Source organism: Sinohyriopsis cumingii, chromosome 14, assembly GCF_028554795.1.
Source record: "Sinohyriopsis cumingii isolate HCF-2022 chromosome 14, ASM2855479v2, whole genome shotgun sequence".
Lineage (NCBI taxonomy): Eukaryota > Metazoa > Mollusca > Bivalvia > Unionida > Unionidae > Sinohyriopsis > Sinohyriopsis cumingii.
The window spans coordinates 9539548-9611636 of record NC_142974.1 but is presented as its reverse complement, the minus strand read 5'-3'; the positions used below and the strand labels follow the sequence as shown (position 1 = coordinate 9611636).

The following is a 72089-nucleotide window of genomic DNA, read 5'->3' as shown; positions in this document are numbered from 1 at the left end:
GGCTTCAAACCCGCGACCTCCCCGCATCCAAACACGTTGTGCATCAAAATTACCAATCTCTAAAAATTGTGCCTTGTGGTACAAAACGCTGAAAAAATCTCGCCAAAGTGAACAGAACGGATGTTTTGTTAAAGAAAAATTGGACCCTTTTGTCGACTTTTGCTTTCACTCAAGATTTTTGCATCTAAGAAACAAAAGAGTAATGTAAAACACCTTGGATTTTGCAACTGTACGAGTCTTTGTACAATATTTTGAGGTACGTGTGTGTGAATATATAGTGTCTAAGTGACGGAACACAGTAAAGCTCAGCACGGAAAACGATCTGTAGCTGATGGCCCATACACCTGGTCAGGTGGTTATGTAAGGAACATGTAAAATCCTGACAACGTTTGTTTAATTAAAAATTAAAAAGTACCCTGACTCTCCTCGAACGAGTACCAAAGCAAAATTCTATGTGTTTACTCAGTGTGCGATTTGGATCTTTCACGTAGCTTTAAAAAAAATCAATCATATCGCTACGATGTCTGCAGTGTGACAGGTTATAGTGATGTCTAGCACTGGGACATCATGCCGCAGAGATGATGTCCCACCCAGTCACATTATCCTGACACCAGGCCGACCAGTCCCACACTAACCTTTTAATGCTGAGCGACAAGCGAGGCAGCTGTAAGTACCATTTTTTAAGTCTTTGGTATCACTCAGCCGGGGATCAAACCCACGAACTCTCGAATCCGCGGCGGACGCTCTAACCACTAGGCCACCGGAGCGGGCATGTGTTTATTTAAGATTGAGAATAATACTTAATAAACGTGCAAAAGAATAAAACGTGGTCATTTATTTAAAGAGTTAAAATATAAATACAACGTAAACAAGGGCAAAAGAAAAAAAGATAGCACAAAGCACAACAAAACGCAGGGAAAGAAAAAGACAAGTCGAGAAATTTAATGATATTTATACCAAGGGGATAGGATTATACAAAATATTGGAAATTAAAAGAGGAAAATAAAATAGCAAACGTGTCAATAATACGACATTTACAAAGAAAAATGAAATCTAAGACGAGATACGAAAGCGCCTTGAAGACATGTATGCATTACAGAGTATGGATCCTAACACTGAAAACTATACCAAACTATTTCAGAACAAGCGGAAGACAATTTTATTTCAACATAATAAAATACTTAAAGCAATAAACAACCTGTCAAGAGGGAAATCTTGGTTGGATGATTTGACTTCTGATTTTAGACAAGGTTCCAAGATAAACTTGAACTACTCTATCATAATATTTTATTGGAGTGGGAATGTTAAAACCGTGAAGGGATAAATATACAAGGAAACAGGAGACGGAAAAGATATTCTTTTACAAATTTTATAAATAGCAACAGTGAAGCGGTATTGTGGGATTGGGAAAGAGAAAATGGAACAAAATCTATATGAACCTACAAAAAGTAATAGAAGAGAATGAAACAAATTGAGATTAGATGAAAGGCGAGTTTGTAGTGCAGTAAAATTCAAAATAAATACAGGGAAAACGTTTAAGGGCATGGAAGTGTTGAGTTGTGTATGAAAAGGCGGAAGGGCTATGCAAGAGAGAAGTAAAAGGGGGCAAACAACATTAATTTAGAGGGAAACATTTTGGTAAAGATTAGGGAATATTACCAGTCAATGTACGTCACGGAACATATGAAATTAGAGCGTGTTTAATTTAAAAAAAAATATATCGGATGTGATAAAGGGATGGTGTGAACTCGTAAGGGGAGGTGAAAGGGAACGGATAATTAAAAAAAAAATGCCAAAAGGCAAATCACCGGGATCTGATGGACTTGCTGATGAATTTTATGAACCTTTCAAAAATGAAATTAATCCTGTACTAGAATATTTATATAAGATTCTCTTCGTACAGGGGTAAAGGAGTACATGGGTAATGGAGTACATGGGTAATGGAGTACAAGGGTAAAGGAGTACAGGGGTAAAGGAGTACAAGAATAAGTGAGGGGATTTTAATAATTTTATACCAAGGGAAGGGTGACGGAGACGAATTTAATTGGCGATCAATTTCACTACTGAACACCGACTAACATTTTAAGCAGAAAATAATCAGAACAGGAATAAATAAAATTATAAATATTAACCAAGTCTGGAGGGGAAGAGACGTCCAAAACAATATATTAACTGATAAGAACTACCAGTGGCCACCATAATACGCAGGGATACAAGGGAACAATGATCTTGTTTGACCAAAAAAGATTGATTTTTTGTGCATATGGTATTGGAAAAATTTTGGCTTCGGATAAAATTTGAGGAAATCTGCTTGAATCCTGTACACCAAAAGTGGTGTGTTAACTAACGTCTTGGAGGTGGCAAGACAGGGAGGATGCAGAAAGGCTATGCTAATATACGTAATACCAATATAAATATGTAGATCCGAGATAATACATCACGGAACATATGAAATTAGAGCGTATTTAAATAAAAAAATTATATCGGATGTCATAAAGGGATGGTGTGAACTCGTAGGGGGAGGTGAAAGGGAACGGATAATTAAAAAAAAATGCCAAAAGGCAAATCACCGGGATCTGATGGACTTGCTGATGAATTTTATGAACCTTTCAAAAATGAAATTCATCCTTACTAGAATATTTGTATAACAATATATTCGTACAGGGGTAAAGGAGTACAGGGGTAATGGAGAACAGGGGTAAAAGAGTACAGGGGTAATGGAGACAAGGGTAAAGGAGTACAAGGGTAAAGGAGTACAGGGGTAAAGGAGTACAGGGCTAAAGGAGTACAAGAATAAGTGAGGGGATTTTAACAATTTTATACCAAGGGAAGGGTGGCAGAAGAATTAAATTGGCGATCAATTTCACTACTGAACACCGACTAACATTTTAAGCAGAAAATAATTAGAACAGGAATAAATAAAATTATAAATATTAACCAAATCTGGAGGGTAAGAGACGTCCAAAACAATATATTAACTCTAAAGAACTAGTGGCCACCAGAATATGCAGAGATACAAGGGAACAATTGATTTTTTGTGCATATGGTATTGGAAAAACTCTGGCTTCGGATAAAATTTCAGGAAATCGGCTTGAATCCTGTACCCCAAAAATGGTGTGTTAACTAACGTCTTGGAGGTGGTAAGACAGGGATGCACCAGGTCTATGCCATTATACATAATAGCAATATAAATATTTATCTACCAGATCCCGAGATAATGCGAGTATTAGGCGTAAACATACCAATTCGAAACGCTCATTTTAAACGCTGCAACACTGACGAATGATTCGGTTGTAAAACGTGTACAAACTCATTCTAAGACCTGGAAAAAATAACTAAAAGTTTGGGAAAGCATACGGGTCGAGAATTAACCATGACAAGACGTTACTAATAAGCAAATGGAGATGAGGATCACTCATGACTCTCACCGACCCAAAAGATGAGGTCAAAGCATTAGTTAGGATGTTGGGGGGAAAATGTAATAAGAGAAATATAATAACACATGAAAGAGAAAGGGGAGCAATATATAGCAATCAAGGCACTGACGCCCCTCAGCGTAATTGAAAGAGTACACGTTGCTAAAACCTACTGTAAGATAATTTATCTTGCGAGCTCCGTTAATTTAGATGGACAAGTTTTAAGATGAGCGAGACAGGCTTGTTACAGACTATTTTCATTGATAAACAACATTACTTACCCAAATATTTCTTGTACAGGAAATTCGAAATGGTGGCAGTAAACGTACCCAACCAAAGTGTAAGGAAAATGGCAAACATAACAGACCTAAGAGAACAAGAGTATATATGGGAAGCACACACACACACACACATGGGCATCAATACAATCTTTGAAGATTTAAAGCATGATGTTTAAATACCTGCACGATATATGGATATCATGGAATAAGCATATACCTAAGATGGGTAAAGGCGATGAAAAGGCATAGGATAAGGATAATACCTAACATGGGTAAAGGCGATGTAAGGGCATATAATAAGGATTATACCTAACATGGATAAAGGCGATGAGAAAAGGCATAGGACAAGGATACTACCAGACATTCGTAAAGGCGATGAAAAGGTATAGGATAAGGATAATACCTAACATGGGTAAAGGCGATAAAAAGGCATAGGATAAGGATAATACCTAACATGGGTAAAGGCGATGAAAAGGCATAGCATAAGGGTAATGCCTAACATGGGTAAAGGCGATGAAAAGGCATAGAATAAGGATAATACAGAAATGCCCGTTATCTAAAATGGGCAGATGTGCCAAAAGTCGTAATGGTACAATGTGAAGTAAATAAAATGAAATGGATAAAATTAAGGATTTACTACAATCAAAAGGGTGATAACATAAAAATATTTAATGTATTGACAGAAACCCAAATAAAGATATGTGTACACCAGGTGGCTGAATTGATCATTAAATCACGTTTCGCTATGGGCACGTAATATGAATCGAAAAACGAACAGACATGTCCACATATGACGGAAAAATAATCTCTGCCTCTCATTAATCCAGCCCTTGTGCAGGAGAAACAGCAGATAAACATGCACCATACAACACAGACAGAAAAAAAGGTTTTACTTTTCAAAGTTATTTTTTAAAAATCTTGTGCACATACGAATGACGTTTCTCCATAAAGTAGGTGTAAATTTTATACATTTCTAATCACAGGAGGTGGAAACTATACAAATTGCTTCCACTTCCCTTGTCTACACATTTCCTAAATTACACACACACACACACACATACCCGCGGACCTGCGTTCAAATCTCCTTAGAATACGAATGAAATATTCTCTTAACATGTACGATATTATTATTTGCATGAAAATATTAATTCTGCCTACTATTGTCAAGCATTCTTCTATATAGGAATCCAGGGATAGCACTTCCCGTTCTGTCTGGTATTATTGTTTACTATTCATAGATATGGATATATTTGTGAACTAGATGTTTTGGGCTTGTGTTGTTCTTGAAATTGATGTCAGACTTGTACACCTTCCATAGTTGCTCTGAAGTATGTTGATAGTGAAATACCAATAGTCGGCTAGGAAGAAGAGCTAACTTCCCATAGTGTACATAAAAACTGGCCCCTGCCCCCTGTGCATGTATAAAATAAATAGGTGACTAAACTGAAGCAAAATGGCGGCCGCTTTACAAGCAGAGACAATTCTCTCAAATGTTACAGTGTCCTATCTGTTTGGAAACGTTCAAAAGACCCAAATTTCTCCCTTGTGGACACATATTGCGCTACATGCCTACAATCATATAAGCAACAAGGCGACCAACAAAGGAATTCCTAAGGTGTGTTTTCCTTGTCCAGTGTGTAGAGCGGAAACACCCGCATTGAATCCTAATATCAACATAGGACAGTGTGCTAAATCATTGCATTTGAACATCATTGTGTCTTTATTAGATGTTTATGTTGATAAAAAGACACGGATCTATTTGAACCATGCGTAAAGCTAGGAAAAGAATCACTGGCAACATGTTTTTGTAAGGAATGTGACCAATCTATGTGCATGACATGTAAACAATATCACGAGTTTAAGGTGAAGGTATCAGGAGATACAAGTTTGTGCCACATATCAGACATTTTGCACTTAAAGGATCACAATACTACTGACTGACTTCAGGAATTCCAAAATTAAGATGTTTGGACAAGATTATCGGTATCAAGAAAACGTGACATTGCACGGTGGCCCATGGTCTGTTTGCTGATTATCAGACACCGAGGTGGCCGTGACGATTCAACATCATAAAACTATTCAGATCATAGGGATCACGGACAAGATGCTGAAGGTCAGGGATATCAAAACGAGGCTAGTGTTGGGGTATAGCAGTAATGAAGCAACAATTGGTGATCACTACATATGACAATGAACATAGCATCCTGATACTAGACATGCATGGGAAGGAAATCAGAACCGTCGGACCGAACAAAATTCAAACTGACAAACTTCTTGATCCTGTTTACGTCAAACTGGATACAACTATCTATATATATACCGTATGAACATGGGCAAAACCTTGTAGCCTACAATATTACTTGGGATGTCCTGTTCACCTACATGAATTAGGACATGACAAATGCAACCGGTATCGACACTGATAGAGAAAGAAGCATTTATATGTGTGGATATATCTCAATGTATCCAGCAGTACGCAGCAGAAGGAAAACTCATTAAGACCCTTATATCAACAAAAACAGGAAGGAAGAATCCATTTATAACCAGATTATACACGGATAAGGGCAGCTGACGCCAAAGCTCTCATTGTGTATACCAATAAAGAACAAGGTGATGAGAAACTGAAAATATGGGTGCTCAGGCATGCGGTGACTTGAATAACGTGGCCTCTGATAAAAAATTCAACTCCGAGTTCTGGCCTTGTAGAAATCTTTCCAAAGGAAAACAAACGTGTGCCTTCAACAAGATGAATGGGGAAACAAATTAGGTTTTTCAAAATAGCCATTTTCTACACGTACTTTGCCAAGAACACACTGGCACCATTGATTGACTCTGAAGACAAAAGAATATCTGAATTGAATAATGTGTACAAAGGATGCGTTACTTATCCAATCAGCGATAGAAGAGCATGGAGACACACTTTTCAGTGAACACAGCAATTTACAAGTAGTTTGTGCAGGTCCCTTTGTTGCATGAAGAACAAATATGAACAAGGTACAACAGTCCTACTGTCTTGTTATGGTAAAGGAATAATTCCAAATGGAGAAAAAGAATTCCTGCTATCGCTAGCATTTCCTGGCAAAGCCATTCAAGTGGAAATTAGGGAAGAGTGTGTTTTACCGGCTGCAGGAGATGAAAAATGGCATCAAACACTCAGCATGGGAATATACATTGTTATCAAATGGAAAGAAAATTGGTTTGGGACATTTGGATCATTTATTTACCTGGGTAATGATGAGCTAGGTTTTATTACGTGTGCACATGTTTGAGTGGGAAAGGTACACATGTACTGCAACCAGCCGAATGAGATACAGATAAATAGAAAACATCGGAGCAAAACAATTTTTGGTAGTGTTCTGAAAAAGTGGTATTGAATGCATTAGCTTCCATAAATGGCCTCTCGGTGGTTACTGGATTGGATGCTGCTTTAGTGAAACGAAACCAAAAACTAGTATCATCTCCCCGACATTTCCAACTACATCAGTGGCAGATATACCTGAACTGGGCAAGAATGCATTCATTTTAAGAACAAGCTTGCAAGTATTCGTGTCATTGATAATGTCACATGTTGGCATTGAAGGAAACCAAATACATCATTACGAGCATGACTATTATAGAAGCAGCTAAATATACTTCAAATATCTCTACAGGGTTTATTCAAAATTTTTCAACTTCAGTGCGAGCTTTCCTGCATTGTGTCTATAGAACAAAATCTTGCCTCCTTCCTCTGTGCAAAATAAAAAAAAATAAAAGATTACTGATACTTTCAAAACTGAACTGGGTACATCAGAAGCTTATTGAACTAAGTTAAGGCGCTAAAGTGTTTTGGTGCTAAAGTGTTTTGGTGCTAAAGTATATAGCAATCAAATTCATTATTCAACAGAAATTATTAGCTAATTTTAAATATTTTGTACACCCGATTCATGATCACCGATAGAAAATGTTATTAGAAAAAGACACGAGTCGCATCCATTGGTAGTTCCAACCCTGCTAGTTTGTCCTAATTTTGTCTCAATTTCCAACATAAACCAGCCGTAATCAAAGTAGTTCAATGTTCAAAGCAGCTCGGCACGTAATTTAGTTTGTGACACATTGGAGGAAATGCAATAATTCTTGGCCGAATTTGACTCCTGTACTCAGTGGATTTCACCACTGACCGAAAGAGGTTTAGATAAGAGGTTGTTAGGATCTTAACCTTTCGATCAATGATGAAATTCAGTTACAAATCCGCGCCAACCATCCAGAGGACATCGATAGTTTGTAAATATCACTTGGTCGTTTGATGCCAAATAAGTGATTTAATGAATGTGAACGACAACAAAATTAATATAAAAATGTACAGCCTATGCTCTTCAATGTATTCTTTACTCGCTACAGGTTTAATGCTCTTGTGAATTTATTGCATTCACGTGCTGCTATTTCATCTACCACAAGAGAGTAAAATCAGGCTCACTTGAACCTCTTGTTTTTATTATGCTGTATCCTTGTACTTGACACTGCTACTTCACATACATTGATAAGACACTGCTACTTCACATACATTGATAAGGCTATCTACAAAAAATATCCAGCTGGTTCTATTGAAACCTTAACATATTAGTTCAATTTCATGTATCCTGCTTTGTACTACTTTTTTCTGCACGTAGCTTTAACACGAGTAATTGAGTTATAGTACTTGGTAAAAATAATTGACATCCAAACAAATATTTTTATCTAATATTTTTACGTCCTAGATGCATGACCATCAGGTGCCAGAGCTGAAAGTAACCTCCCCATATAGGGTGAAAACTATTCATGCATACAACTATTGCTTTAAGTCAAAGTGATTTGCATTTATATCATTTCTTATTTTGATATAATGATCTTTCTAATGAGCTTAATATTGTCCCCCACTTGACTATTGCAGAGTGGAAGCATGCTAATTTGTCGTCTAACTACGCAATGGTTTCCTGCTACTTCAAGCAGTCATCCGAGTGTATCAAGCCCTTATATACATCAGATTTGGCTTTTAAAGACATGTCAGTTGAATGGATATGTAAATCTCTTTTGTTGATTATGTTCACTTCCCTAACGTCACACAGACACTGTTAGTGAGACGTGTAATGTTCAGTGGCCGGTGGTTGTTACCAGGGTTTTCGAGAATCCTAATCTATTTAGCCTGTTATTTTGTGAATTTGATTGTATGACCTCGTGTCCGACATGCCTTGTTCAGCATTTTACATGTTCAACCATCCACATTTCACATTTTAAAACTTTCTCAAAAACCATCTTTTTTTCAATCAAGCATGTTTTGGAAAATTGTGATTGGAATAACTATACTAGCAATCATCGATTCCACAGAAACCATCAGTGTTGTCAAATATATACATATAGATTAAAAGGATAACCAGTAAGGACTTGGAGGAACCTCGTGGTGCAGTTAGAGATGACTCCAAGGCTCAATATTGTGGATACCGTTATAGAACAAGGTGATGAGAAACAAAAACATGGGTGCCGAGGCATCTGGTGACTTGAATAACATGGACTCTGAATGGATATGTAAAAAAAAATTGTTTTTGCTTATGTTCACTTCCCTAACGTCACACCGACTCTGCTAGTCAGACTTGTAATGTTGAGTGGCAGGTGGTTGTTACCAGGGTTTTCCAGAATCCTAATCTATTTAGCCTGTTATTTTGTGAATTTGTATTGCCTCGTGTCCGGCATGCCTTGTCCAGCATTTTACATGTTCAACCATCCACATCGCACATTTTAAAACTTTCTCAGAAACCAGCTGGGTGTTTCAATCAAGCATGATTTGCCAAATTGGGATTGGAATAACAATACTAGCAATCATCGATTCCACAGAAACCAGTGTTGTCAAATATATCTCTAGAGATTAAAAGGATAACCAGTAAAGACTTTGGAGGAAATTTGTGGTGCAGGTAGAGATGACTCCAGGGCTCTCAATGATGTGTATACCATTATAGAACAAGGTGATGAGAAACAAAAACATGGGTGCTGAGGCATCTGATGACGTGAATAACATGGTCTCTGATAAAAGAAGTCAACTTCGAGTTCTGGCCTGGTATAAATCTTTCCAAAAGGAAAACAAACATGTGTGCCTTCTACAAGATGAATTGGAAATAAAGTAGGTTTTTCAAAATAACCATTTTCTACACGTACTTTGCCAAGAACACACTGGCACCATTGAAGACAAAGAATGCTTAATTGGATAACGTGTTCAGAAAAGGATACGTTTCTTATCCACTTAGCGATAGAAATACATGGGGATGCACTTATCCGTCAGGACATCAATTTACATGTAGCTTGTGCATGTCCTTGTTTTGTTGTATGGATAACTAATTTGACAAAATGTACAACAATCATACTGTCTTGTTATGGTAATGGAATAATTACATATGGAGGAAAAGAATTCCCGCTATCGCTAGCATTTGCTGGGCAAAGCCATTCAAGTGAAAATCCGGGAAGAGTATGTTTTTCAGGTCGTTGGAGATGAAGGCATCAAACACTCAGCATGGGAATATACATTGTTATTAAAAGGGAAAATTGGTTAGGGACACTTGGACCATTTATTTACCTGGGTAATGATGAGCTAGGTTTTTAACGTGTGCACATATTGTGAGTGGGAAAGGTACATATGTAGTGCAACCAGCCGAATGAGATCCAGAAGAACAGAAAACATTGGAGAAAAACAATTTGTGGAAGTGTTATGAAAGTGGTATTGCATGCAGAGGCTTCCATAAATGGCCTCTCAAGTGTTATTGGGGTGGATGCTGCTTTAGCAAAACTAATCAAAACCGGTAGATCTTCCAGACATTTCCTCATACATCAGTGCCAGATATACCTGAACTGGGCAAGGATGCATTCATTTTAAGAACAAGCTTTCAAGTATTCATGTTATTGATAATGTCACGTGTTGGCATTGAAAAAACCCACATCGTAAAAAGCATGAACATTGTACTAAATGTACTTCCAAAATATCTCTGCAGGGTTTATTCAAACCTGCGTCCATGTGACAGGTACCGATATTTTTCAACTTCAGTGCGAGGTTTCCTGTATTGTGTATTGAACAAATTCTTGCCTCCTTCCTCTGTCCAAAATAATAAAAGATTGCTGGTAATTTCAAAACTGAACTGGATACATCACAAGCTTACTGAACTCTGTTTTGGTGCTAAAGTATTTTGGTGTTCAAGTATATAGCAATTAAATTTAGTAGTCAAGAGAAACAAGTATCTAATTTTAAATATTTTGGACACCTGATTCATGATTACCGATAGAAAATGTTAGACGAAATAGAAGGCCTTTTGAGATGAAACTCTTCGCACTTATTGCCATAGTAGTGAACAAGGAGGAAAATGTAGACTCGAATACTTATAATAAATTGTACAGAATGGTTACTCGAGCATGAACAAGTCCCAGTACATAAGGTTCAACAGGAAATGTTGATAATGATGAATAGCGCTAATGTCATTCTTAATTTCTGCAAGAAATAATCCCTATTTCTGAATGATACAATTATGATAATCTGAATCAGTTGTTGAGGCACACTGCTAATTATCTTGTCATATAATGGACTGTTTCATTGCAGGGGAAAGGGGTAGCTGCTATCTTCTCTTACAAACAACTGCTCGCAATTAGCTTAAAAAAATATTTTTCCTCCGATGTACGCATTACCTTTTGTCTTTCGTTAAAAATGATATAAATTATCCTGGCTTCTATGAACATTCCAGATCACTCTAAGTCATCCTTAAAATGCAATTATAAGGCAATAAAATTACCAAAATTTGAAAAGTGGACATGGCTATTGGAATTATACATCCTAAATCAAGCTAAGTGTTTAGCCTCTCCTCGACTGAGCTCAATGTTAAGTTTCTAGCATTCTAGGAAGCAAAACGGCACGATAATAGCAATGGTGTATTCTAGATTTTATATAGTCTTGTAGTTTTAACACTCAGCGGGTTTGTTACTGTAATACGTTTTGGCAACTGATTATATCCAGGTCAATCTTGTGAATAAAAAAATTCTTTCATAAATAAGTTTCATTTTTACACAGTTCTTCAATATTAAAGGAAATCAACCATTAAAATGCCAACGTTTTCTCCGCCATTGTAGCACATGTATTCATGTATTATACACATCTTGGCTATATGGCTCTAACAACAATGACAACATACATATACATATATATACACATATATATATACATATATATATACATATATATATACATATATATATACATATATATATACATATATATATACATATATATATACATATATATATACATATATATATACATATATATATACATATATATATACATATATATATACATATATATATACATATATATATACATATATATATACATATATATATATATATATATATATATATATATATATATATATATATATATATATATATGATGACAGGCATAAAGTAGATTTTATTTTTCAAACTTTAAATGAAGGGTATAGTTCCATTAGGCTTGGTTGATCACCTCCGACAACTATTTCATTTTCCTTGAGATTTTTTCACTGGCGTTTATGTTAGTACGGTTTTGATATCAATCTTGCTGGAATCACCACAGGAAATACGGTTTATTTCTTAATTTTATTCACGAAATGCGTCCACACTTTGTACATTAAACAACTGAATAGTGATACAGTGTAAACAGGTTTAAATTTTAACTAATCCAGAGATGCCATTAAATAATTTAACTGTTTACATAAATTTTGTGTATATATATCTAGAAATTTGTGTGACCTATTCGCACGTGGGACCACACATTTCTTTATTATTGTGTCATCTCGAACTTCAACGACTGCTTTAGGTCATTTTAGGTATTGATAAACTTGAACTACTCTATCATAATATTTTACTGGAGTGGGAATGTTAAAACCGTGAAGGGATAAATATACAAGGAAACAGGAGACAGAAAAGATATTCTTTTACAAATGTTATATATAGCAACAGTGAGGCGGTATTGTGGGATTGGGAAAGAGAAAATGGAGCAAAATCTATATGAACCTACAAAAAGTAATAGAAGAGAATGAAACAAATTGAGATTAGACAAAAGGCGAGTTTGGAGTTCAGTAAAATTCAAAATACAGGGAAAACGTTTAAGGGCATGGAAGTGTTGAGTTGTGTATGAAAAGGCGGAAGGGCTATGCAAAAGAAGTAAAAAGGGGCAAAGAAAATTAATTTAGAGGGAAACAGATTTTGGTAAAGATTAGGGAATATTACCAGTCAATGTACATCACGGAACATATGAAATTAGAGCGTATTTAAATAAAAAAATTATATCGGATGTCATAAAGGGATGGTGTGAACTCGTAAGGGGAGGTGAAAGTGAACGGATAATTAAAAAAAAATGCCAAAAGGCAAATCACCGGGATCTGATGGACTTGCTGATGAATTTTATGAACCTTTCAAAAATGAAATTCATCCTTACTAGAATATTTGTATAACAATATATTCGTACAGGGGTAAAGGAGTAATGGGTAAAGGAGTACAGGGGTAATGGAGAACAGGGGTAAAAGAGTACAGGGGTAATGGAGACAAGGGTAAAGGAGTACAAGGGTAAAGGAGTACAGGGGTAAAGGAGTACAGGGCTAAAGGAATACAAGAATAAGTGAGGGGATTTTAACAATTTTATACCAAGGGAAGGGTGGCAGAAGAATTAAATTGGCGATCAATTTCACTACTGAACACCGACTAACATTTTAAGCAGAAAATAATTAGAACAGGAATAAATAAAATTATAAATATTAACCAAATCTGGAGGGTAAGAGACGTCCAAAACAATATATTAACTCTAAAGAACTAGTGGCCACCAGAATATGCAGAGATACAAGGGAACAATTGATTTTTTGTGCATATGGTATTGGAAAAACTCTGGCTTCGGATAAAATTTCAGGAAATCGGCTTGAATCCTGTACCCCAAAAATGGTATGTTAACTAACGTCTTGGAGGTGGTAAGACAGGGATGCATCAGGTCTATGCCATTATACGTAATAGCAATATAAATATTTATCTACCAGATCCCGAGATAATGCGAGTATTAGGCGTAAACATACCAATTCGAAACGCTCATTTTAAACGCTGCAACACTGACGAATGATTCGGTTGTAAAACGTGTACAAACTCATTCTAAGACCTGGAAAAAATAACTAAAAGTTTGGGAAAGCATACGGGTCGAGAATTAACCATGACAAGACGTTACTAATAAGCAAATGGAGATGAGGATCACTCATGACTCTCACCGACCCAAAAGATGAGGTCAAAGCATTAGTTAGGATGTTGGGGGGAAAATGTAATAAGAGAAATATAATAACACATGAAAGAGAAAGGGGAGCAATATATAGCAATCAAGGCACTGACGCCCCTCAGCGTAATTGAAAGAGTACACGTTGCTAAAACCTACTGTAAGATAATTTATCTTGCGAGCTCCGTTAATTTAGATGGACAAGTTTTAAGATGAGCGAGACAGGCTTGTTACAGACTATTTTCATTGATAAACAACATTACTTACCCAAATATTTCTTGTACAGGAAATTCGAAATGGTGGCAGTAAACGTACCCAACCAAAGTGTAAGGAAAATGGCAAACATAACAGACCTAAGAGAACAAGAGTATATATGGGAAGCACACACACACACACACATGGGCATCAATACAATCTTTGAAGATTTAAAGCATGATGTTTAAATACCTGCACGATATATGGATATCATGGAATAAGCATATACCTAAGATGGGTAAAGGCGATGAAAAGGCATAGGATAAGGATAATACCTAACATGGGTAAAGGCGATGTAAGGGCATATAATAAGGATTATACCTAACATGGATAAAGGCGATGAGAAAAGGCATAGGACAAGGATACTACCAGACATTCGTAAAGGCGATGAAAAGGTATAGGATAAGGATAATACCTAACATGGGTAAAGGCGATAAAAAGGCATAGGATAAGGATAATACCTAACATGGGTAAAGGCGATGAAAAGGCATAGCATAAGGGTAATGCCTAACATGGGTAAAGGCGATGAAAAGGCATAGAATAAGGATAATACAGAAATGCCCGTTATCTAAAATGGGCAGATGTGCCAAAAGTCGTAATGGTACAATGTGAAGTAAATAAAATGAAATGGATAAAATTAAGGATTTACTACAATCAAAAGGGTGATAACATAAAAATATTTAATGTATTGACAGAAACCCAAATAAAGATATGTGTACACCAGGTGGCTGAATTGATCATTAAATCACGTTTCGCTATGGGCACGTAATATGAATCGAAAAACGAACAGACATGTCCACATATGACGGAAAAATAATCTCTGCCTCTCATTAATCCAGCCCTTGTGCAGGAGAAACAGCAGATAAACATGCACCATACAACACAGACAGAAAAAAAGGTTTTACTTTTCAAAGTTATTTTTTAAAAATCTTGTGCACATACGAATGACGTTTCTCCATAAAGTAGGTGTAAATTTTATACATTTCTAATCACAGGAGGTGGAAACTATACAAATTGCTTCCACTTCCCTTGTCTACACATTTCCTAAATTACACACACACACACACACATACCCGCGGACCTGCGTTCAAATCTCCTTAGAATACGAATGAAATATTCTCTTAACATGTACGATATTATTATTTGCATGAAAATATTAATTCTGCCTACTATTGTCAAGCATTCTTCTATATAGGAATCCAGGGATAGCACTTCCCGTTCTGTCTGGTATTATTGTTTACTATTCATAGATATGGATATATTTGTGAACTAGATGTTTTGGGCTTGTGTTGTTCTTGAAATTGATGTCAGACTTGTACACCTTCCATAGTTGCTCTGAAGTATGTTGATAGTGAAATACCAATAGTCGGCTAGGAAGAAGAGCTAACTTCCCATAGTGTACATAAAAACTGGCCCCTGCCCCCTGTGCATGTATAAAATAAATAGGTGACTAAACTGAAGCAAAATGGCGGCCGCTTTACAAGCAGAGACAATTCTCTCAAATGTTACAGTGTCCTATCTGTTTGGAAACGTTCAAAAGACCCAAATTTCTCCCTTGTGGACACATATTGCGCTACATGCCTACAATCATATAAGCAACAAGGCGACCAACAAAGGAATTCCTAAGGTGTGTTTTCCTTGTCCAGTGTGTAGAGCGGAAACACCCGCATTGAATCCTAATATCAACATAGGACAGTGTGCTAAATCATTGCATTTGAACATCATTGTGTCTTTATTAGATGTTTATGTTGATAAAAAGACACGGATCTATTTGAACCATGCGTAAAGCTAGGAAAAGAATCACTGGCAACATGTTTTTGTAAGGAATGTGACCAATCTATGTGCATGACATGTAAACAATATCACGAGTTTAAGGTGAAGGTATCAGGAGATACAAGTTTGTGCCACATATCAGACATTTTGCACTTAAAGGATCACAATACTACTGACTGACTTCAGGAATTCCAAAATTAAGATGTTTGGACAAGATTATCGGTATCAAGAAAACGTGACATTGCACGGTGGCCCATGGTCTGTTTGCTGATTATCAGACACCGAGGTGGCCGTGACGATTCAACATCATAAAACTATTCAGATCATAGGGATCACGGACAAGATGCTGAAGGTCAGGGATATCAAAACGAGGCTAGTGTTGGGGTATAGCAGTAATGAAGCAACAATTGGTGATCACTACATATGACAATGAACATAGCATCCTGATACTAGACATGCATGGGAAGGAAATCAGAACCGTCGGACCGAACAAAATTCAAACTGACAAACTTCTTGATCCTGTTTACGTCAAACTGGATACAACTATCTATATATATACCGTATGAACATGGGCAAAACCTTGTAGCCTACAATATTACTTGGGATGTCCTGTTCACCTACATGAATTAGGACATGACAAATGCAACCGGTATCGACACTGATAGAGAAAGAAGCATTTATATGTGTGGATATATCTCAATGTATCCAGCAGTACGCAGCAGAAGGAAAACTCATTAAGACCCTTATATCAACAAAAACAGGAAGGAAGAATCCATTTATAACCAGATTATACACGGATAAGGGCAGCTGACGCCAAAGCTCTCATTGTGTATACCAATAAAGAACAAGGTGATGAGAAACTGAAAATATGGGTGCTCAGGCATGCGGTGACTTGAATAACGTGGCCTCTGATAAAAAATTCAACTCCGAGTTCTGGCCTTGTAGAAATCTTTCCAAAGGAAAACAAACGTGTGCCTTCAACAAGATGAATGGGGAAACAAATTAGGTTTTTCAAAATAGCCATTTTCTACACGTACTTTGCCAAGAACACACTGGCACCATTGATTGACTCTGAAGACAAAAGAATATCTGAATTGAATAATGTGTACAAAGGATGCGTTACTTATCCAATCAGCGATAGAAGAGCATGGAGACACACTTTTCAGTGAACACAGCAATTTACAAGTAGTTTGTGCAGGTCCCTTTGTTGCATGAAGAACAAATATGAACAAGGTACAACAGTCCTACTGTCTTGTTATGGTAAAGGAATAATTCCAAATGGAGAAAAAGAATTCCTGCTATCGCTAGCATTTCCTGGCAAAGCCATTCAAGTGGAAATTAGGGAAGAGTGTGTTTTACCGGCTGCAGGAGATGAAAAATGGCATCAAACACTCAGCATGGGAATATACATTGTTATCAAATGGAAAGAAAATTGGTTTGGGACATTTGGATCATTTATTTACCTGGGTAATGATGAGCTAGGTTTTATTACGTGTGCACATGTTTGAGTGGGAAAGGTACACATGTACTGCAACCAGCCGAATGAGATACAGATAAATAGAAAACATCGGAGCAAAACAATTTTTGGTAGTGTTCTGAAAAAGTGGTATTGAATGCATTAGCTTCCATAAATGGCCTCTCGGTGGTTACTGGATTGGATGCTGCTTTAGTGAAACGAAACCAAAAACTAGTATCATCTCCCCGACATTTCCAACTACATCAGTGGCAGATATACCTGAACTGGGCAAGAATGCATTCATTTTAAGAACAAGCTTGCAAGTATTCGTGTCATTGATAATGTCACATGTTGGCATTGAAGGAAACCAAATACATCATTACGAGCATGACTATTATAGAAGCAGCTAAATATACTTCAAATATCTCTACAGGGTTTATTCAAAATTTTTCAACTTCAGTGCGAGCTTTCCTGCATTGTGTCTATAGAACAAAATCTTGCCTCCTTCCTCTGTGCAAAATAAAAAAAAAATAAAAGATTACTGATACTTTCAAAACTGAACTGGGTACATCAGAAGCTTATTGAACTAAGTTAAGGCGCTAAAGTGTTTTGGTGCTAAAGTGTTTTGGTGCTAAAGTATATAGCAATCAAATTCATTATTCAACAGAAATTATTAGCTAATTTTAAATATTTTGTACACCCGATTCATGATCACCGATAGAAAATGTTATTAGAAAAAGACACGAGTCGCATCCATTGGTAGTTCCAACCCTGCTAGTTTGTCCTAATTTTGTCTCAATTTCCAACATAAACCAGCCGTAATCAAAGTAGTTCAATGTTCAAAGCAGCTCGGCACGTAATTTAGTTTGTGACACATTGGAGGAAATGCAATAATTCTTGGCCGAATTTGACTCCTGTACTCAGTGGATTTCACCACTGACCGAAAGAGGTTTAGATAAGAGGTTGTTAGGATCTTAACCTTTCGATCAATGATGAAATTCAGTTACAAATCCGCGCCAACCATCCAGAGGACATCGATAGTTTGTAAATATCACTTGGTCGTTTGATGCCAAATAAGTGATTTAATGAATGTGAACGACAACAAAATTAATATAAAAATGTACAGCCTATGCTCTTCAATGTATTCTTTACTCGCTACAGGTTTAATGCTCTTGTGAATTTATTGCATTCACGTGCTGCTATTTCATCTACCACAAGAGAGTAAAATCAGGCTCACTTGAACCTCTTGTTTTTATTATGCTGTATCCTTGTACTTGACACTGCTACTTCACATACATTGATAAGACACTGCTACTTCACATACATTGATAAGGCTATCTACAAAAAATATCCAGCTGGTTCTATTGAAACCTTAACATATTAGTTCAATTTCATGTATCCTGCTTTGTACTACTTTTTTCTGCACGTAGCTTTAACACGAGTAATTGAGTTATAGTACTTGGTAAAAATAATTGACATCCAAACAAATATTTTTATCTAATATTTTTACGTCCTAGATGCATGACCATCAGGTGCCAGAGCTGAAAGTAACCTCCCCATATAGGGTGAAAACTATTCATGCATACAACTATTGCTTTAAGTCAAAGTGATTTGCATTTATATCATTTCTTATTTTGATATAATGATCTTTCTAATGAGCTTAATATTGTCCCCCACTTGACTATTGCAGAGTGGAAGCATGCTAATTTGTCGTCTAACTACGCAATGGTTTCCTGCTACTTCAAGCAGTCATCCGAGTGTATCAAGCCCTTATATACATCAGATTTGGCTTTTAAAGACATGTCAGTTGAATGGATATGTAAATCTCTTTTGTTGATTATGTTCACTTCCCTAACGTCACACAGACACTGTTAGTGAGACGTGTAATGTTCAGTGGCCGGTGGTTGTTACCAGGGTTTTCGAGAATCCTAATCTATTTAGCCTGTTATTTTGTGAATTTGATTGTATGACCTCGTGTCCGACATGCCTTGTTCAGCATTTTACATGTTCAACCATCCACATTTCACATTTTAAAACTTTCTCAAAAACCATCTTTTTTTCAATCAAGCATGTTTTGGAAAATTGTGATTGGAATAACTATACTAGCAATCATCGATTCCACAGAAACCATCAGTGTTGTCAAATATATACATATAGATTAAAAGGATAACCAGTAAGGACTTGGAGGAACCTCGTGGTGCAGTTAGAGATGACTCCAAGGCTCAATATTGTGGATACCGTTATAGAACAAGGTGATGAGAAACAAAAACATGGGTGCCGAGGCATCTGGTGACTTGAATAACATGGACTCTGAATGGATATGTAAAAAAAAATTGTTTTTGCTTATGTTCACTTCCCTAACGTCACACCGACTCTGCTAGTCAGACTTGTAATGTTGAGTGGCAGGTGGTTGTTACCAGGGTTTTCCAGAATCCTAATCTATTTAGCCTGTTATTTTGTGAATTTGTATTGCCTCGTGTCCGGCATGCCTTGTCCAGCATTTTACATGTTCAACCATCCACATCGCACATTTTAAAACTTTCTCAGAAACCAGCTGGGTGTTTCAATCAAGCATGATTTGCCAAATTGGGATTGGAATAACAATACTAGCAATCATCGATTCCACAGAAACCAGTGTTGTCAAATATATCTCTAGAGATTAAAAGGATAACCAGTAAAGACTTTGGAGGAAATTTGTGGTGCAGGTAGAGATGACTCCAGGGCTCTCAATGATGTGTATACCATTATAGAACAAGGTGATGAGAAACAAAAACATGGGTGCTGAGGCATCTGATGACGTGAATAACATGGTCTCTGATAAAAGAAGTCAACTTCGAGTTCTGGCCTGGTATAAATCTTTCCAAAAGGAAAACAAACATGTGTGCCTTTTACAAGATGAATTGGAAATAAAGTAGGTTTTTCAAAATAACCATTTTCTACACGTACTTTGCCAAGAACACACTGGCACCATTGAAGACAAAGAATGCTTAATTGGATAACGTGTTCAGAAAAGGATACGTTTCTTATCCACTTAGCGATAGAAATACATGGGGATGCACTTATCCGTCAGGACATCAATTTACATGTAGCTTGTGCATGTCCTTGTTTTGTTGTATGGATAACTAATTTGACAAAATGTACAACAATCATACTGTCTTGTTATGGTAATGGAATAATTACATATGGAGGAAAAGAATTCCCGCTATCGCTAGCATTTGCTGGGCAAAGCCATTCAAGTGAAAATCCGGGAAGAGTATGTTTTTCAGGTCGTTGGAGATGAAGGCATCAAACACTCAGCATGGGAATATACATTGTTATTAAAAGGGAAAATTGGTTAGGGACACTTGGACCATTTATTTACCTGGGTAATGATGAGCTAGGTTTTTAACGTGTGCACATATTGTGAGTGGGAAAGGTACATATGTAGTGCAACCAGCCGAATGAGATCCATAAGAACAGAAAACATTGGAGAAAAACAATTTGTGGAAGTGTTATGAAAGTGGTATTGCATGCAGAGGCTTCCATAAATGGCCTCTCAAGTGTTATTGGGGTGGATGCTGCTTTAGCAAAACTAATCAAAACCGGTAGATCTTCCAGACATTTCCTCATACATCAGTGCCAGATATACCTGAACTGGGCAAGGATGCATTCATTTTAAGAACAAGCTTTCAAGTATTCATGTTATTGATAATGTCACGTGTTGGCATTGAAAAAACCCACGTCGTAAAAAGCATGAACATTGTACTAAATGTACTTCCAAAATATCTCTGCAGGGTTTATTCAAACCTGCGTCCATGTGACAGGTACCGATATTTTTCAACTTCAGTGCGAGGTTTCCTGTATTGTGTATTGAACAAATTCTTGCCTCCTTCCTCTGTCCAAAATAATAAAAGATTGCTGGTAATTTCAAAACTGAACTGGATACATCACAAGCTTACTGAACTCTGTTTTGGTGCTAAAGTATTTTGGTGTTCAAGTATATAGCAATTAAATTTAGTAGTCAAGAGAAACAAGTATCTAATTTTAAATATTTTGGACACCTGATTCATGATTACCGATAGAAAATGTTAGACGAAATAGAAGGCCTTTTGAGATGAAACTCTTCGCACTTATTGCCATAGTAGTGAACAAGGAGGAAAATGTAGACTCGAATACTTATAATAAATTGTACAGAATGGTTACTCGAGCATGAACAAGTCCCAGTACATAAGGTTCAACAGGAAATGTTGATAATGATGAATAGCGCTAATGTCATTCTTAATTTCTGCAAGAAATAATCCCTATTTCTGAATGATACAATTATGATAATCTGAATCAGTTGTTGAGGCACACTGCTAATTATCTTGTCATATAATGGACTGTTTCATTGCAGGGGAAAGGGGTAGCTGCTATCTTCTCTTACAAACAACTGCTCGCAATTAGCTTAAAAAAATATTTTTCCTCCGATGTACGCATTACCTTTTGTCTTTCGTTAAAAATGATATAAATTATCCTGGCTTCTATGAACATTCCAGATCACTCTAAGTCATCCTTAAAATGCAATTATAAGGCAATAAAATTACCAAAATTTGAAAAGTGGACATGGCTATTGGAATTATACATCCTAAATCAAGCTAAGTGTTTAGCCTCTCCTCGACTGAGCTCAATGTTAAGTTTCTAGCATTCTAGGAAGCAAAACGGCACGATAATAGCAATGGTGTATTCTAGATTTTATATAGTCTTGTAGTTTTAACACTCAGCGGGTTTGTTACTGTAATACGTTTTGGCAACTGATTATATCCAGGTCAATCTTGTGAATAAAAAAATTCTTTCATAAATAAGTTTCATTTTTACACAGTTCTTCAATATTAAAGGAAATCAACCATTAAAATGCCAACGTTTTCTCCGCCATTGTAGCACATGTATTCATGTATTATACACATCTTGGCTATATGGCTCTAACAACAATGACAACATACATATACATATATATACACATATACATATATATATACATATATATATACATATATATATATATACATATATATATACATATATATATACATATATATATATACATATATATATATATATATATATATATATATATATATATATATATATATATATATATATATATATATATATATATATATATATATATATATATGATGACAGGCATAAAGTAGATTTTATTTTTCAAACTTTAAATGAAGGGTATAGTTCCATTAGGCTTGGTTGATCACCTCCGACAACTATTTCATTTTCCTTGAGATTTTTTCACTGGCGTTTATGTTAGTACGGTTTTGATATCAATCTTGCTGGAATCACCACAGGAAATACGGTTTATTTCTTAATTTTATTCACGAAATGCGTCCACACTTTGTACATTAACAACAACTGAATAGTGATACAGTGTAAACAGGTTTAAATTTTAACTAATCCAGAGATGCCATTAAATAATTTAACTGTTTACATAAATTTTGTGTATATATATCTAGAAATTTGTGTGACCTATTCGCACGTGGGACCACACATTTCTTTATTATTGTGTCATCTCGAACTTCAACGACTGCTTTAGGTCATTTTAGGTATTGATAAACTTGAACTACTCTATCATAATATTTTACTGGAGTGGGAATGTTAAAACCGTGAAGGGATAAATATACAAGGAAACAGGAGACAGAAAAGATATTCTTTTACAAATGTTATATATAGCAACAGTGAGGCGGTATTGTGGGATTGGGAAAGAGAAAATGGAGCAAAATCTATATGAACCTACAAAAAGTAATAGAAGAGAATGAAACAAATTGAGATTAGACAAAAGGCGAGTTTGGAGTTCAGTAAAATTCAAAATACAGGGAAAACGTTTAAGGGCATGGAAGTGTTGAGTTGTGTATGAAAAGGCGGAAGGGCTATGCAAAAGAAGTAAAAAGGGGCAAAGAAAATTAATTTAGAGGGAAACAGATTTTGGTAAAGATTAGGGAATATTACCAGTCAATGTACATCACGGAACATATGAAATTAGAGCGTATTTAAATAAAAAAATTATATCGGATGTCATAAAGGGATGGTGTGAACTCGTAAGGGGAGGTGAAAGTGAACGGATAATTAAAAAAAAATGCCAAAAGGCAAATCACCGGGATCTGATGGACTTGCTGATGAATTTTATGAACCTTTCAAAAATGAAATTCATCCTTACTAGAATATTTGTATAACAATATATTCGTACAGGGGTAAAGGAGTAATGGGTAAAGGAGTACAGGGGTAATGGAGAACAGGGGTAAAAGAGTACAGGGGTAATGGAGACAAGGGTAAAGGAGTACAAGGGTAAAGGAGTACAGGGGTAAAGGAGTACAGGGCTAAAGGAGTACAAGAATAAGTGAGGGGATTTTAACAATTTTATACCAAGGGAAGGGTGGCAGAAGAATTAAATTGGCGATCAATTTCACTACTGAACACCGACTAACATTTTAAGCAGAAAATAATTAGAACAGGAATAAATAAAATTATAAATATTAACCAAATCTGGAGGGTAAGAGACGTCCAAAACAATATATTAACTCTAAAGAACTAGTGGCCACCAGAATATGCAGAGATACAAGGGAACAATTGATCTTTTGTGCATATGGTATTGGAAAAACTCTGGCTTCGGATAAAATTTCAGGAAATCGGCTTGAATCCTGTACCCCAAAAATGGTATGTTAACTAACGTCTTGGAGGTGGTAAGACAGGGATGCATCAGGTCTATGCCATTATACGTAATAGCAATATAAATATTTATCTACCAGATCCCGAGATAATGCGAGTATTAGGCGTAAACATACCAATTCGAAACGCTCATTTTAAACGCTGCAACACTGACGAATGATTCGGTTGTAAAACGTGTACAAACTCATTCTAAGACCTGCAAAAAATAACTAAAAGTTTGGGAAAGCATACGGGTCGAGAATTAACCATGACAAGACGTTACTAATAAGCAAATGGAGATGAGGATCACTCATGACTCTCACCGACCCAAAAGATGAGGTCAAAGCATTAGTTAGGATGTTGGGGGGAAAATGTAATAAGAGAAATATAATAACACATGAAAGAGAAAGGGGAGCAATATATAGCAATCAAGGCACTGACGCCCCTCAGCGTAACTGAAAGAGTACACGTTGCTAAAACCTACTGTAAGATAATTTATCTTGCGAGCTCCGTTAATTTAGATGGACAAGTTTTAAGATGAGCGAGACAGGCTTGTTACAGACTATTTTCATTGATAAACAACATTACTTACCCAAATATTTCTTGTACAGGAAATTCGAAATGGTGGCAGTAAACGTACCCAACCAAAGTGTAAGGAAAATGGCAAACATAACAGACCTAAGAGAACAAGAGTATATATGGGAAGCACACACACACACACACATGGGCATCAATACAATCTTTGAAGATTTAAAGCATGATGTTTAAATACCTGCACGATATATGGATATCATGGAATAAGCATATACCTAAGATGGGTAAAGGCGATGAAAAGGCATAGGATAAGGATAATACCTAACATGGGTAAAGGCGATGTAAGGGCATATAATAAGGATTATACCTAACATGGATAAAGGCGATGAGAAAAGGCATAGGACAAGGATACTACCAGACATTCGTAAAGGCGATGAAAAGGTATAGGATAAGGATAATACCTAACATGGGTAAAGGCGATAAAAAGGCATAGGATAAGGATAATACCTAACATGGGTAAAGGCGATGAAAAGGCATAGCATAAGGGTAATGCCTAACATGGGTAAAGGCGATGAAAAGGCATAGAATAAGGATAATACAGAAATGCCCGTTATCTAAAATGGGCAGATGTGCCAAAAGTCGTAATGGTACAATGTGAAGTAAATAAAATGAAATGGATAAAATTAAGGATTTACTACAATCAAAAGGGTGATAACATAAAAATATTTAATGTATTGACAGAAACCCAAATAAAGATATGTGTACACCAGGTGGCTGAATTGATCATTAAATCACGTTTCGCTATGGGCACGTAATATGAATCGAAAAACGAACAGACATGTCCACATATGACGGAAAAATAATCTCTGCCTCTCATTAATCCAGCCCTTGTGCAGGAGAAACAGCAGATAAACATGCACCATACAACACAGACAGAAAAAAAGGTTTTACTTTTCAAAGTTATTTTTTAAAAATCTTGTGCACATACGAATGACGTTTCTCCATAAAGTAGGTGTAAATTTTATACATTTCTAATCACAGGAGGTGGAAACTATACAAATTGCTTCCACTTCCCTTGTCTACACATTTCCTAAATTACACACACACACACACACATACCCGCGGACCTGCGTTCAAATCTCCTTAGAATACGAATGAAATATTCTCTTAACATGTACGATATTATTATTTGCATGAAAATATTAATTCTGCCTACTATTGTCAAGCATTCTTCTATATAGGAATCCAGGGATAGCACTTCCCGTTCTGTCTGGTATTATTGTTTACTATTCATAGATATGGATATATTTGTGAACTAGATGTTTTGGGCTTGTGTTGTTCTTGAAATTGATGTCAGACTTGTACACCTTCCATAGTTGCTCTGAAGTATGTTGATAGTGAAATACCAATAGTCGGCTAGGAAGAAGAGCTAACTTCCCATAGTGTACATAAAAACTGGCCCCTGCCCCCTGTGCATGTATAAAATAAATAGGTGACTAAACTGAAGCAAAATGGCGGCCGCTTTACAAGCAGAGACAATTCTCTCAAATGTTACAGTGTCCTATCTGTTTGGAAACGTTCAAAAGACCCAAATTTCTCCCTTGTGGACACATATTGCGCTACATGCCTACAATCATATAAGCAACAAGGCGACCAACAAAGGAATTCCTAAGGTGTGTTTTCCTTGTCCAGTGTGTAGAGCGGAAACACCCGCATTGAATCCTAATATCAACATAGGACAGTGTGCTAAATCATTGCATTTGAACATCATTGTGTCTTTATTAGATGTTTATGTTGATAAAAAGACACGGATCTATTTGAACCATGCGTAAAGCTAGGAAAAGAATCACTGGCAACATGTTTTTGTAAGGAATGTGACCAATCTATGTGCATGACATGTAAACAATATCACGAGTTTAAGGTGAAGGTATCAGGAGATACAAGTTTGTGCCACATATCAGACATTTTGCACTTAAAGGATCACAATACTACTGACTGACTTCAGGAATTCCAAAATTAAGATGTTTGGACAAGATTATCGGTATCAAGAAAACGTGACATTGCACGGTGGCCCATGGTCTGTTTGCTGATTATCAGACACCGAGGTGGCCGTGACGATTCAACATCATAAAACTATTCAGATCATAGGGATCACGGACAAGATGCTGAAGGTCAGGGATATCAAAACGAGGCTAGTGTTGGGGTATAGCAGTAATGAAGCAACAATTGGTGATCACTACATATGACAATGAACATAGCATCCTGATACTAGACATGCATGGGAAGGAAATCAGAACCGTCGGACCGAACAAAATTCAAACTGACAAACTTCTTGATCCTGTTTACGTCAAACTGGATACAACTATCTATATATATACCGTATGAACATGGGCAAAACCTTGTAGCCTACAATATTACTTGGGATGTCCTGTTCACCTACATGAATTAGGACATGACAAATGCAACCGGTATCGACACTGATAGAGAAAGAAGCATTTATATGTGTGGATATATCTCAATGTATCCAGCAGTACGCAGCAGAAGGAAAACTCATTAAGACCCTTATATCAACAAAAACAGGAAGGAAGAATCCATTTATAACCAGATTATACACGGATAAGGGCAGCTGACGCCAAAGCTCTCATTGTGTATACCAATAAAGAACAAGGTGATGAGAAACTGAAAATATGGGTGCTCAGGCATGCGGTGACTTGAATAACGTGGCCTCTGATAAAAAATTCAACTCCGAGTTCTGGCCTTGTAGAAATCTTTCCAAAGGAAAACAAACGTGTGCCTTCAACAAGATGAATGGGGAAACAAATTAGGTTTTTCAAAATAGCCATTTTCTACACGTACTTTGCCAAGAACACACTGGCACCATTGATTGACTCTGAAGACAAAAGAATATCTGAATTGAATAATGTGTACAAAGGATGCGTTACTTATCCAATCAGCGATAGAAGAGCATGGAGACACACTTTTCAGTGAACACAGCAATTTACAAGTAGTTTGTGCAGGTCCCTTTGTTGCATGAAGAACAAATATGAACAAGGTACAACAGTCCTACTGTCTTGTTATGGTAAAGGAATAATTCCAAATGGAGAAAAAGAATTCCTGCTATCGCTAGCATTTCCTGGCAAAGCCATTCAAGTGGAAATTAGGGAAGAGTGTGTTTTACCGGCTGCAGGAGATGAAAAATGGCATCAAACACTCAGCATGGGAATATACATTGTTATCAAATGGAAAGAAAATTGGTTTGGGACATTTGGATCATTTATTTACCTGGGTAATGATGAGCTAGGTTTTATTACGTGTGCACATGTTTGAGTGGGAAAGGTACACATGTACTGCAACCAGCCGAATGAGATACAGATAAATAGAAAACATCGGAGCAAAACAATTTTTGGTAGTGTTCTGAAAAAGTGGTATTGAATGCATTAGCTTCCATAAATGGCCTCTCGGTGGTTACTGGATTGGATGCTGCTTTAGTGAAACGAAACCAAAAACTAGTATCATCTCCCCGACATTTCCAACTACATCAGTGGCAGATATACCTGAACTGGGCAAGAATGCATTCATTTTAAGAACAAGCTTGCAAGTATTCGTGTCATTGATAATGTCACATGTTGGCATTGAAGGAAACCAAATACATCATTACGAGCATGACTATTATAGAAGCAGCTAAATATACTTCAAATATCTCTACAGGGTTTATTCAAAATTTTTCAACTTCAGTGCGAGCTTTCCTGCATTGTGTCTATAGAACAAAATCTTGCCTCCTTCCTCTGTGCAAAATAAAAAAAAATAAAAGATTACTGATACTTTCAAAACTGAACTGGGTACATCAGAAGCTTATTGAACTAAGTTAAGGCGCTAAAGTGTTTTGGTGCTAAAGTGTTTTGGTGCTAAAGTATATAGCAATCAAATTCATTATTCAACAGAAATTATTAGCTAATTTTAAATATTTTGTACACCCGATTCATGATCACCGATAGAAAATGTTATTAGAAAAAGACACGAGTCGCATCCATTGGTAGTTCCAACCCTGCTAGTTTGTCCTAATTTTGTCTCAATTTCCAACATAAACCAGCCGTAATCAAAGTAGTTCAATGTTCAAAGCAGCTCGGCACGTAATTTAGTTTGTGACACATTGGAGGAAATGCAATAATTCTTGGCCGAATTTGACTCCTGTACTCAGTGGATTTCACCACTGACCGAAAGAGGTTTAGATAAGAGGTTGTTAGGATCTTAACCTTTCGATCAATGATGAAATTCAGTTACAAATCCGCGCCAACCATCCAGAGGACATCGATAGTTTGTAAATATCACTTGGTCGTTTGATGCCAAATAAGTGATTTAATGAATGTGAACGACAACAAAATTAATATAAAAATGTACAGCCTATGCTCTTCAATGTATTCTTTACTCGCTACAGGTTTAATGCTCTTGTGAATTTATTGCATTCACGTGCTGCTATTTCATCTACCACAAGAGAGTAAAATCAGGCTCACTTGAACCTCTTGTTTTTATTATGCTGTATCCTTGTACTTGACACTGCTACTTCACATACATTGATAAGACACTGCTACTTCACATACATTGATAAGGCTATCTACAAAAAATATCCAGCTGGTTCTATTGAAACCTTAACATATTAGTTCAATTTCATGTATCCTGCTTTGTACTACTTTTTTCTGCACGTAGCTTTAACACGAGTAATTGAGTTATAGTACTTGGTAAAAATAATTGACATCCAAACAAATATTTTTATCTAATATTTTTACGTCCTAGATGCATGACCATCAGGTGCCAGAGCTGAAAGTAACCTCCCCATATAGGGTGAAAACTATTCATGCATACAACTATTGCTTTAAGTCAAAGTGATTTGCATTTATATCATTTCTTATTTTGATATAATGATCTTTCTAATGAGCTTAATATTGTCCCCCACTTGACTATTGCAGAGTGGAAGCATGCTAATTTGTCGTCTAACTACGCAATGGTTTCCTGCTACTTCAAGCAGTCATCCGAGTGTATCAAGCCCTTATATACATCAGATTTGGCTTTTAAAGACATGTCAGTTGAATGGATATGTAAATCTCTTTTGTTGATTATGTTCACTTCCCTAACGTCACACAGACACTGTTAGTGAGACGTGTAATGTTCAGTGGCCGGTGGTTGTTACCAGGGTTTTCGAGAATCCTAATCTATTTAGCCTGTTATTTTGTGAATTTGATTGTATGACCTCGTGTCCGACATGCCTTGTTCAGCATTTTACATGTTCAACCATCCACATTTCACATTTTAAAACTTTCTCAAAAACCATCTTTTTTTCAATCAAGCATGTTTTGGAAAATTGTGATTGGAATAACTATACTAGCAATCATCGATTCCACAGAAACCATCAGTGTTGTCAAATATATACATATAGATTAAAAGGATAACCAGTAAGGACTTGGAGGAACCTCGTGGTGCAGTTAGAGATGACTCCAAGGCTCAATATTGTGGATACCGTTATAGAACAAGGTGATGAGAAACAAAAACATGGGTGCCGAGGCATCTGGTGACTTGAATAACATGGACTCTGAATGGATATGTAAAAAAAAATTGTTTTTGCTTATGTTCACTTCCCTAACGTCACACCGACTCTGCTAGTCAGACTTGTAATGTTGAGTGGCAGGTGGTTGTTACCAGGGTTTTCCAGAATCCTAATCTATTTAGCCTGTTATTTTGTGAATTTGTATTGCCTCGTGTCCGGCATGCCTTGTCCAGCATTTTACATGTTCAACCATCCACATCGCACATTTTAAAACTTTCTCAGAAACCAGCTGGGTGTTTCAATCAAGCATGATTTGCCAAATTGGGATTGGAATAACAATACTAGCAATCATCGATTCCACAGAAACCAGTGTTGTCAAATATATCTCTAGAGATTAAAAGGATAACCAGTAAAGACTTTGGAGGAAATTTGTGGTGCAGGTAGAGATGACTCCAGGGCTCTCAATGATGTGTATACCATTATAGAACAAGGTGATGAGAAACAAAAACATGGGTGCTGAGGCATCTGATGACGTGAATAACATGGTCTCTGATAAAAGAAGTCAACTTCGAGTTCTGGCCTGGTATAAATCTTTCCAAAAGGAAAACAAACATGTGTGCCTTCTACAAGATGAATTGGAAATAAAGTAGGTTTTTCAAAATAACCATTTTCTACACGTACTTTGCCAAGAACACACTGGCACCATTGAAGACAAAGAATGCTTAATTGGATAACGTGTTCAGAAAAGGATACGTTTCTTATCCACTTAGCGATAGAAATACATGGGGATGCACTTATCCGTCAGGACATCAATTTACATGTAGCTTGTGCATGTCCTTGTTTTGTTGTATGGATAACTAATTTGACAAAATGTACAACAATCATACTGTCTTGTTATGGTAATGGAATAATTACATATGGAGGAAAAGAATTCCCGCTATCGCTAGCATTTGCTGGGCAAAGCCATTCAAGTGAAAATCCGGGAAGAGTATGTTTTTCAGGTCGTTGGAGATGAAGGCATCAAACACTCAGCATGGGAATATACATTGTTATTAAAAGGGAAAATTGGTTAGGGACACTTGGACCATTTATTTACCTGGGTAATGATGAGCTAGGTTTTTAACGTGTGCACATATTGTGAGTGGGAAAGGTACATATGTAGTGCAACCAGCCGAATGAGATCCATAAGAACAGAAAACATTGGAGAAAAACAATTTGTGGAAGTGTTATGAAAGTGGTATTGCATGCAGAGGCTTCCATAAATGGCCTCTCAAGTGTTATTGGGGTGGATGCTGCTTTAGCAAAACTAATCAAAACCGGTAGATCTTCCAGACATTTCCTCATACATCAGTGCCAGATATACCTGAACTGGGCAAGGATGCATTCATTTTAAGAACAAGCTTTCAAGTATTCATGTTATTGATAATGTCACGTGTTGGCATTGAAAAAACCCACGTCGTAAAAAGCATGAACATTGTACTAAATGTACTTCCAAAATATCTCTGCAGGGTTTATTCAAACCTGCGTCCATGTGACAGGTACCGATATTTTTCAACTTCAGTGCGAGGTTTCCTGTATTGTGTATTGAACAAATTCTTGCCTCCTTCCTCTGTCCAAAATAATAAAAGATTGCTGGTAATTTCAAAACTGAACTGGATACATCACAAGCTTACTGAACTCTGTTTTGGTGCTAAAGTATTTTGGTGTTCAAGTATATAGCAATTAAATTTAGTAGTCAAGAGAAACAAGTATCTAATTTTAAATATTTTGGACACCTGATTCATGATTACCGATAGAAAATGTTAGACGAAATAGAAGGCCTTTTGAGATGAAACTCTTCGCACTTATTGCCATAGTAGTGAACAAGGAGGAAAATGTAGACTCGAATACTTATAATAAATTGTACAGAATGGTTACTCGAGCATGAACAAGTCCCAGTACATAAGGTTCAACAGGAAATGTTGATAATGATGAATAGCGCTAATGTCATTCTTAATTTCTGCAAGAAATAATCCCTATTTCTGAATGATACAATTATGATAATCTGAATCAGTTGTTGAGGCACACTGCTAATTATCTTGTCATATAATGGACTGTTTCATTGCAGGGGAAAGGGGTAGCTGCTATCTTCTCTTACAAACAACTGCTCGCAATTAGCTTAAAAAAATATTTTTCCTCCGATGTACGCATTACCTTTTGTCTTTCGTTAAAAATGATATAAATTATCCTGGCTTCTATGAACATTCCAGATCACTCTAAGTCATCCTTAAAATGCAATTATAAGGCAATAAAATTACCAAAATTTGAAAAGTGGACATGGCTATTGGAATTATACATCCTAAATCAAGCTAAGTGTTTAGCCTCTCCTCGACTGAGCTCAATGTTAAGTTTCTAGCATTCTAGGAAGCAAAACGGCACGATAATAGCAATGGTGTATTCTAGATTTTATATAGTCTTGTAGTTTTAACACTCAGCGGGTTTGTTACTGTAATACGTTTTGGCAACTGATTATATCCAGGTCAATCTTGTGAATAAAAAAATTCTTTCATAAATAAGTTTCATTTTTACACAGTTCTTCAATATTAAAGGAAATCAACCATTAAAATGCCAACGTTTTCTCCGCCATTGTAGCACATGTATTCATGTATTATACACATCTTGGCTATATGGCTCTAACAACAATGACAACATACATATACATATATATACACATATACATATATATATACATATATATATACATATATATATATATACATATATATATACATATATATATACATATATATATACATATACATATATATATATATATATATATATATATATATATATATATATATATATATATATATATATATATATATATATATATATATGATGACAGGCATAAAGTAGATTTTATTTTTCAAACTTTAAATGAAGGGTATAGTTCCATTAGGCTTGGTTGATCACCTCCGACAACTATTTCATTTTCCTTGAGATTTTTTCACTGGCGTTTATGTTAGTACGGTTTTGATATCAATCTTGCTGGAATCACCACAGGAAATACGGTTTATTTCTTAATTTTATTCACGAAATGCGTCCACACTTTGTACATTAACAACAACTGAATAGTGATACAGTGTAAACAGGTTTAAATTTTAACTAATCCAGAGATGCCATTAAATAATTTAACTGTTTACATAAATTTTGTGTATATATATCTAGAAATTTGTGTGACCTATTCGCACGTGGGACCACACATTTCTTTATTATTGTGTCATCTCGAACTTCAACGACTGCTTTAGGTCATTTTAGGTATTGATAAACTTGAACTACTCTATCATAATATTTTACTGGAGTGGGAATGTTAAAACCGTGAAGGGATAAATATACAAGGAAACAGGAGACAGAAAAGATATTCTTTTACAAATGTTATATATAGCAACAGTGAGGCGGTATTGTGGGATTGGGAAAGAGAAAATGGAGCAAAATCTATATGAACCTACAAAAAGTAATAGAAGAGAATGAAACAAATTGAGATTAGACAAAAGGCGAGTTTGGAGTTCAGTAAAATTCAAAATACAGGGAAAACGTTTAAGGGCATGGAAGTGTTGAGTTGTGTATGAAAAGGCGGAAGGGCTATGCAAAAGAAGTAAAAAGGGGCAAAGAAAATTAATTTAGAGGGAAACAGATTTTGGTAAAGATTAGGGAATATTACCAGTCAATGTACATCACGGAACATATGAAATTAGAGCGTATTTAAATAAAAAAATTATATCGGATGTCATAAAGGGATGGTGTGAACTCGTAAGGGGAGGTGAAAGTGAACGGATAATTAAAAAAAAATGCCAAAAGGCAAATCACCGGGATCTGATGGACTTGCTGATGAATTTTATGAACCTTTCAAAAATGAAATTCATCCTTACTAGAATATTTGTATAACAATATATTCGTACAGGGGTAAAGGAGTAATGGGTAAAGGAGTACAGGGGTAATGGAGAACAGGGGTAAAAGAGTACAGGGGTAATGGAGACAAGGGTAAAGGAGTACAAGGGTAAAGGAGTACAGGGGTAAAGGAGTACAGGGCTAAAGGAGTACAAGAATAAGTGAGGGGATTTTAACAATTTTATACCAAGGGAAGGGTGGCAGAAGAATTAAATTGGCGATCAATTTCACTACTGAACACCGACTAACATTTTAAGCAGAAAATAATTAGAACAGGAATAAATAAAATTATAAATATTAACCAAATCTGGAGGGTAAGAGACGTCCAAAACAATATATTAACTCTAAAGAACTAGTGGCCACCAGAATATGCAGAGATACAAGGGAACAATTGATCTTTTGTGCATATGGTATTGGAAAAACTCTGGCTTCGGATAAAATTTCAGGAAATCGGCTTGAATCCTGTACCCCAAAAATGGTATGTTAACTAACGTCTTGGAGGTGGTAAGACAGGGATGCATCAGGTCTATGCCATTATACGTAATAGCAATATAAATATTTATCTACCAGATCCCGAGATAATGCGAGTATTAGGCGTAAACATACCAATTCGAAACGCTCATTTTAAACGCTGCAACACTGACGAATGATTCGGTTGTAAAACGTGTACAAACTCATTCTAAGACCTGCAAAAAATAACTAAAAGTTTGGGAAAGCATACGGGTCGAGAATTAACCATGACAAGACGTTACTAATAAGCAAATGGAGATGAGGATCACTCATGACTCTCACCGACCCAAAAGATGAGGTCAAAGCATTAGTTAGGATGTTGGGGGGAAAATGTAATAAGAGAAATATAATAACACATGAAAGAGAAAGGGGAGCAATATATAGCAATCAAGGCACTGACGCCCCTCAGCGTAACTGAAAGAGTACACGTTGCTAAAACCTACTGTAAGATAATTTATCTTGCGAGCTCCGTTAATTTAGATGGACAAGTTTTAAGATGAGCGAGACAGGCTTGTTACAGACTATTTTCATTGATAAACAACATTACTTACCCAAATATTTCTTGTACAGGAAATTCGAAATGGTGGCAGTAAACGTACCCAACCAAAGTGTAAGGAAAATGGCAAACATAACAGACCTAAGAGAACAAGAGTATATATGGGAAGCACACACACACACACACATGGGCATCAATACAATCTTTGAAGATTTAAAGCATGATGTTTAAATACCTGCACGATATATGGATATCATGGAATAAGCATATACCTAAGATGGGTAAAGGCGATGAAAAGGCATAGGATAAGGATAATACCTAACATGGGTAAAGGCGATGTAAGGGCATATAATAAGGATTATACCTAACATGGATAAAGGCGATGAGAAAAGGCATAGGACAAGGATACTACCAGACATTCGTAAAGGCGATGAAAAGGTATAGGATAAGGATAATACCTAACATGGGTAAAGGCGATAAAAAGGCATAGGATAAGGATAATACCTAACATGGGTAAAGGCGATGAAAAGGCATAGCATAAGGGTAATGCCTAACATGGGTAAAGGCGATGAAAAGGCATAGAATAAGGATAATACAGAAATGCCCGTTATCTAAAATGGGCAGATGTGCCAAAAGTCGTAATGGTACAATGTGAAGTAAATAAAATGAAATGGATAAAATTAAGGATTTACTACAATCAAAAGGGTGATAACATAAAAATATTTAATGTATTGACAGAAACCCAAATAAAGATATGTGTACACCAGGTGGCTGAATTGATCATTAAATCACGTTTCGCTATGGGCACGTAATATGAATCGAAAAACGAACAGACATGTCCACATATGACGGAAAAATAATCTCTGCCTCTCATTAATCCAGCCCTTGTGCAGGAGAAACAGCAGATAAACATGCACCATACAACACAGACAGAAAAAAAGGTTTTACTTTTCAAAGTTATTTTTTAAAAATCTTGTGCACATACGAATGACGTTTCTCCATAAAGTAGGTGTAAATTTTATACATTTCTAATCACAGGAGGTGGAAACTATACAAATTGCTTCCACTTCCCTTGTCTACACATTTCCTAAATTACACACACACACACACACATACCCGCGGACCTGCGTTCAAATCTCCTTAGAATACGAATGAAATATTCTCTTAACATGTACGATATTATTATTTGCATGAAAATATTAATTCTGCCTACTATTGTCAAGCATTCTTCTATATAGGAATCCAGGGATAGCACTTCCCGTTCTGTCTGGTATTATTGTTTACTATTCATAGATATGGATATATTTGTGAACTAGATGTTTTGGGCTTGTGTTGTTCTTGAAATTGATGTCAGACTTGTACACCTTCCATAGTTGCTCTGAAGTATGTTGATAGTGAAATACCAATAGTCGGCTAGGAAGAAGAGCTAACTTCCCATAGTGTACATAAAAACTGGCCCCTGCCCCCTGTGCATGTATAAAATAAATAGGTGACTAAACTGAAGCAAAATGGCGGCCGCTTTACAAGCAGAGACAATTCTCTCAAATGTTACAGTGTCCTATCTGTTTGGAAACGTTCAAAAGACCCAAATTTCTCCCTTGTGGACACATATTGCGCTACATGCCTACAATCATATAAGCAACAAGGCGACCAACAAAGGAATTCCTAAGGTGTGTTTTCCTTGTCCAGTGTGTAGAGCGGAAACACCCGCATTGAATCCTAATATCAACATAGGACAGTGTGCTAAATCATTGCATTTGAACATCATTGTGTCTTTATTAGATGTTTATGTTGATAAAAAGACACGGATCTATTTGAACCATGCGTAAAGCTAGGAAAAGAATCACTGGCACATGTTTTTGTAAGGAATGTGACCAATCTATGTGCATGACATGTAAACAATATCACGAGTTTAAGGTGAAGGTATCAGGAGATACAAGTTTGTGCCACATATCAGACATTTTGCACTTAAAGGATCACAATACTACTGACTGACTTCAGGAATTCCAAAATTAAGATGTTTGGACAAGATTATCGGTATCAAGGATAAGGATAATACCTAACATGGGTAAAGGCGATGAAAAGGCATAGCATAAGGGTAATGCCTAACATGGGTAAAGGCGATGAAAAGGCATAGAATAAGGATAATACAGAAATGCCCGTTATCTAAAATGGGCAGATGTGCCAAAAGTCGTAATGGTACAATGTGAAGTAAATAAAATGAAATGGATAAAATTAAGGATTTACTACAATCAAAAGGGTGATAACATAAAAATATTTAATGTATTGACAGAAACCCAAATAAAGATATGTGTACACCAGGTGGCTGAATTGATCATTAAATCACGTTTCGCTATGGGCACGTAATATGAATCGAAAAACGAACAGACATGTCCACATATGACGGAAAAATAATCTCTGCCTCTCATTAATCCAGCCCTTGTGCAGGAGAAACAGCAGATAAACATGCACCATACAACACAGACAGAAAGAAGGTTTCACTTTTCCAAGTTATTTTTAAAAAGCTTGTGCACATACGAATGACGTTTCTCCATAAAGTAGGTGCTCATTTTATACATTTCTAATCACAGGAGGTGGAAACCTATACAAAGCAATTGCTTCCACTTCCCTTGTCTACATATTTCCTAAATTAACACACACACATACCCGCGGACCTGCGTTCAAATCTCCTTAGAATACGAATTAAATACTCTAACATGTACGATATTATTATTTGCATGAAAATGTTAATTCTGCCTACTATTGTCAAGCATTCTTCTGTATAGGAATCCAGGGATAGTACTTCCCGTTCAGTCTGGTGTTTATAATTCTCTATAATTCTATATACCTTGATTCCTTTCATAGGAATCCGGAATGTTTGGATGCATTAGAATTACTAGGTCGTCAGTCGAGTGTGTATGCTACACACTAGTGCATATAACACCGATTAAGTAACTTTTGGTGTCGTGTGCTTATTCGTGCGGGAATATGGATTCGTGTGTGCAGGGATGGTGATGGGTGCTGTTTAACCCCGGACCTGGGTTCGAATCTCCCTAGAGAATTAATTTAACCTGTAAGATGTTTGTATTAACATGTATTAAGTAGCCAACGCTAGGATTCGAATTTAATGCCAGCCCTAAGATAGTCATATGCACGACCTCACAATATAGCATAAAACGCATAGCAACACAGGGTAATAAGGAATTCATTTGGCAAATTATGATGGGACGGGGGGGGGGGAGACTTAAACTTGTGTCGGCGGGGAGTAGAACTCCCGTAATCTTAATCAAATAGTAGAAACGTCAAAGTACCAGCCTGATAAATTTGACAATTACCAATAGAATACTTAGATCAATCCCGACCTCTAAATCTAAATAAATTTGGATACTAAATTTCTTTTGATAAAAATACAACTGTATAGAGCCCAAGGGTACGCATACAGATATAAATTCCTTTCTAAATTTAGGATGCATGTGGGCCGGGGGAGGTTAGGGGGCTTTAATGCTTAGCAGCTAATATGGCTAGAGTCAGCGAGGAGCCAAACTATTCAAGAAACAGTCAATTGTAACAACAAAAAAAACACTAGTCGGGCATCCCAATGGGCGACATGGAAAAAATTCCAACGTCAGTCAACCTGCCTGTTCGTTCACGGCCAAATAGCCGAAAACGAGCCAATTCAAAATCATTCAGCTTGCCGATTCAATTTAAAGCAGTATTGCCTATGTGAGGTAAACAATTTTAACTATTTTACACTTTATTTTGTACATATCCATTATCTAAAGGGTTAAAATAAAAGCCGGATCTTTCTAGTTTTAAAAACCGTCATGATAGAAAGCTTTATACAATTTAAACTCTATAATTCGTTCACCGTCAAGCCAGCGAAGCAGTTTGATGATCTAACAAATTCTGATGTATGAATTTGATATTAGATTTGAACAATAATATAAAAAAGCACATTTCCTAATTAAACGTTACGTGGCTGTACATAATTCTGTAATATATAATTTCACAAAATACACCCGGATACATATCAAATTACACTAACCTGCCAGGTGGATTCTAGGAGACACGACTGCTAAAATGTTTTTAAGGAATTATGCCTTTTGTTATAAAAGCATGTGCTTTTGTAAGGGACGTACTTCTCACTAGCTCCATGTTATTATTGTGCAACGCGTGCAATTACCCTTGCATATAGTCCACCTACTGAATTACCGTATGTATCCAAACATAGGATAAACATATTGCAATATAGTATGTGGTATAAATACCCATATGTGTGGCAAAAGGTTCACAAGGATGAGTGGGTTTTATTTATAGCTATTAATATCTATCTATCTATCTATCTATCTATCTATCTATCTATCTGTCTGTCTGTCTGTCTGTCTATCTATCTATCTATCTATCTATCTATCTATCTATCTATCTATCTATCTAGTGCAGTGACATACACGGTGGCAATTAAACCATAACTAAATATGCTACTCGGAAAATATTATGTGAACAGTGAATTTAATATACTTTATGGAATACATACAGAGCTTTTAATTTTATGAGCTAAGTTGTGGCAGAAGCAGCAGAAATTGAAACATAAGGCACAATTATTATTTTCTTTTCATTAATTTTACCTACTTTAAAACTAAATTGGTTTTGAAATTGGATCTCGAAAAGTTGTTTATTCAGTTTAGACATAATTATGATTAAAGTTATATGGAATATGTTAAATGAATTATTTAATGTAAAATATAGCAGGTCAGATGAATTGTGACAAGTGTGTATTATATTCCTGTCCTATTTGAACATGATGTAAATGCTGATATTTGCATCTCAATACCCTATCAATACCTTGTTAAATAAGGCAATAATGACCAAAACGTTTGAAACTTTTTGAAATAAGTTAATTTTAGATTGATGTTGTGACACATATACACTCATTAATGCTTTGCATAATATTGCTATTAGAAACATGTAAGTAGTTATGCGGGGGGGTGGGGTGGGGTGGAGATAAGTTCCGTTGACGTACATTTCAGTTGGTTGAAATGCGCTTTGAGCTGAGGAATGCCGAAGTCGGTTTAAGTCGAAGTACACCCTTTTAACGAAACGAATAAACCTGTACTAATACGGAAAAAGCGATTAAATATTTTCGTTTCGTTTAAGATAAAAGTCGTCTATTTAACCAATTTCGGCATATCCGGTTTCGTCGCATTCCAACCAACTGAAACGTAGTCAACGAAACGTGAAAACGCGTCCATTTTCTTGGTCAGAATTTGACTTCATTACGAAAAAGACATCAGAGTAAAATCAGATAGACTTAATTTGTGGAAAAGTGTCTATGTTGTTGTTTTTCTAGGGTTTAACGCCATTTTTCAGTACAAGATAGGGTATACATGGCGGCCAGCATAACTGGTGGAGGAAGAACCCTGGAAAACCCAGGGAAGAACCACCAACCCACGAGAGGCTACTGGCGGGCTTTCCCACGTGCCCACGCTAGCCGAGCCTTGGACTCGAATCCACGCAGACAGAGGTGAGATGGCAGTGATCCAGAACGGCGAGCGCTATAGACCACTCGGCCACTTGGGGCACCGAAAAGTGTCTATACAGGTTGCCAAATGCTTGAGATATTCCTGCAAATTTAGCTTCTCGTTTTCTTGCCAGTCGAGCACGATAAAACTCCGTTTCTTTAGGAGTAAAACGCAGAACCAAACAGCATAACTATCAGGGTAGACGTCTTACATTGTAAGACTACTGCTGAAACTTGTCTTTCCGCAGATTTAACTTCATGACTTCCTCGTTGGATACCATAGACTCATCGTTTCTGGCCTAGGTCTGGTTCAATGGTTCAATTACGATGACTAACCCCTAAATTAGTTATGTGTGGATTTGGATTAGCTGGACAGTAAGAATCATTGTCAATGTCAGTAAATTGTCACCATGTCATGCTCAAGTTAATCAATTTCATAAATTTGACATAAAAATTAACTCATTGTGTTGTTGTCTTTTATTTCTTTATGTCTCCAATTTCTTTATATAAGTAAATTTACTTAAGGTCGAAACGCAGGACCAGAATGTTGTGGATAGAGTAGTAGCATTTTAAGGTTACCAATCCCATTAACTATTATTTTCCTTTCGCTTAAATCTATTTAAATGTGTTTGTCATTACGTTCTCTCTATTCTAACGGCAAACATTGAATGCTGTCATCTAAAGATTTATCCATGAACAGATAACTTGGAACTCTACCACAAAACCACCAATATTTTAATTGCCTTCATATACTTATGCTTTTCCAGCTTAATCACTTTCTAGGCAGACCGAGTTAATATAACAATCCTGTGGAGACTACTGACCTTGTTCTTCGTGGGCATTATCTCTACAATCTCATTCATAGTGTTTAACCCACAACTGAATCTCTGGTCTTTGAGTTTCTCTTTCAGTTCTAAAAATCCGTCATCAGTTCAATCTTTGGGAGTGAGTTCATAGTGATGTATCTGCCGTTCATTGTAAAAGTGTTTAATCGACTGGACCAATCACAATATCCCTGCAAAGTCACGGGAAACGTACAGTCTTCACTCATCCATAAAGGTGTCAGTAAGACAGAGATGTGCTTGGACGAATGGTTTCCGTGTTATATTGTCGCATGGAGCTTGGCTTTCAGCAAAGATGCAAATGTTTGCTATTCCAAGCATGACGATATCTAGTCTGTCTCAACTGAGGAATCCATATCGAATGTAGCATACTTCGACACAGACCTTGTCATATGGTGAAGAAACCATCTTTTTTGTTCGACCTATTGTGGAATAACAACAGTTTTATCTCTATAACGCCATCATTTACATATTCAGCAACGGTTTCTTGGGGTAAGGTGTTGCGATCGGGAAGTCCAGGCAGTTTAGTCATAGGCATTATGATACAATTACTCTTCTGACTGACGGGGATTTCGGTGGTTGGATAAACGCGTTTTCTTATATATGGCATAGTTTTAGAAGTGAAAGCCTTAGTCCATGCTTGACTTCAAAGCTTGTTTCAATGAGTCAGACTTGAATGCTTCACAGGCAGGATAATTCCTTGCGAGTTCTTTAGCTGTAGGGTTGGTGCGAATTTGTGAATTTGAAGTGAATGTGTCTGTTCTTATATCGGTACTGCTAGCCGTAATTTCCAGATCCACCCCTGGCAAAGCTTAGAATAGTATATGAGCGATGTTCGTTAGTCCACACTCCAATACGTTATATTCAATATGGGAGTTATAGCTTCCAAGTCGATACATGCACATACAACAATTGGTGTCAAAGTCATTTGAAATAGGAGCGGGTTGTCATGTAAGCAGCAATATTTACTTCGGAATATTCTCTGGATTCAACAAGCTAAATGGTCTCGTGGTAATACATATTGATCAAATCTTCTTGTTCGATTTATGTCTTTGACGATTTTCCCTTTATCGTCGATGAACTGAACGCATTGATTTTGGTTCTAGAAAGTATTATGTCTTGTGCATCATTAGGCCTTGATCATTTTTACAATAGTCTGTCATCCCTCGTCCAGCCCGACTTGCTTCAGTTATGTACCCTCTGTGGCTCGGTACCATCGCTTCCATTGATCTTTTATTGTTTCTTCGTGACACTACGACAGATAGCCGCTTACCTCTAGCTTCAATTTTAGACACACGTCGACGTACCCCGAGCAGTCACATGACTCGGTCCATCGCGTTATTATTGCTCCGTACTTCATCCGGATCAAGCAATCGTTGAGCGATTTAATCTAACACTTGCTGATCTTTTGTTTGGATATAAATATACGCCGGATATACCCCTAAATAAAGATCAGGCGGATAAGAGATCTCTTGAATGGGATGCAAGACTACCAAGTGTAAAATTATTCGTGGAATTTCTATGACCCCCATCAGTACAATCTAGCAGAAACACGCACCAGTACAACGACATGAATCTTTCTCAAAACAGCTAGTATTATGTAATGTGCCTGTCAGATATTTATATGAGCCGGGGTAACTGGATGGAGGGGGTTAAAAAAATAACGACTGACCCAGTCTGGAGCGTAACCACACATAACATTTCCAGCATGGTAGCCCTGCAATCTACAAACTGCTCCTCAACGTGGATTTGTACCTGAACAATTACAAGTAATTCCTGAGGATACACAAATACCATCAACTTCACGTTTGTGAAGGTTCGCTTTTATGAAGGGTGATTCATACTGGCTTCTCGACGTCGATTACACTCAAGACAGGAAGCACACTGATTATTGTGTTCAAAGTCGCGGTTATGCTTTCTGTCACACTGCTGATAGCCAGCTAATTTGTTCCTTACCATATCGTCGTTAACTTCCTGAGTTTGATTATTATTCATTTTGCAGTCTATGACATTCTTCTGATCCTCGACACTGCGATCATCTACAATGCAGATAGTAATATCCGAAATAGTTAATGCCTGTGATGAAGTAATAGTTATAGCATATCATAAAGTCCATGGAGATTTATCTATCGTTAACGAGCTGTTATAAATATCCACAGGAACCAAAACAATGTCATTAGGAACGATTTTTGGTTTCCTTGGTTCTACCTCTGACTCTATCAGGCGTCCTGGGATTTCATTATCAATATTTTGTTTACGTGTATCTTCAAGGCGATAGCACAATGGTACAGGTAGATCTGAAAACGTTTCTTTATATAACAGAAATAATTGTTGCTGAAGTAAATCACGAACTATCTTACTACTTGCAAATATCAAATTCGAAAGATCACTCAGTGTAGTCTTTGGAATTTCCTTACGCATTATTTCATATAATTTTATCCGGCTGCAGTCTGATTAGCTTTTAAAACTCTTTTAACAAATCATCAAGCGCTCTGTGATCATCAAGTATTTCCTCACAATAATCTACTAATTCTTATAACCAGTCATGCGGAGATCAACCGACAAAAGGTGTTTGCTGACCATAATCACAGCGGATTTCCGAGTCAATAACCAATCAAGAAACATTTTTAATACATCAATGGATACCTATCATATCTCATCCCATATAAGGATCTTAGGAATATATTTCTCACCCATTCGTTAAGGTGTCCACGCATCTTCCTTCCACCGAAAGAAACTTTCATATGTTTGAGATTTAACTCCTCTTTCTTTAATTTATCTTGCGAGTATATGTGTAGGTGTCAAAACAATCATGTCAAAGTTTAGAAATAATTTGATTGTACGTGTTGTTTTACCAAAACTACCACATCCGTTAAGATAGACTGTCTTGTGTCTGGCCACATGATCATATACCGATGGTGCTGAAGATGGTTGTGACATTTGACTTTTTTTTATATCTCCTTAGATCCATGATCATAGGATTAAGAATGACTGAGTATTTTTTCTCTTTATATTCTTCATTCACCCCATGATACATCAACGCCGATCTACAAATCTTTTAGCAATTATGCGTACCTTTATATACATAAAATGAATATGTGGCTACTCTAACCGTGGTATCAGGAAATATGTTCATCATCAATAATAAGTTTATCGAAACAAACGCAAACATTGAATATCTTAAATGAGAAAGCTGTAGTGGGTCGCCATCAATGTAGCTCTTAATTGTGCCGAGTTTGGATCCATCTGATAGGTTAAATATTGCTTCGACAGACAATCATATTTTGCCATGCTGTATCAACAATTATAAAATTAAGTTCAGCATGGTCAATAATTAATCTTGTACAATTTCGTTTATGATCTTGTGATCCTTCTCGTGGAAATTTACCGATTATTTTTCTGCCGAGATCCTTTGTCAGTTTATTTTCCTATTCAATTTCATCGGTATTCTACTCAAGATTTCATCAAAGCAGATCTTTCTGAAGACATTTTCGAGTACCGCTTTGTTGTATACAAAAACATTCGTGTGTTGGTACATTATATAATAACAAACAAATTGTTTGACATACTCAGAAAGAGATTTATTTTACAAAATCCTTTGAATTTCACTGAATTTTACTCGCTGACTGTGTCCCTGACTCTGTCAGGATCTCACATACAAATTTATAGTCAGATATTTATCTCGTAAATCAAGTGGGTATCTGCGCTGGTCAGTAAGTTTAAAATGTCTCCGTGACAACAGTGGAGTATGATATCGTAGATAAACTGGATGAACAGGTTCTAACAAAATAAAAAATCCAGGTGGAACTTGAGAGATGAATGTGTATAAAATATATCCCTGCTGTGCCTGCCTGGATTTTTCTGCTTGATAGCTACTATCGATAACATCACGTGCAAGATTGACTGCGATCATTAATGTGATGTTGACAAAACCTGGTAATATATGACGACCTCCACCGAATGGATCATTGTTATACTTGAGAATGTTTGCCGGTAGGGATATTTTTCTCCATGATTCTTGTATCGCTGGAAAATATTCATCAAAAATACCATTAACTTTATTTTTCAGTTCATCGTCGTTAAACCCTGGCAATAAAGAATGTTGCTATATCTTTCTCGTCTAACTGATAATGTCTAGTAAATAATTGCTGAAGGGTCGTTAGTCTGTCTGCGGAAAACGTTTCGCAAATTTCTGTTCCAGTAATAACCCAATTGACATAATCGAGGTCCTATGCAACCTGATTTAGAGATGTTGCATGGTTTCAATGATTTGCTTCTTTAGATCGTCGTTGGGATACTCTTGCACGTAACTTTGGAATAATTGTCGTTAGAGTCGCGGATACAGTTTGGTGTTCATTTTGAATTGCATTAGCTTATGAATTAATAAACTGTTTATCAATAAATGCATTACCATCTTTACAAATGTCATATATTGCATATATAAAACGTTTGCCAACCTGTTTCTTCAAATGTCATATATTGCATATATAAAACGTTTGCCAACCTGTTTCTTCAACTGGCTCCATGTATCTCCTTCGTTCAGTTTTTCGATACCCTGGAAGTGAGTTGTAAAATATTCGTTTGTCTGAAGTATAGTCGGATCGTTAAGGCTGTTGTGGTCCCGGTGGAACTTCCGGCCATCCTAACATAGTTCATATCGACGACTGATATATATCGACGCTGTAGTCGGGATGTTGATATTTCTAACGCGGCTGATAACGTTGGCTCATGAACGGTGATAGTGATCCTGGATTTGATTCTGCGTTGGAATTCATCGTTGCTCTGTTCTATTTGATAATTACCCATAGGTATACCCGTAACTTTCCAATCGTGGGGTCCATCAGGTTTATTTTTATACGCAAACACCAGTGAATTATTTGCTTGCTACCCAGTGAATGATTTTGATCTATTATTTGGCTAACTATGATGCACTCGCTATTGTGCTACCCTTTTTCTTTGGCTGGAATCGCCGTTGGAAAGTTAACGTCAAACTCAAGCTTGGTTGAGCTCGCTGATATCATCGTGGTTGTTGGTGGTGTTGTTTTAGCGACGATTTGTTCTAGCAATTCATTATTATTTAAATCAAGGGAGATCTAAGTCCTGTCTTTAGATCTTGGCAATGTCCTTGTCGGAGATGGTGGGGTTTGGATTTCCAGTTGCTTCATATTCAATCTTAATCGTTTCTTCGAATCCCTGATCTGATATTGCTCCATCGTTGAGACCTGATGATATCAGTGATGATAATTTGGCGTGTGCGTGTGTTGTTGCTGATAACAACGTTGTATATTCGTGTAATTTATGAGCACGTGGATATCGTTTTGCTATGAAATTAAGAATACCAACAACATTGCATACAACTGGAACACCAATTCATATTACTGGTGCTATTATATATGTGGCTGATAATGTGCCGATGACCGTTACTGTTTCGGCGACTACTGCGGACACCGAGTATACAATTGTGTCAGTAACAACAATACGTCTTCGGCATTTTTTGTTTTACTGTATGCGCATCAATGATATTTTTCAGTTAGGTCTACCACAAACAAGCTTTGCTCGTATCTAAAACGTTGAACGTCAAACGATTGGTTCATTTTGATATAATAGGAACACTCTAAGTTGGTGGTATGTTGGTGACAAATTCAATACACCAATAGTACAACATGCCTAAGTCTTATTATTTGGGATCCACCACGGAAGTTTCACCGTCGGTTTGATCCAAGATCACTAACATAGATCCAGAAGATCCACTAACTGGATAACGCCGTGAAATTGTGGTAGATATGGTAAATGTTGTAGCGCCGAGTACAGAGAACATGTATATGCTCGTAACCTTAGCGTTATATTTAACGGATTCATTGAGTGGTGTTCATAATGCTCATCCAGAAGCTAATGTATGTATAGGGAATGTATGATCGGTATTCTCTTTGATGTCGGTAATCCTTTAGATGTCAGAGAACTTAATGTCGATGACTGATGAATTTCCAAAAATTAATTAATGGTTCTATTTGTGTTTCGACGAATATTTGTAGTCGCGGTTACGTGATTTCTACTGTGGCATCATTGATTTTCATTCGTCCACTAACATCTTCAAGCAACATTGTTTTGTCTGAGAGTATAACAGCGACTGTTCTACAGTTTGGGATATCAACTTCGTCTTGCGCTGCAAGAGCTCGAAAGTGTATATCATAGGCAGATTGCCTAAATAAATTCAAGTGTTCAGGAGAAACGTAATAGATAGGATACAGCGTTGTAAAATCTAGTTGTGATATTTGCAGACCAGAATCAACATTTTGATCCCGTCGCATGAATGTCAACAAACGATGATATGCACGTGCAGCATGACGACTGTTATCAAAATTCAATAACATATCTTCAAAATTGCTCTTAATGTTCGTTTATCCTCAATGAAATTTCAGTAACACCAAGTTTGTCAAATATTATTGTACTTCGTGTTTGTAAGTTTACTCTAGTATAATTTTGGAAAGCAATGAATATATGTCGCGGTGCAGAAACACCTTCCTCTGATGCTATCTGCCATGTAAATTAACCATTAATTTTACTTTGAACACTATATTTGGTCATCGTGAAGCATGACAATGTTGATTTACCATGAAAGAGGGCAGCCGTTGTTCTTCAGCGAGTGATGGTATCATTGTTGGCATCCACAATGAAAGTTTTGTCAGCATTACTTTAGCTGCATCACCGGTAGGTCACCAGATTGCATCATCGTCGGTAATCTTTCTTTCAAGTATTACTGTTTGCTTGGCTCCGAAAATAACCTTTCTGACATTACTGAAAATCTAAAGATACAGTGGAATTGCACACATGAAAATCTTTTTCTACTTTTCAGTATTGATCGACGTGCTGTGAATCGTAAGTCTGAATTCTGGATTAACACCATTAACCACTGGCCAAATATAAGTGTCAGCGTTGTCAGCGAAGTTTATTTGTCGTTTTATATCATACTGTCTATTGTCAGGGTAGTCAGTAGTATAATTCACAAACATCATTGACAGACCGGCCGATCTTGAATAATCATCGAAATAGTTTTTAGACCCTATATCGTCGTGCCAACGTCGACGATTTCCAGGCATGATTCAGTGGGTTTTCAGTCGATGCTATACGTGGCAAGGTTAAACAACGCCATGATGCCATTATTAACAAAACCAACCCTAACATCGGCTCCATATTCAGCATCATCTGTTTTTAGAATTTCAACTTCTACTTCAATAAATGCTTCAACGGGTAAGACATATCTACTTATATCATGAATTTGAAGCTCAATTCTCCCACGCTGATTTGGCTTTAGTGCATGATACGGGTAATATTGATAATCAAGTAGAGATTCATCTTTGAGGACTGGATAATCAATGTCAAATGCGGGATCAGATCAGATGCACGCTTGAATATCTTTATTATTAATTCATTATCGTCTAACACGAAGACCATTTCCTGCTATCAGACTAGCGTTTTTTTTTTTTCTGACAGGGGTATACCAGCCAACTCTGCTAGTTATTTTATTTGCAGCTTGATTTATTATTTTACTGACACCTGCTGACGTAACTTTGATGCTGTGCAATTTTCTGGCTGAAGTCGGAAAACCGCTTGCGATCTGCGTATTAATCGTGCTAGTCTATCCCTGATTAATGAGGATGCTTTATTAGCAACATCTCCATCAGCACCAATACCTTTATCACGAACAACGTCAATAGCTTTCATTCACAGTTGCTTTGCAATCGGCATTGCTTTTGGGGCTATCCTTCTGAATAGACCCTGAACAACATCACCGAGTCCATCACCGTGTATCGCTTTCTATGTTGGTATAATAATGATTTAATTACGCCATCTAACCGTTACTTTTTTTACCACATACAAGAGTGACGACCCCGGTAAATATATTTGACACTCAAAAAATAAGTTGGTTAGAGGCCTCGGTGACGCTTGAATGTTTAAACCCTCCGTAGGAAGATTTATTTTCGAGAAAACAAAAACTTGGTTGTTCACCCTCCATGTTTGCTCTTTGACCAACAGGATCCAAACATAGTGTAGAAATCTTCTCTCTGTTCCGTTTGCATGTCTTTTTTGTCGTAGTAACATGGTTCAGGTAAATGAGTTAGTACTTCCAAAGACTTATAAATATGGTACACGCAGCTGCCTTGCTAGGCAGTCAGCATTAAGAGGTTAGTGTTAAGACTGGTCGGCCTGGTGTCAAAATAATGTGACTGGGTCGGACATCGTGCTACATATCTGCGGCATGATGTCCTAGTGCTAGACATCACTATAAACTGCTACACCGCAGACGACGTAGCGATATTACTGAAAAATTGTTAAAGCTGCGTTAACAAATCTAAATCACACACATCACACATCTTTACCGATGACATATAGTGAGGAAAATATAGTTGGTCCATTCAATAGTTCCAAACGTTTCGGGCATTTCGCTCAAAGACGTAGTGAAGCAACTTGCGGAATCATTACACTGTAGTATTCCCATTTTCATGCAAAACGATTTTAGTACTGTTCAGTAATTAATTTTCTTCTTTTGGCATAATCTTACGGAGTAAACTGGCCTTCGTATTACTAGAAATTGTAATCGTTAACAGTAATGATCCAAACATCTTATTCGCTCCTGTCATCAACGAGGTCAATATTTCCCTGCGCAAAATCGGAAAGAGTGTGGAGCCTACCTAGTAACACACCCCCAATTCTATAAACAGAGAATAAAGGTTCTAGAAAATCGCTACCAGCATGATGGTCTACGCAAACGTTCTAAATATGAATGGCAGTGTCTTGTACATATTCAAAGCCGAACATGATGAAATCCGGGGGGTTGGTAAAGATGTATTATTTCTCTGTTACGACATTAGAGTTCATACTGTCCATAAGCAAATCGAAAGTGGATGAAATGAAACATGGGTAATTTTCTAAACGCCATATTCACAAGCACGTGACAATGATATGTCAATTTTGCAGTCGGACATTTAAAGGCGGCTAATGTGTCACGAGTTTAAATGCAATTAGATTCACAGAATCTGAACCAAAAGAATATATTACTAAGATAATGTTCAATGTAAGGGAGGCACCTAGTAATTGCACAAACTTGTTTAATTACATGTCTCGTAGAAGTATTTTAGATCAGTCTATGTTATTAAAACTATTAAAAATTGAAAATAATAATTAGACAATATTTATAAGTGTTTTCGAACCTTTCAACATCGATTTTCAATGTTGTTTCGTAGGAAACAAAATTGTAATGAAAGAGAAAAGTATGTTTCTTATACAGTAATTAATAGGATATGATTTAAATGAACTTATAGCCGCTTAAACGGTCCGCCTTAACCAGATCCCCCACCCCTACAAAAAGAAAATAACAACAACAAACAGCAACAAAAACAGACAAACAAACAAAACAATGTCAATAATCATTGTACTAGAAGTGATATCTTACCTTTATACTTAAAAACAGTTACTTTTTTCTCAGCCATATTTTGACAGACACCAGGAAATTGCATTTCATTAGATGCGTCATACTGCTAGCGCGTGTAGAAGACTAGAGGAAGGCTACATGTGCTTTGCGATATGTAACATTTTCTTTTATCTGAAGGAAATCTTATCCATGCAATTAAAATTTACGATATATGGATTTGTCATGGGAATCCCGTTATACTCATAACTCCGCGTTAATCGACCTAAATATTTCTTAACTTACATGGATTACCCAACCACCTTTTTCTCCCTCCCCTTTCCACCATTTATTTATTTTATTTCTAAAGTTTGTATTTCATTCCAAAGAAAACGATGAACTTAATATCATACGCTGGGTTCCCTGAGTCATATTTGAGTAAAGTATTCTTTTGAAAATTTGGATAAACATATATTTAATATGAACGATTTAAAATTGGATTGTACGGTTTCCATAAACCTTTTAAAGGAGACAAGTTATTGATCTCCATGTATTTTCCTTTTTTATATAGGATTTCATATTAGATCTACGGTGGCTCAGTTGCTAACGCGTTGGAGTCACGACCGAAAGGGTGCGGGTTCGAATCCTACCATCTCACCAGCCTGGGTCAGATACCATTATTTGTGTCCAAGGCACTTTACTCCTATTGCCTCGGCACTAAATAACCTACTTGTGTTGCTGTGCCATAGGTCACTAAATCAAAATCCTTTCAGTACTTTATATTGTTGAGATACCTGTCTGAGGTGGTGGAAAGTGGGGTGGGAGTGAGCTGGCCTCAGACGATATTCCTCGCTATAATAATTGTGAAATTTTGAGCGTTTTTCAAGTTATATAACATACATCCTGGCGCTGTCTGCTGTTTATTCCGCAAAGTTCAAGATGCCTATTAACCTTTACAAAGTAGAAGAAGAAGAAGGAGATGATGATGATGATGATGATGCCAGCTACCAAACTTTCGACGCTGTTCTAGGGTGTGATGTTTCGGAACATCAATCCCATCACTGGAGAGGGACAGCCCTCATACAGAACAAATCGCAGAGCGTAAGTGGTATTTTGCCTAAGGCATATTGAACACACGTAACCTGACTCCTGCATACGTCCTGAACAGGCACATGGAGAATACGGTCCCTGGGTCGGGCATGATTTTATCCGCTTATTTACATCAGAGGGTGTGGCTTAAAAAAATCGCTTATTCAGCCCGCACCCTGGAGGAAGTTGCACGTATAAGAGCTAAAAGTGTAAACCGTACCAGAATAGACACTCTATGTTGACTATATGTATTTACATTTTATGTCGTTTCCTTCTAGGTATACCTTTGACAGCACTAAAATTCATTTATATTTTAACATATTATAGAACTTCATGTTTATATTTATTTGGAACACATTTCCTTCCTGAGTTTTTGTTTCTAATTCTAAATGGTTTATATTTTTTAATTTTTTCTTTATGTTGGCACCATATCGCCAGTATTGTGTTTACATGCCATTCAACACCAACATACGCACATTTTGTTCGCCATAAAAGGGGGACTACTGTGTAGAGGACGAAGATATCGTATACACCCCAATTAACGTCCTTGCAATGACTGAATTTAAACGTTCACAAATCTCTTTTTTTAATAATTTGTCTTCGACGCTATCATCATGGATGTATTATTTTGTCATTATTCATCCACAGTGAATCCATTAATTTTCAGTGTCTTTGATTTGAACGTAGTAACTCGGTTTTGTCTGCGACATGATGCTGAATGTTTTTGTTTGAATAATAGTTATTAAATATACATTTAAAAATTTGTAAGCATTATTATAAGTATTAAATTGTTGGTGCTTTGTAATATTCCTCGAATAAATCTGCACTCATCTTACAAGACCAAATTCCTTAGAAATCGTCATCAAAGATTAAACAGCACGTGATATACATACTAGTAAAGCCTCGTCTTTGCTTTCTTTTTACGGCAATGTTTTCATGTGCAATTGTATCACGAGTAATAGGATTCAGCAAAAAAGGGGCACTTTGTATTCATTTATGTGAATGGCGTGGTACCAAAGACTTGTGAAAATGGTACTAACAGCTGCCTCGCTATGCGCTTAGCATTAAGAGGTTAGTGTAAGGGATGGTCGGCCTGGTGTCAGAATAATGTGACTGGGCGGAACATGATGCTACGTGTCTGCGGCATGACGCGCCATTGCTAGACAACACTATTAACTGCCACAATGCAGACATGGTAGCGATATTAGTCAAAAATGTTTAAGCTACGTTAAAAATCCAAATCTCTCTCTCTCTCTCTCTCTCTCTCTCTCTCTCTCTCACACACACATATTAAAAGCATCTCTCTCTCTCTCTCACACACACACACACACATATATTAAAAGCATCTCTCTCTCTCTCTCTCTCTCTCTCTCTCTCTATACATATATATATATATATATATATATATATATATATATATATATATATATATATATATATATATATATATATATATATATATATATATCGGGATACATACACTGGTGCATGGGTTTCACATTCAAAATCCAAATGTCAACATGTATTGTCTCACCATTTTCCAGTTTTACCTTCATGTACCTGTAAACATTTGCGTCAACATCATCTGAACTTGAAGTTGCATAACATTAATATATAGAACTGCTTTCTAATTTTGTGATCACATGTTAAATAGATTCTGTGAAATCGAGAGTTAAACTCTTGGATGTAACATCTGGTTGCAAAATTCCATATTAGTTAATGTACCGTGTTTTGCCAGTAATGGAAAATACTATGCATGTGTCATTAGGTCATTTTAAGTTAACGGAGACGTTTATTTGCATATCCATTTAATTCTGACTGTCGGTCAATAATTTGCGATCAATTTTCAATTTTTCTTCAACAACGTATACCTCGTCAACAGAAAGGAAAATATTGTATATATATATATATATATATATATATATATATATATATATATATATATATATATATATATATATATATATATATATATATATTTGTTTTTCTTCGTTTTCTTTTTCTTTATAGACATCTGATTCCATAAGGTAGAGGCATATTAACCTCCTCACGTCCACTCCTTCTTTCGTCACAGAATCATGTGACTGCAACGAGTTCTCTAACATTTCATCTGAAACGGCGAATTCAGTTGTTAGTGGTGTGCTACCTTTTATCTCTTCCCTGTTTGAGATGCGCACATCCCTCTCGAGCCAGGCACAACATCAATCAATAAGAAACGCGAGTAGCAATTATTCTGACAGGACTCGGCATTTTTCCGACACATCTGGAGGGATAAAGTCTGCAGTACATGTTAGAGATGTAGCTTGCTAGACAATTCTGCCTGTGTATATCACATTGTCATAATCTGGGACAGAAGAAGGACGAGTTTTGTTTGTAGCTTCACTGACGTAAGTAATAGACCATTGACAAGCTGAATTCATCGACATATTTATGTTGCCAACAAGTATTGGTGCGACTAACAAATTATATACAGAACAGAGATGATCTGCCGTCCTATATTTATGTCTAAATGGCATTATTTGTAGAATGTACATGTATATATGGATCTGTATTGAATCGGATATATTAACATTGCAGAATCTTCCGTCGTAATTGTATCGAGTTCGTGAGCAAAAAATTGGATATATTTTCTTAGAGTTGCAGCTATGAGTGAAATGCATTATTTTGTGCAGTCGGTATTATTCGAATAGTAAATATAAAAGACATTTCCGTGATCAAGCAAGTTTTATATCGAAATCGGAAAGAATTCCGATGATGCTACATGTTTACGTCTTTCACAGTATAACTTAGACCGAGCGAGATAAATGATGGTTGTTACTGAGGGGAAAAAAATCGATTCCTGAGATAATTCCCATCACGTATTTTTCAGCTGCTATGCCACGTAGTTTTCGGTCTTATTTAATTAAGTATCCATCCCACGCGGTTTAATTATCGACTAACTTTAAAACATACCAAACCACAACATACGTCATACACGGAGATGTAAGCAAGATATTATAATAATGTACAAAAAATGTTATCGTATTACACATGGTGACATAGCGTAACTTTTATTATGAAATTGAAAAATCCATTATATTGATTTAAACGACAGAGGCAACATCTTGATAAAAAAAGTCATTCATTACGAAAAATATATCCGTTTAAAAAAAAAACAAACACGTGTCTTGAATTTCACTTTCTCTATAACTAACGCTTGTGATTTCGTTTCTGACATCCACTGGACCTTAAAGATATCAAAATTGTTTTAAACATGTAGTTTTTGTATGGACTTAGCTCAACCTTAAAGACATCAAATTGCTGTAAACATGTCCTTTTTGTATGGACTTCACTCAACCTTAAAGACATCAAATTGCTTTACACATGTCCTTTTTGTATGGACTTCACTCAGCCTTAAAGATATCAAATTGCTTTACACATGTCCTTTTTGTATGGACTTAACTCAACCTAAAAGACATCAAATTGTTTTAAACATGTCCTTTTGTATGGACTTCACTCAACCTGAAAGACATCAAATTGCTTTACACATGTCCTTTTGTATGGACTTCACTCAACCTGAAAGACATCAAACTGCTTTAAACATGTCCTTTTGTATGGACTTCACTCAGCCTGAAAGACATCAAATTGCTTTACACATGTCCTTTTTGTATGGACTTCACTCAACCTGAAAGACATCAAATTGCTTTACACATGTCCTTTTTGTATGGACTTCACTCAACCTGAAAGACATCAAATTGCTTTAAACATGTCCTTTTGTATGGACTTCACTCAACCTGAAAGACATCAAATTGCTTTAGATATGTCCTTTTGTATGGACTTCACTCAACCTGAAAGACATCAAATTGCTTTAAACATGTCCTTTTGTATGGACTTCACTCAACCTGAAAGACATCAAATTGCTTTAAACATGTGCTTTTGTATGGACTTCACTCAACCTGAAAGACATCAAATTGCTTTAAACATGTCCTTTTGTATGGACTTCACTCAACCTGAAAGACATCAAATTGCTTTAAACATGTCCTTTTGTATGGACTTCACTCAACCTGAAAGACATCAAATTGCTTTAAACATGTCCTTTTGTATGGACTTCACTCAACCTTAAAGACATCAAATTGCCTTCAACATATCCTTTTTCTGTGGAATCCACACGATCTTAAACACATCTAATTGCTTCAAACATGTCCTTTTTTGTTTTGAATTCACTCCACTATAAGATATTAAATCGCTTTAAACATATCATTTTATGTGATACCTATTACTTACTTGTAGAATATGCACCCAGACAATAAGTTGATTCTTTTCTCACTTCTCAATCTTAGTCAATGAAATGCTATTTGTGACTTTTCATATTAAACTTTGTACTGTTAAAAACAAAAACAAAAACAATGCAACTACATGCATTTCATTGTCAACGGCGATATCACGTTATTCATTTTTGTGGGGAAAGGGGTATGCTTCTTAATGTCATTGCACATACAACTTTATTGTCTGTTCATATTTAATTCTCATCTGCATGTAGTCAAAGGCGATTAATGGAAGCAACGTTTGTGCCTTTAAATTTGTCGCGTGATAATATTCACGCCGAGGTCTTAGGCTTTTTTAATAGTCAGCTCCTTATCTAAAAAATTGATATTGTAAAAATTAAGCATTTTACCTCTATTTGCTTATGTCTTGATGTACATACATACATTCATACGTACATACATACATACATACATACCACTTTACATGATTCTAATTAGTCCAAATAAACCCATGAAATTATTGTGTAGTATTCTCTTTACCGATTGGTTGCGATCGTGGGAAAACTTTTTAAACCCCGCCTTCTGGAATGTTTTGTTGTCAATGAACATTTTGGCCGCCATATTTTGATTCGATCCGCGAAAGGAAAAATGGTCTCGTCTGTCTGAATATGGGTAATTTACCACAGCAGGGGCTTATTCTGTTATTTATAATATACCTTAACATGAAAAATGGCTAAACCCCAAGAAAAGAACAACAACAACTAGTAAAACTAAAGGTATTTCTCAGTTTATAGCAAATGTAAGCTGGGTCGGTAAACCTGAAGCATGGAATCCACCCTATATACAAGCGTGGTTTACATGTTAGTTAACATAAGCAACTAAACTCATCTCTGTTCACAGAAGAACGTGGACATAAACCGGTCTCCAAACTGACAGAAGTTATCCAACCAATGCATATTTACGCGGTACATAAATGATGCAATTCCTACTCAAAATGAAATTTGTTTACATATTCTGTAGTCTGCTGTTCTAAGTCAAATACTGCAAATATCTGGTTACAAATACATTACAGTAAATATGAAAAGTTCTGCATCCAGGAAACCTTCTTTTAAATGAATATTGCAACAATGTAATGTTTATTTGTGAAAGTAACATGTTAGGTTATGTAAACATGGACAGTCTACTATATTCTAACCGGTACAGCATCAAACAATGTCACATCTCGAGCATTGGAGATTCTGTGTTGAAAAATAATTTTGTCTGTGTAAAATGTTGTGTTTGTTTGGAAGGACGCTTGTTCTTTGACTTATAGATTATATTAAAGGTATAATCTTCTTTAAAACGTTAATACTAATTCAACGATGTTTGGGACTATCTCTCACGAACAAAAACAAATGAAACGTGCAACGTCTGTCAGAATAAACAAAATGATTCGTTCTTCTTTCTATCTGAAAAATTTCCATGGAAATAAAAACTGTGATAAAAAGAATCTCAAATGGGTAAAGATTTAATATTAAATTTATGCAACTCGTTGGATAATGTCCAGCTTTTGCTGGCCAAGGCTCGTGAAAGCTGGTCATTATTAAAAACGTATAACAAATTCAATATGATATCATTACCTATTTGAGATCCACTATATCGTGAATACAATGTTTTTTTCTTTATACTCTTTTTTTTCTTTTACGATTATTTACATATTTTATACGGATTCGGGCCGAATTGTTGATATTTAATATTATATGCAATTAAATCATTCCTTATTTATCGATTTAACGCTCTCTATATATCTATCTATCTGTCTGTATGTCTGTCTGTCTGACTGACTGACTGACTATATATATATATATATATATATATATATACTACCAAAAGCTAGGTAGTGAAAATATAATTGGAACAATTTTAAGAATCATTAGGGCAATTTATAATGATGTAAAACCATGTGATAAGTCTAACAATCGTATTACCGATATGTTTAATTGTCCTGAGGGCGTAAGCCAATGTTTTGGTTTATCGCCATTACCTTTTTATTTATTTTTGAACGATAGGAAACTATTTTAGCTGACGGAAACACAGGAGTGTCGGTAGAAACCTTAGAATTATTTTCACTGTTGTAAGCAGACGATTTAATCGCCTTTGATATATCTGCTCACCAGTCGCAAAATATGTTCAATAGGCTGAATACATATTGCCTAAAGTGGAAATTGAAAGGGAGTATGGAAAAAAGAGTGGCTTTATTTCGCAGAGGTGATTATCTTAGAAGCTAAGAAAAGTGATACTCAGCAAAGTAAGTCATAGTCATTGAATCATAGGTATTTAGGATGCGTATTTTTTTTCTTCAGAAAACAAAAACTATTGGTATATCTTCCAGAAAATTCAGCCCTTGCAGGCGTTGAAGGCTATTCATGTAATGAAGCAAGTCTTTCGAAATTTGGCAGATTACCCGTATCTGGATTGCTTCGTCTGTTTGACGCGAATATAGCTCCCAGCTTTAATTATATGTCTGAGGTGGGGGGGGGGGGGGGAGTGCGATACCAATGATATTAAAAACGGTCATTTATCACTTTGTAAATATATTCTTGGTACATCTAAGTCTACTCAGATGCATTTGTATATAATGAATTTGGAAGAATGAGTATGCAGAGTATAAGATATACACGTGTTTTGAAATATTTGCTAAGAATTCTAAAAGAGACAGAAAACTGATATCCTAAACAATACTACAATTTACAGTTAAAATGGGGAGATAATTGTGATATCTGGGCTAACTATGTTTCAAAGCTTCTATTTACATTTTAATTGGGCAATGTTTCGTGTACTCAGGGAGTAAATGATGAAAATGCATTTCTTTGATTGTTCAGCCAGAGCTGTGAAGATATTTTTAGGCAAATGCTGAGATTAAGTCGATGGAATGTCTGCATTTCTATAGGTCATTGGGAGAAGAATTCACTTGTCAAAGATATCTAAAACTGTTAGGAGATAATGATTTTTGTTGCTAATCACAATGCTTTGAGTGGGGAACTTGCCAATCTTAGGTAACATGGGAAGATATGAAGGTATACGAAGACTGTCAAATTTGTACTGTTAATATCGAAAAGCAAATTCCAGTTTATTAATACTTGTCCATTATACGTAGAATTACGAAGAAAATGTTTACCTTCCTTTGTATATAAAAATCCAACTTTAGAAAAATTTAGGAATTTTATATAAAATGATACTAGTAAAATTCTGATGACCGATTTAGCAACGTTTACTATAAAAGCCTTAAAGATTAGAGAAACCGTTTCATCATTGACTCCTGCTATGTAAGACTCTAGATGAATATCACAAGACTTGCTCCATGCAGGTTTATGGGTTCTATTTAAATTGGTTTGTGTGATTGCCATGTAATATATACTTGTATATCACCCAATTCGAAACATGCAATATTGATATTGAGTACTTACATGTATAACACTTCCAATAGATACGATATTCCTTTGTTATGCACTAAACCATCTTTTTGTACGTTTGATGTATGGATAGTTATCATGGGCCAGTGGCCTGTATTACAAATAAACAATTATATATATATATATATATATATATATATATATATATATATATATATATATATATATATATATATATATATATTCCTACAGATGAAATAGAAAGAGTAAACCATCTCTCCTTGACGGTGGTGTGGAATTCGGACAGAAAACATGGAAATTAAAAAACAGAATGTTCGGACATTGTCCTTAATTGTGTGCACGTTTACGTACCTGTTAGTTGGTGCAGCCATGTTTGACGCACTGGAGTCAACTTTTGAGAGAGAACGACGCATCGCCTTACGGAAAGAGGAAAAAGAAATTCGCACCACTTATAACATATCCGATGACGATTACGCCATTCTAAAACGCAACGTCATGAAGACAATACCGTACTACTCAGGGGTACAGTGGAAATTCGCCGGATCCTTATTCTTCTCTCTGACTGTGGTAACTACAATTGGTGAGTCACAAAACTTGAATTGATTCAGCTTATATATTCTACGACTCTTAATAACTCTTGACAAGGGCGGTACGAATTTGTTTGTATTTCTTCGTCTGATATTTCATTCTTTTTGTCTTCCTACGAAACTTGTATGGATAGGATAGTTCTAACAAAGAATGTAACTCTTAATAATTCGACTCGACTTGATGAAGAAATGAGTGATAGGGAAATTAAAATATTTTGTGTCACGAATGTTATGAGTACTTGTTCTTTTGATAAAATTTACACACACACAGACACAGACACACACACACACACACACATATATATATATATATATGTGTGTGTGTGTGTGTGTGTGTGTGTACCCCATGTCGGCGGTTAGAGCGTCCGCCTCGGATGCGGGAGGTAGTAGGTTCGATGCCCGGCAGAGTCATACCAAAGACTTACAAAAATGGTAATAACAGCTGCCTCGCTTGGCGCTCAGCATTAAGAGGTTAGTGTTAGGACTGGTCGGCCTGGTGTCAGGATAATGTGACTGGGTGGGATATCATCTCTGCGGCATGATGCCCCAGTGCTAGGCATTACTATAAACTGCCACACCGCAGACATCGTAGCGATATGACTGAAAAATTGTTAAAGCTACATTAAAAGTCCGATCACACACACACACTACCACCACCACCATGTCGGCTAATCCTGCGCAACGATACGTCATTTGTGTAAACATTGGATCACGTGTTATTTTGGATCAAAAATCCATTTTGTATCAAGAACGAATGATAGTACTTTAATCAAGGAATGTTATATTCATAAAGTGTACAAAAATATTCCACATTTCGACTCGAAATGCACATGAAAATGTGATTTCTAAATGTCAATATAAAGACCCATTCCATGATCTTCTTGTACCGTTAACCCAGAAAATCCGATTTACTATGCATCTTTTAGAATCATACAAATAAATGCATTATATAAAAGATGGAAATATATACCTTAAAGCAATACTGCATTTTAGTCCCAATTTCCAATTTTGCAAGTTGTCCCACACGTACATAATCACCTGTTACCCAACGTGTCAACTTGCCGCCATAACATAAATTCTCAAAAATTCTTCGGTTTATAGTCTATTTCTAAATTCTATAGTAATTTTTCCCCATAAACAAGACGTTGTAAACACATTGCATCCTATTCATTATTGTTTCTCTTCCACGTTATAGCTGATTTTTTTTTAAAATGTGTAACTTTACTAACTTATTTACACGATCATTTTAGTCTGCTTAATATCTCTTGCCATTTATTGGCATTTTTACGCTGAGTTTTTTAAAACTAGCTATAGACCTGACATAATTACTCGATGGAACTGCTGACAGCAACAGTCCAAAGTAATGTATTTCATTTCTATAGCCCGGTAGATAAATATTACATCTTTTCAAAGCTGTACGCAGAATAGGACGACATATCACGAGTGATGAAAACACGGGGGTGGTATCCCATGTGTCCAAAATTAATATTATTTTGAACAGAATATTTTGGTGACAATTGCCTCTTTTCAAATGGTAAGCATTGCTGTATTTTATTTTCATCAATCAGTCGAATTCGGTATGCGTCTTGCTTCACTATTGATGAAAAATGTATACGAGTGGTAAACAAAAGACAGAGCGTACATATTATACATATATTTTATTGATATCATATACAAATACACATACTTCCATTTCCAACGCAGTTAAAATTGACTACAAGAAATGTGTATTGACGGAATAAATGAACTCGGCACAGCCCTGTCCAGTGTTTCTGCTACAAAATGTAGTTCTTAACCTTTTGCGAATAATCGCAATCTGCTTTGCAAATTGTTAAGTTGCTTCTTTTACTTTTGAGCTTCTATTTTCATTCACATTGATTCAGTAATATAAGACATGCTTAAGACTTAAACAAGAAAGATGGTTTAAATGAAGAAAGTAGATCACTACAAACATCGCATGGTTAACTGCTTGAACATAGCGTCTAGCATATTTAAACGAGTTGGAATGTAAACTACGCAAGATGAGGAACCGGCAGGAGGTAATTCAAACATTTAAATGTATTTATATTTCATCTAAGTCTTTATTATAATGTAACATTACTACTAACCATACAAATGTTTATATCCTCCATTTCTGACTTTCTCCTTTCCGCTTCATGTGACTACATTTTCACGATCATTCTGTCACAGAATTAGGCAAAAAAAAAAATTACTTGGTTTTTTGCTTTGAACTATTTGACTATTTCTCGTTGTACATGCGTACAACGTTATCTAGGGTGAATAAGTGTTTTTCCAGATAAGCGACTGTATTAACATGTACCTCGCCGGAAATTACTTGCGACGAAGGGACATTAATAACATGATATGCCCGGGTATTTTACCCTGACTTTTGCTCACTCTCCTATGGATTTAAGTAAGACCAATTTCTAAACCGACACTGGTCAAGGAGTGTACGCTCTCCATTGTTCTCCAGCCATAGGGGTAAGTGTTACATTTACATTTCCTTTGATATGTGAAGCTTATTCGGCTTGTAATGTCTTATCGCGTAATAATGCATTTATTACAACGCAGATTTGAACTTCGAATTACAAGTCACTATTAGAGGTTAATGTGTTAGCATATATTTAGAGATTTTGCAGAAACTATTATTATGACCAGTTTGGTTTTATTGTAGCTGATTGTGACTGTCACTATGGTTGTGACTGTGACTATGACCAGGGCTGACTAGAGTTTACTAGAGATGTCTAGAGCTATCTGAAGCTGCTTAGAACTGTCTGGAGTTTCCAGAGTATTTAAGGCTGCGTGCTGTCGATACGTATGTATGTATGTACGTATGTCTGTGCCACGGACGTAGACGTAGCAAATTCAGAAGGGTGTTGTATGCTGTCTGTACGTGTATACGTATGACTGTACATGTTGCTAATCCATAAAGGGTGCGAGCGGCCGATAAGAGTGTGGGCCAACCCAAGGAATCGTGCGACTGTACAAGTGGTCTAGAAGCATACGTTTGATTAAATTATTGTTCCAATTGCATTTTTATGTTCATAAGATTATTTTGAATCTTAATCGGAGTTCATATTTGAGATTATGTGAATCTCTCTTGTAGTGTAAAATACTGTTTGAAACGTATCTGCAGTCCATGAGGTTTCTTGGATCTGTACTTCATATTGATTTCAAATTTTTGGTTTATTTTCAATGTATGACTGTTGTGTAGAGTGATTTGAGTCAATCGTATGTTGAGAGCGTGAGAGAATCATTGTATTTTTGCATCATATATTTTTCTTGATTCATTTCATAAATTTCCATCTTTCTCACATTGTGTTTGTCTTATTCATTTAGTCCAAAAACCCACTTGGTTTCTATTATGCGACACATTCATTGGTCCAGATACAATGTCGAAAATCCGCCAGGTTCGTTTCTATTAACGAATGTTCGCTGGTATCGTTCTACGAAGGTCGATCGTTCGATCGAGAGAGAGAGAGAGAGAGAGAGAGAGAGAGAGAGAGAGAGATTGAGAGAGATAGAGATCGAGATCGAGAGAGAGAGAGAGAGAGAGATTATTCATTGCCCCTCTGTTTCTTTACTGGTCGATTAGTCACATCCTCCTGTTTACTCCCTTCTGCATGACGGAGGTGGGGAGCAGAGAGGATTTCGATGAAATTCTCTTGTAGGTTACTTGGTGCAAGTTCAGTTTTGTTTTTCTCTCATTCCACATTGTCTTATTTTTTCCCTTACTTACGGGGGGGGGGGGGGACAGAAGGTATTTTGATGAAATTCTGCACCATGTTTAATTCATTTAGAAGACGGGGATTATTATTTGTATCGTTATATTATTACAACGCTAATGATTAATAGGTGGAAATTCATCACAGATTTAGAGGATATTGAAGCGATAGCATACCTAATGTTCAAACAAAATATGTGTATTAATGCGCCATCGGCGGATCACAATTTGGTATATCATTAGTATTGGTATATCAAATTTCTTTAACAGTTTAAAAGCCATTTTATTTTTTAGCATACCTGGAAGTGCTGAATAAATCCTGGGAAATAGGTCTTAGTCACCTTGTTTGAGTGCATCAATTCACTTTTATTTTAAGATACATATGTACACCGTAGGTTTAAACTTATAAGTGTATTTGAATAAAAAAGAAAATATAAAGGAGGAATGACCAGACTGGCTGCTTCATAGGCATATGAAGGGTGATCCACTTGTGTCCCGTTTCTGGAAAGGAGGTTAGAATAAACCAACGCTATGAAAAGCATTCCATTTGGCCAATAGTTATTTCGCATTTTATGGTTAGGTCAAGAATACGTTTTATGATAATAAACAATATTGCTAAACATTTAACGTATTTACAGAACGATTCAAAGAAAGGATAGAATTTTTTATCTTTATTCACCACTAAAGCTTTCAGATTACAGTCCGTTATATTGACTTTCCATCTCACCACTAAAAGGTGTCATATTACAGTCCGTTGTACTGACTTTCCATCTCACCACTAAAGGTTTCATATTACAGTCCATTGTACTGACTTTCCATCTCACCACTAAAGGTGTCATATTACAGTCCGTTGTACTGACTTCCATCTCACCACTAAAGGTGCCATGTTACAGTCCGTTGTATTGACTTTACATCTCACCACTAAAGGTGTCATATTACAGTCCGTTGTACTGACTTTCCATCTCACCACTAAAGGTGTCATATTACAGTCCGTTGTACTGACTTTCCATCTCACCACTAAAGGTGTCATATTACAGTCCGTTGTACTGACTTTCCATCTCACCACTAAAGGTGTCATATTACAGTCCGTTGTACTGACTTTCCATCTCACCACTAAAGGTGTCATGTTACAGTCCGTTGTACTGACTTTCCATCTCACCACTAAAGGTGTCATATTACAGTCCATTGGATTGGCTTTCCATCGTTATTTTAACTGATATTTAAAAGTCTAGACCTTTCCGAACACACGATAGGAATAACACTACCGATCCCTGGCGACAGGTTTAATTTCAAGTTTGCCAGATGCTTCCATTGTTCTTCAAACCATGAGACGTGACTGTTTCCAGGTGAAAAGACCCACAGAGATCGACGTAGAACCAGATTTTGTAGTTGTAGCATATACAGCCGGCATGTCCAGATCTTAAATTTGTGATATGCTATAAAATCAACAGATTTTTTTCTAAATTTCTTGGTACTTTCCCTTAACTGCTTAATTAAATAGTTTCAAATAAAATTAGACTAGTTTTTTTGCCCCTAATCTTTCCATCCTCATAAAATAATAACTAGATGATGATGACGATTAAAATGATGGAGAAATACGAAGAAAACATTTACACACCATTGTATATAAAAATCCAACTTTAGAAAACTTTAGACTTTTATATAAAAAAAAGATAATAGTAAAGTTCTGATGATTAATTTAGCAATGTTTAATATAAAAGTCTTAAGGATTAGAAAAACCGTTTTAACATGGACTCCTGGTACATAAAACTCTAGATCAATATCACAAGACCTGCTCCATCCAGGTTTTAGGGTCCTCGTTAAATTAGTTTGTGTGGGTACTGTGAAATATATACTTGTATCTCACCCAATTCGAAAAATGCAATAATGAATACTTTCGTGTTTAACACTTCCAGCTGAAACGATGTTCTTTCGTTACGCACTAATACTTCTTTTTGGACCGCATGAGGTATGGATATTTATCATGGGCCAGTGTCCTGTATTAATAAACACTATTATTATTATTATTATTATTATTATTCACTCATACTAATTTTCTAGGTTTAGTATAAAGTTAGAATAAGGAATTGATAAAGTTAATATCCGGGAAAATAGTTCCGGTGATGACAATGCATTATTAGTGTACGAGGATGATCTAAATTACCTATTAACAATGAATGCCCCTTGTTTTTTATATTCCACACGTAATGCATATAATATCCTTTCAGTGCTTGTATTCGATCAATAATAGGTAAATTAAGAATGTGCATCACTTATGATATTTTGTTGGCAGTTAGCATTGTGTTTAGGTTTGTCTATTGTATCTGGTTATCTAAGCAGAAAAAAAAATTGCCGATAAGAAAGACTGCTCCCGCAGCAATAGCTAAAACGTTTCTCACTGAATAAGAATCCCGGACCTCAGTGTCTGAGATACCCTAAAACCTTAACCAAGGTATGAAGGACGGACGTACGGACGGGCGGATACGTAATGCTGTGTAAGTCTACAGATCTCGTGTGGGAGAATCAAAGTTCTACAGTTTTTGTTCTATTGATGAATGGTTAGACCGGCATTACAATCAAGTACATATTAGTACAGGCCAAGGGCGCCTGCATACTTACTTTAGAGAGGGAGGGGAAACATGTAGTGGTTCAAGTTTTACGGACGTAGACCAAATCATGTTTAGAGGTGAAATCGTGGGGGGTGGGCGCCAACCCCATTCCTTGCCCCTATCAGCGGGCGCCCATGGTACAGATCGATATGATGATGTCATGTCACAAAAATATATTTCAAACAATGAAAGATTCTTTTACATTTTGTGCTATCCTCTTTCTACTTTAAAAAATAAAATAATTGCTAACAAATTCTAGCATAACTGATACTCTAGCAGTTTCATATGATTCTGTCTCAAGGCCGTCCATTTTTGAAGGTTGATGGAATCTTTCCTCTGCGTTAACTATTTATTTTGCAAGAACAGGTTTTAAGATGCATCTAACTTTTAAACTTTAAACAGCTTTTTGTCCTCACTGGCGAACGAAAGAATTGTTTGGAATTATAGGAGCTAGGTAGAAATAACTATTTTAAGAGATCAGTATATAATCGCGTTCCAATAACTCCTAGGACTTGGAAAATGGGTTAGTATTTTACAATTATTTTTATTTTACAACGAACTGAGTCACAGTTCGGGTTTCGATGATCGAAACATTTGGCTTTGATTGTGTTTTATCAATAATTTTCGATCATAATAGAGGTATATCAGAAAATGCGGACCTAATACTAATATACGTATATGGGTTGGCAATTTACAAGCATTTAAAGAGAATCTGAGTCATACGTAAAGATGGACTGTCTGACGATTTGTGAGTGCAAGGTTTCGATGGTGTCTGGTCACTAATTTTCGAAGACAATTCTCGGGTCTCAGAAAATTATACACTCGCATAAGCAGTGATGTAATATTAAGGAATTTGGTGGCGTAGGAGAACTCTGAATTTACTTTCCTCTACTTTTCAGGTTATGGTCACAGCACCCCACAGACAGTGGGTGGAAAAATTGTATGCATGCTGTACGCCCTGGCTGGCATACCGCTGTGCATCATCATGTTCCAAAGTGTTGGTGAGCGACTCAATGTGTTTGTTACCTACCTGCTAAAACAAATCAAGAAATGCTTCAAGATGAAGAACGCCGAGGTGTCCGAAACAAACGTTATCCTGGTTACAATGAATCTTTCAACAATTGTGCTCACAAGCGGCGCTCTTCTTTTCTCGCATTATGAGGGATGGAATCTCGTGGATGCATTCTACTACTGTTTCATCACCCTTACAACGATAGGGTTCGGGGATTTTGTGGCTCTCCAGAAAGGAGATGCCCTTCAGAAGAATCCCCAATATGTGGCCATGAGCATGATTTTCATATTATTTGGTTTGACAGTGATATCTGCAGCTATGAATTTACTAGTTCTTCGGTTTTTAACGATGAACACTGAAGATGAACGAAGGGACGAGCTGGAAGCTGCTGCTGCTGCGCAGAATGCCGTTCGTTTGGACGGTGACGTCATCACATCTAATGGGAACGTGGTCTCAAATGCACAGGAGCGGCCGGAGCAGAATGAGATTATTTCCGTTTGTTCTTGCTCGTGCTACAAATGGCGATCGAATAGAGAGAAAGTGTATGACAGACACAGCCAAAGGAAGATTTCAAATTTTTACTCTGGGAAAAGTAGCGGCACAGAAGAAATGGATTCATTCCTACCGGTCAATTACCGCAAAAGAACATCTTTATGAAACCTTTGCACAATTTTGTTTGTCTTGAACTAACTTGTTCATGTGCATCATTATTAAGTGATTAAATGTGACATTTTAAGTGATTTATCGCAATCTAATAAGCGATAACATCCAACTGAGCTAACTGATATAAATTAAATTGAGCTTTTATCTATTATTGAACAGAGAAATACAATCTGACACAGACAAAATTCGACTTGTTGAGACCAAAATTTAGAATCCCACTGAAAATAAACGTATATGTAGACATCACATATTGTCAGCAGCTATAGAGTGAATATACATGTTTTAAGTCGATGTCAATAAAAATCAGAATCGATACATCTTGACATGCCCGTTATCAGTCGGTTGTGTCCTCAAACAAACAATCAAGAAGACTTATTTGTGTGTTGTTGATGATGTTTTTGGTTGTGTTTTATCTGCATTGCTAGTAAAACCAATGGTTCCTATGTGATGCATCAACAAAAATCATTTCAGTTCTTATTATATACTGTTGATAAATTATAGCGAGCGAGGCTTGGATGGGACTGTCTTCGTCAACTTTCGTGTTTTTTGGATAATACGCATATGTACTTACAAAAAGGGATATGGATCGAAAAGACCGTAACAACCAAATGAAGACTTTGTTTATATACCAAAACATGAATGACGAAAATCATTTTTACTTTAGAGTGACACTTATATAAGAATTTAAGAATTAAGTTAATAAAGTATTATCGGAATCAACCAAATATGTTTAAATTTATTGAACTTATACATTTAGAAAATATAACAATTATACGCAACTTATGTGTTTACATATTTTAGGCCTTTGTACTGAAAATATTCTATTTCTAAATAAGTGATATTTGATGAAGATCATGATGACAACAATGACGATGATTTTTGCTGTTGTCATTATTATTATTACTGTTAACACTAGTAGTTTATCCCCAGATAATTGTCATTTATATTATAAATTGTTTTTGAATTCTTGTTTCCCATATGAATCTCTGTCCAAATTTGTTTTCAACAAAAGAATCTGTGTATGCATGCGAGGAAGGAGAAGAGTGTACTAGTGTATGTGCCTATGTCTGTGTAAACGAAACTGTCCTTTTCCTATCAGTGTCAAAGTTATGAGATATTTCGTTTCCAAAGATGTATATACTTTCAATATGTATCGATTTTTCCTTGTTCATGTATTGCCCTATGTATGTATCGAGTTTGTATTCTCTCAGCCCATTTGTGTTCATCAAAATAAAGACTTGTCTCGTAATAACTATCCCTAGAAGTCTGTTAAAGTACCGATAATCTAGCCATTATCTATCCTTTCACCTTTAAAAATATCTAAGATTTGTACCTTAATTTTAAGAAGAATATCAATAAATATTTTTCTTTGATATTCAAGAACTATACTTCATACAAGCAAAAACGCGAATGCAACAAATTGAGACAGAAAACACACGTCTATAGAGAATTGCTTACTATTGGATTTGACCAATCTAAATTATATATTTCAGCACAGTTTGACACAACGTTGCAACTAATCGCAACATATCTAACCTCCCACAGGTAAAAAAAGGATATAATTTTACAGCTATCACATTTATGAAATTTCTTCCAATTATATGACAAAACCATCATTTGCAACCTTGGGAGGACGGCTGAAGATTTCAGACTCCGGCAAATATATGAAATGTGGACATATTCGTCCATCTTACTACGTTTGTAACAAGATGAAACCTGCTTGGGGTTGGATTTAGAGAAGGCACTGAAAGCGGTTTCGTGAATGAAATGTCTTTAGATCATCTAATTGAGTTATGAATGAATCTGACACCATACTCCAAAAAGTCCAGCAATTGATTTAACACTTAAACGATTGATACAAGGAAATGATATTGTTCGACGGAACTAATTAGAACATGTACCTTCGATGGGTAATCAAACAAGAACTAACTTATGGAACTTGTAAACAAATATTGGCTGATATATGGATCTTTAACCATGGAAATCAGAGTATAGAATTTAAACACGAACATAATGTATGTTCTAGCACCAAGGGGGATCAAAGTATAGAATTTGTACAGAAATAATAATAATCTTTCATCAAAATGTTGGATATAATTTAACTAATTTTCACGCGCATAGTGATAAGGGAATTATTGATTTCACTCGCACAATGGTAATGAATATCGATTCAAAAATCCAACATGTGTATGTCATGGCGTCCAGCTGAAGATCACAAGGTATTTCCACAGCTCTCGGCAAATGGTCAAGGAACCACCACACATGGCCAGCCCCTCCCAGTCTGCCTAAGGATCCTTTAAGAGCCGACCTATTCCCGGGAGACATCTTCGTTCCGCGGGTTTGGTCCCTCAGTGCGAGAAAACCAATATCGTCTTTCGAGCCAACGTCACCATCGACAACAGCACACGGGTTACACGAAACCCCACAAAGTTCTACGACTCCCAGTCTAAATTCAGCTAAACAAATATAACGACTACAGCCGTGTAATAAACGAGACACGGTTAAGTACGAATTCAATGATATACATGGAGCACACGCACACACGAATTTGCTTCATTACATATTCAATCCATATCATCAGGACTACTGTATTTGATTATTAGAATAAACAGGTTGGTACAGGAATCTGTATCGAACAAGGACTAGCTCATTGAAATATGAGAACTCGAAGATTATTCACCCATAAATATACGCAACGTATAAACGAATTGATAGCATGACGTTATGTGACATAGGACTGACTATCTGTAACATTTAGGATAGATGCTGGAACATCCAAAATATCAAACAATATCACATAACGCAGACAGAGAAAAGCAAATGCAATTGTATATTTCACATACTTCTACAACTGAAGACGGCTCCCAACAAGGTTATTGGCACATCTTTTTCAACACACAATGAAAACGGGGCTTGGTTGAGCAAAGCCCTCTGTAAGATAGTTTGCCTTGCATGGTTTTTGTTTTGTTAAGAAAACCCTCCGTCCTGACAAAACTCGTTGTGCTGTAATAATACAGTCAGACTTTATTCTATAAATACCCTGGTTCTGGTGAAATCCAAGGCCAGAGAGCTGAAGGTAATTGGGTTTCTCACCGCATGCACTTTGATCATGGGTAAAAACGTTCAAGACAAAAAATAAACCGCCCTCGGGTAACTCTGCATGCGGTAACGAAGCCCGAGTAGATTTTCGTTCGTATAGAAAACATTGACATTAAGTACACACAGTTCCTTGATAATATTCAAGATACTTTTTTTCTCTGTTCGAGAGATAAGCTACTAAAGATAAATCGCTCAATATCGAAAACAATTTGTGGAACAAATGATAATAGAGTAAAATATGTAATTCTAACATATATTTCGATTAATTGACGTAGACATGCAGTCAAAATGTTCACGAACTCTCGAAGTAAAAAGTGATATAATTGTTATCTCTGTTACTTTCCAACTAACAACTCATTTTTTTCTGTCATTATTGCACTTCCATACGAAATGCTTAAAACGTGATGCAGCATGAATATATATATATATATATATATATATATATATATATATATATATATAATAAACTGACTACGAACAGTACAATACTAGTATCTAACTAGGCTAAGCGATTTCGACTCTTAATGGGTTCTTTTCTAAGGCAAATACAAATCATAGACAAGACAAACAAATAAAACAGAAAAACCGTTGTCTTTGCAAAACTGTACATGACTATGACTTGTTGCGGATGCTGGAAGATATTTTATATTGACCTAGAAATCGATGAGCCATAGCAACATCTGTTATTTTATGCAAATTTATGTACGTGCAAATTATATATATATATATATATATATCACTGGTGGCC

General features: G+C 36.2%; 1 protein-coding gene across 1 annotated transcript; it reads left to right on the top strand.

Annotated features, from left to right (window-relative positions):
• Positions 1-54170: 54170 nt before the first annotated feature.
• Positions 54171-69617, top strand: LOC149783199 (two pore potassium channel protein sup-9-like). Its single transcript, XM_089931430.1, has 3 exons — positions 54171-54377; positions 59879-60227; positions 67467-69617. The coding sequence occupies exons 2-3, from the start codon at positions 59939-59941 to the stop codon at positions 68234-68236; spliced, it is 1059 nt and encodes a 352-aa protein (XP_089787556.1). The 5' UTR covers positions 54171-54377; positions 59879-59938; the 3' UTR covers positions 68237-69617.
• Positions 69618-72089: the final 2472 nt, after the last annotated feature.

Coding starts and splice junctions, on each gene's coding strand:
- LOC149783199 (XM_089931430.1), top strand. CDS start 59,939: ATGGAAATTAAAAAACAGAATGTTCGGACATTGTCCTTAATTGTGTGC. Junction 60,228..67,466: donor GACTGTGGTAACTACAATTG/GTGAGTCACAAA, acceptor TCTACTTTTCAG/GTTATGGTCACAGCACCCCA.